This window comes from Ipomoea nil, unplaced genomic scaffold, assembly GCF_001879475.1.
Source record: "Ipomoea nil cultivar Tokyo-kokei standard unplaced genomic scaffold, Asagao_1.1 scaffold0848, whole genome shotgun sequence".
In the NCBI taxonomy this organism is placed as follows: domain Eukaryota; kingdom Viridiplantae; phylum Streptophyta; class Magnoliopsida; order Solanales; family Convolvulaceae; genus Ipomoea; species Ipomoea nil.
The window spans coordinates 2083703-2155409 of NW_017617276.1; the positions used below are offsets into that span (position 1 = coordinate 2083703).

Consider the following 71707-nt stretch of genomic DNA (forward strand, 5'->3'; position numbering starts at 1 on the left):
TGGTTTCAAAGCTAGAGTCTCCTAAGTATATACCTTCCAGCTTCAAAATGGTTTTACTATATCTATGTATATATATATACCTATATTGTATTTTAACGCGTTTGAGTGAGTTACCAGCATCATTCGCTGAACAGATATATTTGGCTTTCAGGCACAGATGATTAGCTCCCGGAGCGCGCTAGAAGAACTCGGATTAGATAGTTAGTCTTTCCTTTCGGCCTGCGTGCCTTGATGATGTAATGACAATATTTGAGGATAGTTAGTTAGAATAGCCTGTACATCTGAGCTCCCCAGCTCAGATGTGGCATAACACCCCCGACTCTATGTTTCGAATGCTTCATTTGATATCTATTTAATAGAATTGCATTCGTATTATAAGATAAAAAAGTTTTAAAATTTTCGGGGTGTTACAGTCAATATGTTAATATACTTCAATGCATTGCTGATCTTGTATGTATTTATTTGATCTTAGATTTTCAGGGTGATCTTCAATGGTTGATCCAGTTAGTTACACTATTTTGTAAAACAGTAAAGGTATATTTGTGTATTCTGCACATATATTTTCTCATGATGTTGAACTTCAATTCTTTAAGTGTCAATATGTTAATATACTTCAATGCATTATTGCTGATCTTGTATGTATTTATTTGATCTCAGATTTTCAGGGTGATCTTCAATGGTTGATCCAGTTAGTCGTTTGATGTTTTGTTTAGTGTTTTTGTCCTTTGTAAATTGTAGTTAACTAGCTTGATCCATTTGGTTGATATTATATTTAGTTTTATGTTATTTATTATATATATTGTAATTAATTAGATTAGGTGATTAGTTAGTTAATGTTATATTATTTAATGCCCCTTTTGATTGCTCATTTTTCAATTCTCACTAGTTAATAGCAGTTTATATTGTTTAATTTTCCATCCTCCATTATTTGCTTTCAAAAAAAAAAAAAAAAAACCCTAAAAAGTATTTTAATTAGTTTGAAAAATAATTTGTAATTTTGGGGAAATCAACCGAACCCGATTATGGCCCGATCCGAATTATTCGAACCCGAATATAACCGATATTTTCGGTTCGGTTTTCGGACTTAAAATTTTTGGGCCTGAAATATTTTGATGAATCATTCAGCTGCAGGTCGAACCCGAACCGTGCCCAGCCCTACATTTAGGGCACTCTGAAGCTACTGATCTGCACCTGAAAAACATGCGGTGTAACAACCGTCAGCGAATAATGCTGGTAACTCACTCCCACGCGTTAAGTACATTATAGGTAGATATAAGAAACCATTTTGAAACTGGAATATGTATATAATCCTAAACAAACACTAGCTTGAAAACCAAGATCAAGACTCAAGGCATAACAACAGGTTCAGCATCATGAATCATCATAAAGGTACTAACATGCGTCCTAACTCGCAAGATAAGATAACCACAAAGCTCAGCAATAGCAAACAATAACAACAATAAGACACAATGACAAGCAAAGGCTGTAACAACAAACAATAGTATCACAATCTAGCCTTATGCCAAGTTCCAACCTTTACTCCTCTCCATCCTTATATCAGTTTCAACCTGTACCTCCAGGCCACCCTTATAACGCCACCCCCATATCCCTCCGGAGCACTTCATGGCTCCCCTCCAACATATCACCAACATGCCACCGATCTGATAGCACCGTAGTGCCATTCACATGATCTGTGCCTCTAGCACCACTACCAAGGGGTCAGCGCATATAGCTCTGACATGGCACCGCATCGCTTATAACTTGACCCATGCCTTTAGCAAGCAAGTCAAGGTGGTTCATGCCTTCAGCACGATAACCGAATGGTCTGTGCCTTTAGCACAATAACCGGTCACTCGTTGTGCCAAACTCCAACAATTCTTTTCTACCAATCACATCCCTTTCTCATTAGGTACAATCAATCAGTCAACACGCACAACAGCACAGTGGCCACCGCTCAATAACAACAATAATCAATACACATCAACACATAGCAATAGATAGTCAAAGGGAAAGCACCACAATCACAACAACAAGTGACATCAACATAAACACGCAAACCACAAGATACAGCCTAAACACTACTTCCCAAGATAACGAGACAACCACAAGATACCCACGGGATTTATACAAATCTCATCCTAGGTCAACGGGATACTAACTTAACACACATGAAATAATCACGACTCATAACTCCTAAAACGGTATCCAAAATATCAAACGACACTCATAAACGTCAAACGGGACACAACGGGACACGGGAAAACAACAAACGGGGTAAAACGTCACGACTCATCGCCCCGTTCCAACGGGTGCACGGACCACCCGCCAGTGGGAGGCTGTGTACTAGCGGGTGCACGGCGGGCGGTCGGCCGCCTGCTGGTACGGCGAGTCTGTACCGGCGGGTGGTCAGGTGGGGGTTCGTACCCCCACCGACCCTCCGCTGGTACGATGGTAATCCGGCCTTTTCCCCTTTCGGGAATTCATCCGTTAAATCCAAAACCGAGTCCAAATACATCTCAATACGCAACAACAACAATATGGACTTGAACCACAAGAATTAAGCCAAGAAACCAACACAGTTAAATCCCAAATACAAGCACTAATCATGCCAAGAATCAAGAATAAATGCACAATAATTCAAGATCATCAAGAACCTCAAGAACTCGATCATACCAAGCTCCAATAACAAACCCTGAACCTTGAATAACACCCGAGCATGCGTAAACTTACCCAAGAACATCAAGAACATTAACAATAATAAGATTTACTGTACAAATCCTAAAGACATGCTCTAAACACAATTAAATACAAGAACATGCCAATAACCACACAGGGCCACCAAGAATATCAAGAATACAAGAATCCATATTACAAATCCTAAAGACAGGCTCTAACAGGGCACAAATACAAAATCACGCATTCAATCGTTCAACGGAGCCAATCAATAAACAATAGCAAGGAAAATAGGTTTTGTAAGACATGGGTTATCTCTTAGTCTTAATTAATCCTCCCTTGGCTATTAAGGTTCTTCCCCAAGATTTCCTCCCGATTGATTTCCCTAGGCTTAATGACAGGGAATTCCTTTGGCTAGGTTTCCTGGGCAATTCGTCTATTAAGAGTTATGAGAGGTGAGAGGGTTCTAAATGCTTCCTAATCCCCTATTTATATATTTAAGAAATCCTACTTGGAATCTGAATGGTAAGACTCACTTTCTTTATTCCTAACAGACTTTAGGCAAGAGTCCATGATCCATTATGAACCATATTAACTAATTAATGGAATCCTAACTAAATTATATCCTTTTTAATTATTTCTAACGGAATTAATTTAATTAATTAATCTGGATTTGAAGACCGTAACATGGGATGTTACAGCCGTGATCGTTGCTTCCGCAGCAGGACTCAACGTCTTCCTCCACCGGTGCACGACGTGGGTGAGGACTTGCTCCAGAGGCGGCCAAGTTCGTCTGTGCCTAGGAGTGAGCAAAAAAATCGGACCGACCAAAAAAACCGATGACCAATAACCGAACCGACCAAAAATTTTGGTTTTCGGTTGGTTATCGGTTATTACCTTTAAAAAATATCAGTCATTTCAGTTTTTTGATCGGTTATCGGTTTTGGGCCAAAAAAATTAAAACCGACCGAAAAATCGAGGAAGAAGCCCATGACTTCTATTTTATATTAGCTCAATACTAAAGTATAAAACATTAAAATAATAGCTAGTGTCAGTGTGTTAGTCGTGTGTACAAACTGTAAAGGAGAGGATAAGCTCAAAATCCCTAAGGGGTTGTTTACCAACTTGGAAAAATGGAGGATTTTTCAAAGAAATGGAGAAATTGAGAAGTGGAAAGAATAAAAAATGGAGATGTTTTTTACTAAATTTCTTCTTCCAATTTTTATCTCATCTCCATTCTTCCACTTCTAATACAATTTTGGAGAAAAGCAAAATAACATTCTCCAAATGGAGAGATGGGAATAACACGCATGAATAGTTTAATTCTAAGTGAAGTATTTAGGTCGATTCCAGCTGAACACATTTATTTTTTTATCTTTTAGGGTTAGGTCATTTCCCATCCCCACCAGCTTTCTTTCTTTCTCTCCATCGCCGTCTCCTCACCTCCTTCTTTCTCTCCATCACCGTCTCCTCACCTCCTTCTTTCATCGCCAACTCCAGCCTTCCCCATCGCCTCACATCTTTCTTTTCTTTTCCCCATCTTCCTCGTTCTCCTAGCAGCCTTCCTTCACGTACAACAAAGAGGAGCTTCCTTCACGCAGCACTCCGTCATCAAGTGGCACAATCACTCCGGTGAACCTCGACAACTCAACACGGGCCCTCCAAAATCTTCCGTAGGATCTTGCCCAAGTCCACAAGTAATTATCTAAACCTATTTTTTATTTATTTTTTATTTTGATGAATGATATATCATTTCTCTTTTGCTAATATAATTGATAATTAATGGAGAAGATTTAAGTAGAATCTCAATTGCAGAAACTCATTTTGAGGTTCTGATTGTAGAACTTCAAAATGAGGTTTTGATTTTATAACCTCGTTCTACAACCAGAACTTCAAATGAGGTTCTGGTATAACCTCATTTGAAGTTCTAGCAGAACCTCATTTTGAGGTTCTGAACCAGAACCTCAAAATGAGGTTTTGGTTTGAGGTTTTAAACCAGAACCTCATTGTGAGGTTCTGGTTTTGGTGAGGTTCCAACAGAACCTCCAAATGAGGTTTTGATTTTGAGAACCTCATTTTGAGGTTCTGCAATTAGAACCTCACCTCAAAATGAGGTTCTACTAGAATCTCATTTGAAGTTCCAGCAGAACCTCAAAATGAGGTTATGAGGTTCTGATTTTAGAACCTCACTTCAAACTGTGTTGTATGCTTAATTTTTGTGAATATTACTTGAAAAATTATTGAAATTTGTAGATGAGTAACTTACGGAATACGAATGACGAAGATGCAAAGTGGTTGGATAGTACCTTGGTCGTTTTTCTTGATATTGTATACGATAGAATCAAACAACACCCAAATGGACAACCTGTTTTTAAGTCCTCTTGCTGGAATGAAATCAGTCAAGAACTTAAAGACAAAACATGATGTGTTTATACTGGTAGTCCATTGAGTGGAAAGTATAACAGATGCAAAGATTTATGCAAGCGCTTCTTAGAGGTGTTAAACCACACCGGGGTAACATTCAACACTGAAACACATAAGGCTATAGCAGATGATGAAGTTTGGGAAAGTTTCTTCAAGGTATGAATTTTAGTTTTATATATAATGTTATATAGTACACTAATATAATAAATATGACACAAATGATGTTTATTTTATTATGTAGAAAAACAAGATCTACAGAACTCTATACAAGCAAGGTTGCAAACATTATGAGAAGTATTGTCTTATTTTTGGCAACAACTATGCTACTGGAGTCCTTGCGAACCCTTCAACGCAAAAACCAGTGAACTCCAATGAGGAAAGACAAAATGAAGATGACTTTATGATGCTTGATACAGACAACCTACCTAGAAGTTGTGGGAATAGTTCTAAGGGCAAACGGAGTGCAGATGAGATGACTGGTAGTGGTCAAATGAGTGTTAACAAAAATTGGAGAAATCAACTTGCTACTGCGTTTGTGTCGTACAACAGTATAATGTCTAAAGATTTGCATGACAAGAGAGAGGAGCGAAAGGAAAACAAACTTAGGCAACGATTTAAGCAGCAACGAGAAGAATCTGCTAGTGAAATGAGTACAGGAATGACCAATACTCATCTTGATAGTATGATGAGAAGTGTGCAAATTCTAAACACATTCTCAACTCTTAGCCCTGAAGCTTATAATCAAGCTTTTGAAAAACTTGTCACGTCTGAAACTCACCGAAATGGTTTTATTGCAATGCCCGAAGATAGGCGATTGGCCTGGTTGCTTTCCCTTTAATCAGTATTGTATTAATTGTTGTTTGTATGATGAACATGTTCTTTATATTATGACTACTTATGTGATCAGAACTCCTAGTAGTAGTTACAAAGTGTTGTAGTAACTATACTTTAGTATGTTGACATGTTGTATTATGACTACTACTTTAATTGTATTTTAAATTGTAATATGTTAAGTGTTGTAGTAACTATACTTTAATATGTTTATATTAATACGTGTTTGAACTTTTTACAATGTGTTGGATAGGTAATGTCAGACAACAATTATGATATTTTTTATAGCTCACCAACTGATGAGAATGACTCAACTAGTTCAGATGACTCATATGAGGAGATGAAGAGACAAGTTGGGCACATGTTTGTCTTTGCTGCTGCATGTTTATTAATGGAAAGTGTAGACAGGATGCCGTGTAGGAACTCTGCACTTACAGGTAACCAATACATGGGAGAATTATTATATGGACACCCTACAAGATGCTATGAACAATTAAGGTGAAGCCACATGTATTCTTTCTTTTATGTAAGAGGTTGAAGGACATGAAAGTGTTACATGATACAAGAAATGTTAGTGCAGAAGAACAATTGGCTATGGGTATTAATGTTTTATGTCAAGCATGCACACAACGTATAGTGGCAGAAAGGTTTCAACATTCAACTGCAACTGTTCATAAATGTGTGAAGAGAACGGTACGAACGCTTGTACGCTTAGGGAATGATATCATTAAGCCACAAAATAGAGGACCTGTTCAACCAGAAATCTTACGGAATCCAAAATGGTACCCTTATTTCAAGGTATTATTATTATTATTATTATTATTATTATTATTATTATTATTATTATTATTATTATTATTATTGTTGTTGTTGTTGTTGTTGTTGTTGCTGCTGTTTTTGTTAGTTGTTAATATTATTACAATCTTTATTGTAGAAATGTATAGGCACCATTGATGGAACACATGTGGCAGCTTGGGCACCAACATAAAAAAAAAAAAAGATGTATCGTGGTCGAAAGGGCTCAATGGTGACCCAAAATGTCATGGCCGTTTGTTCACATGACATGATGTTTACTTACATACACGCAGGATGGGAGGGAAGTGCCAATGATTCCCGCATATTTTTAGATGCAATTACAAAACCTGAACATGGATTCCCTATTCCTTCCCAAGGTATGATATTGTTTTCTTCTTTTTTAAAAAAAAAAAAAAACAAAAATGAATAAATCGTATTTAGTTTGTTGAAAATTATAAATACGTCATTAATTATGTGCATAACATTTATATAGGTTATTACTATGTTGTCGATGCCGGTTATCCAAATACTCCTGGGTTTTTGGCACCTTATCGTGGGGAGAGCTATCACTTAAATGAATTCCGTGGACGAGGACGAATACGGAATAAGCAAGCTCTATTCAACTATCGACACTCGTCCTTGCGAAATGTCATAGAGAGGTGTTTTGGATTACTAAAAGTGAGGTTCCCAATTCTTAAATACATTCATGGTTACCCGTTGCGAAGACAAGTCCAAATTCCTATTGCTTGTTGTGCAATGCACAATTTTATACGGATGCATGACGCTATGGATCAATTATTTACCGAATATGAAAGTGAATACATGGAAATGCCTAGTAGTAGTGGAAGTAGTGGTGGAAATGATCCCATAGAATTAGATATGTCTCAACAACATGTTATGCATGAAGTTCGAGAAGACATAACAAATGCTATATGGGGGGATTGTAATCAATGATGATCTTGTTTTGTAGCTAAACTATGTGTAATGATTGAAATAATTATAATTTATTTAGTAATATACTTTTATTAACTTTCGTTAGTTTTACACATTATTTAGCATTAATTTGTTGAATTTTTTATTTCAAAATTGAATTTGTAAAATGAAATTTAAAAATTTTGGAAAAGTAGAAAACTGGAGAAATGAAGAATGAAAAACTGGAAAAATGGAGAAATGGAAAACTGGAAATGGAAAAACAGAGAAACGAATTAAACGACCCCTAAATCACTCTTCAATTCTCGCCTTCACCGGAATCACCGCTTCACCTGCGACTCCACGAGGCTGCAACGCTGCTACTTGCGAGTCTCCGAGCCTGCGACATTGTCGTTCGCTACCTGCTGTGGTGCTGCCGGACTACATCTTCCTGTTCTAGACGGTCGCGACTTGCTGTCTTGCTCTACCTACGAACTGTGAAAGGCGATGGGACCCATTAAGAAGAAGTTTCGCCTTCAGTCTGGTCGATCTGCGGCAAATTGGTCGAGTCCTATTCCTTCAAATCATAGTATAAGTTTTCTTAATCTCCATAGCCCATAGTTGTGTTCTGGTTCTAGACTTCTAGGGTTCTGAAATAATTTTTTTCAGAATGTATTTGGGGCTAAAATCATTTGATTTTGTCATTGAAATTAGTAGTATAATCAAATAAGTTTATTAATTAGCAGTATGCATACTCTTCGTATTTCATATTTAGTCACGATAAGGTTGATTTTTAAATCTGTAAATTTACATATTTGAAACAGAGTTGATTTTGTCATTGTTATGAGATGTTTTTCGGTTCAAAATAACCGATCATAACCGACCGAAATTTTCAATTTTCGGTCGATTCGGTAATGAGATGTCTGTCGGTTATTTCGGTCGGTTATGCGAAGGTGGTAGATTTTTCGGTTATTTCGGTTATTAACCAATAACCGACCGATGCTCACTGATTACTGTAATTTGGGGCAAACAAATAATACCCGGAGTATTCGGGTTGTCGAACCACAGAGAGGTGGGGTACTAATCACTAGCTACTAGGTTACTCATATGAAACTAGTCCGAACAAAACTTGAAGGTTGATTGATTGCATAAAATAACAAGCAGAATAAAATAAGTAGCAAGGTTTTGTAGACAATAGAGCAAAATAGGATTCTTGGGGTCACAATGTTTAATCACCTAGTGCCAATGAGCAATAATCTAGAATAAACTTCCCATAATAAGTTCCCATTTCCCAAGGACCAACCATTAGGTGCAATCGTGTGTGCCCTAATTTATGCCCCAACTCCCATTGGTGACACAAACATGACTGTGAAGCTAGTAATTTAGGCCTTTAACTACCAACAACAACAGATTAAAACAAGATTGCAACACAAATCATAAAACCAAACATAAATATATTAAGAAATTAACGAACTAGGCACATAGGTTTATAAACAAATTCACCCAAAAATCCTTAAGGAATTTAGCCGAGCATGGCTAAATTATACATAGCAAATATGAATAAAGGATTACAAATCATCAGAAGAGTACATGAATTAACCAAGCGATTCTCCCAAATCTCCCTGGCTTCCTCCTTGCTTCCAAAGACGACTTGAGCCTCTTGATTTCTCTCTTTCTTGTCTACAAAGAACTCTAAAAATCTCTCGGTGTACCTTTAGGGTTGAGGAAGGAGGGATTTTATAGTGGGTACAAAGTTGAGATGAAATAGGAATCTTGTACAAAATTGGACTCAAATTATATTTCCTATATTTTAAATAAAGAATTGCCGTCCCACTTAATTGGAATTGAAGTTGGAAGTTGGAATTTGGAATTTGATATCTTGAAGTATGCGCCTTTCTTTAATTTGGAATTGAAGTTTTGTTAGGAATATATTGAAAATTTTGATGAGCCGAATGTATTTTTGAAAAATCAAGTAGTCCCCAATTTTATTCTATTTGAGTCAGTCCTAGTCTACGGAGTATGGTGCACCTATATCATGCAACCCATGTACAAGTCTGGAAAATCATATTTTGATTTTCGATGTTAAGCGGGATTATAGCTTAACATAATTATGTTGCGGAGAAGTCACCAAGAACCATGCTAGAGGAGTTGGAAGAAACGCGTGTGAGCTAAGCCAGGTGATCCTTAGTTCGAATCTTAAGTGAAGTAATTTTTAAGCTTGCTTTGGAAACTAGCTTGGACCGTATGAGAGACTAACTCCACCGTATGAGAGACTAACTCCACCGTATGAGAGACTAGCTCAATGTATACGAAGACCGTATGGGAGACTAGCTTGGACCGTATAATCGTATGGGAGACTAGCTTGGAGAAGTATGAGAGACTAGCTCAAAGTATACAAAACCGTATGGAGACTAGCTCAAAGTATACAAAACCGTATGGAGACTAGCTAAAAAGATACTAGCTAAGGAGAGACTAGCTAGAATGGAGACTAGCTAAGGAGAGACTAGCTAAAAAGGAGACTAGCTAAGGAGAGACTAGCTAAGGGAAATGCACAAGTCTCACAGAAGCCATGCACCATATGGAGAAACATACCAAGTATGGTGGACTAAGCTTGAAATTCGAAACAGAGCATCTCACCATGAACAACAGTGAAGTTTTTACAGAGGTTCCAGTATATTGTTTAAGTTTTTACAGAGGTTCCAGTATATTGTTTTACAAGGATCATGAAGGAGAAAATATCTGATATATTTTCATCTGAACATCAAGTTTTTACGGTGGAACCGGAGACGCTCGAAGAAGGCTGATTTGCGGAGAAATAATTTTATACTCAAGCAAGAATTAGCAGATAAATTATTTGATCAACTTGACATGTCAGAGCATTTATGAAGGAGAAGAAAATCAAGCACGCCGCGCCGAACTTATTCAAATTTTGGAGGCTACAAAATTCAAGACACGGCAACGGGCAATTTATTCAAATCATCTGACAAAAAGGAGAAATGACATCTACCTACAATTGCAGATCAAGTTGACAATATTATTTGATCAACTACAATTCAAAATGGACGATCGAGATCGAAAGTTGATCAACGGGCAAATAGCTTTCTTTGGCTATAAAATGCCCAAGCAGACTTGAAGACATATATGACTTGAATCACGAACAAGAGCAGTATACAAACTCAAAGAATATCCAATCAATCATCAAGTCATGTATTGAGCTATACACGATAAAATTCAAGTCTGAGTGAGAGAGAAATTTTATCTCTTTGTAGATTTCTCTACTGAGTGTAGAAAGAGGGCGGAGTAACTAGAGAGAGTGAAAAACCCTGGTTGAGTGTAGCTTTGTGCGTAGCACTCGTGGTGAAGGGCAGAGTAACAAGAGGAGCTTGTGAAAACCCTTGGAGGACGTAGCTTTGTGCGTAGTTCTCGTGGTGTAGGAGTACAGCTTGGTGCGAAGTACTCGGGGAGGCGGAGTAACAAGAGGAGCTTGCGAAAAACCTTGGAGGAGTGTAGCTTTGTGCGAAGCACTCGGAGAAGTGTCGTTGGACACTTATTCACTATTGTATCTGGGTGATCGAAGAATAGTGAATTTCCTCCTTGAAGTGAAAGGAGAAGAGTGGACTAGGAGGATTACACCACCTCTGAACCACTATAAATCTCTCTCTCTATTTACTTACTGCTCATATATTTTGTGCATGCTTATTCTAACTGCGAACTAACTCGATTACGATTTATCGCGTATCTTTATCTGTCTGGGTTTGATAGTTCCCACGTTTGCATGCGAGCCAAACTTTGCGTACATTATATTTGAACCATATTAAGTGTTTCTAACGTATTGCATGTTTAGAATCTCTCCTTGAGCACCACACTATTAAGCATAACACTATACCGCTACCTATTCCGCTGCACACTCTAAGTTGTTTATCTTGATGATGCTTGTTACTTAGAGTTGATATAATTAAAGTGTTATTTGCCTTGTGTGTTTTGCGAAAGAATTTGAAAAGTTAGAGAAGTCTATTCACCCCCCCTCTAGACTTCTCGCCACCCATTCGGGACCAACAAGTTTGAATTTGAACATTGCAGTTTGAATTGGAGATTAACATCAACGCCGCCCCTTTTAATTCGTTTGATTTCAGCGCCTTCGCTCGACGCGTCGAGCTGAGTCTCGACGCGTCGAGACCAGCAGGTCTCGATTTTCTGATGCTACTGGAAATTTTCGACGCGTGGAGCCTTTGGCTCGACGCGTCGAGTCCTCTGGGCCCCGAATTTGTCCAAAATTGCTCCAAACTCATCCTTGAACTCCCCTTGCTCATATCATTGACCTAAAATGATTCAAAAACACTAACAAACACCGTAAAACATTCAAAACAAGTGTGAACCATAATTAAATGATTTGAGCAAGGCAAGCATGTATTAAATAAGCAAAATTAAAGAACTTAAATGCTGAGATGATTCAAAATAACTATAATAACAAGCAAAGATGTGATAACATCACTCACCCCTATATACGCTGATTGTTGATCAGATCTCATATTTACTGTCGAATTGTGCTCTTTTCCCAGAAATTGAGCCGCAATTTCTCAGAAATTCCAGATCCGAGGATGTGAATCGAGACCGAGCAGATCGGTCAACTGGAATAGATAATCTGAGTGAAATTGAAGCGGATTATCGTCCGATTGTTAGATTCTCAGCGGCAGAATGGGGAAGGTTGGTTCAATCGGAGGAGAGATTCCCTTATGATTGGACGATTTCCGAGGCAAATGCCGTCTCTAGACCTTATTAGGGTAAAGATGCGTTCGTTACTGCTACTGGAAGGGGAGGTTCAAATAGGATCACTGGATCGCAGGAGCATTCTCTTGCGATTTGATCTGGAAGGCGATTGCAGGAGGATTTAGCTGAGAGGCCAAGCAATGATCGAAGGTTGTCGACTCTGGTTCTCAAGATGGATTCCAGACTAGAGCTCGGACAAAGACGCACCATTGACGTTGGGGTATGGTTTCAATTACCAAATTTGCCAATTCATTTGTTCAATTTGGAGAGTATATGGCGCATCTGTTCGCCGGTAGGGAGGGCGGTAGCCTCGGCTACGAGTCGACGGTCAAGGCCGAGTGCCCGAGTGTGGCGAAAGTCAAGCTTGAAATTAATGTGTTAAAGTTGAAATTGAGAAAGCAATAAAGGAAATGACTTGAATACCCCTCTACTTAACGCCAACCAAACGGCTGCTTAACTTACTGGAACAAATTTGATAGTCAAGGGTTTATTTTGTCCAAATTAAAAGACGAGGACTAGTTTTGGAAAATTACAATAGTCAGAGGACCATTGTTGGAATTAACTCAATAATTAAATAAAGATGAAAGGAAAATCAAAGTGAATAATAAGCAAAAAGATTTTAGTGGATAGGAGAGTAATTCACAAAATTAATTTGAGTAATAATTGTTGATCCATAATTGAGAATTAACATTGCAATAATTATGTTATGTTTCTAACATTAATTGATTGGAGAAAAATTTTAAATTCAGAATCAATATTTACATGAACATCTACACCTACTTCAACACTATAAATAAACCATCATCCACAGGGCCACAACCAATACTACAATTATGTTTTGGTCGTGGCTGGAATTTGGGAGGATGGTTGTGGCTAGAATAGGGAGAAGAATATTTCTGGGAGTTTAGATCTCTTATAGAGTTTTCTACCTTGCGATCTGGGGAAGATGGTTCAAGAAATGCGCAACATGAAGAAAAAGCTGAGGATAAAAATCATACATTGCTTATGAACTTGGGGCTTCGATTCTTGGAGATGTTCTTTCTTGGAAGCAGAGGCAACTGTTAGCCGTAGCTCATGAACGCGAAAAAGAAGAAACAACTTACATAAAAAAACTATTTTGCCCTCATGAATAAAAAATTTAAAAATGTTTAAGTTTTTCCGGCCAATTTCTACCGGTGATTTGGCCGGAAAGACCAAATCTACTAAAAAAAGCATAGTTAAAGGACTAAATTGTTAGTTTTAAAAGTCATGGAGCGAAATTAACACGCCACCTATAGTCATAGGATCAAAAGTTTTTTTTTTTTGAATGCCATAAGACCAAAAGTATAATTTGCTCATTTGTTAAATTAATAATAGTTCGTGCATCGCACGGGACACTTACTAGTAATTATAATTTAAAAATACTTTGCACAGCTCAACTAGTAAACTAATCAAGATTTATTTCATAAGCTTTGTTATAAAGTAATTATGTATACTCATTTGGGAGTATGTATACGAATTGAAGCATATGGCCATATCCCAAATTTACTTCATCTATTTGTTTTTAGGGCACTTATAATACTATATTTTGTTAAATTGTTAAATATACTAATGTGGCTAGATTATATGTCATAATTGTATTTGATACTATCAATCGATCTCGATGCCTTGTGAAAACAACAATCATTATATTTTGGACTAAGATTCACCATAAGTGTATATTGTCAAATAAAACTGTAGTTGAATTAAAATGATATTTTAGTTGTGTTGCAACGAAACTACAATGTGTATAAAATAAAACTAAATAACAAGGCTCATATATTGAGTGCATATTGTCAAATGAAACTATAGTTGAATCAAAATGATATATATTTACTTATTCTCATCAAATTTGATTTATGTAGATAATATATGTCATATAGGCACATAATTTTATAATACAAGACATAAACTCGAAAAATAAGACACGCAATATGTTGTGTGTTACACAACTACTAATCTATTTCAGGTATAGAATCGATAAGCTTAAGGTACAGAATTGCATAACATGTGACGTAGAAACGCATAACACAAGACACATACACATTGATACCCCTGGGTTTTGACCGGTATTCAACCTATCAGATACCGTGTCGCGCGCTTAGACCATTCTGGTCAATAGCGAGGTCGAACCGGTCATACGGTCTCAATTCTGAACTCGAGAGCAGATCGAGCGATCTTGACGGAGGACTTTATGTTCCACCCGGGTAATTGTGAACAGTACCGAGCGCACCGACATCGTGGTGATGAAGTGACAGTGGCAGACAACGCCCCGTGGCGCCTCCTGGCTCGGCCGATTAGGTGGCTTATGCATGCCTGCCACGCGGCGAGCATGCCGCAGGACCGGGCACTGTTCCTCATGGCCCTATAAATACCGCATTAAATGCGGGAGAAAGGGACTTTTGGCTGGGTTTAATTTCATGCCATGAGCTCGCATGATTTGGAAGCAGGCTTCGAGGTCTTTTGTGTGGTCCGCCTGGTTGTAGCTTTTGACCAACATGTCATCCACGTAGGCTTCCATCGTGTTTCCTAGCAGGTCGTGGAATAGCAAGTTGATCATCCTTTGGTAAGTAGCACCGGCGTTGCAAAGCCCGAACGGCATTACTCGATAACAATAAAGCCCGTCCGAGGTAATGAACGACGTTTTGGGTTCGTCTTCTTCCGAAATCATGATCTGAAGGTATCCCTTGAACGCATCCATGAAGCTCATCATTTCTGCTTCGGCGGTCTCGTCTACCATTTGGTGGATGCTTGGCAGCGGGTAGGGATCCAAAGGACACGCCTTGTTAAGATCGGTGTAGTAAACACACATGCGCCAAGCCGGTGGTTTTGGTACAAGTACCACATTAGCTACCCAATCCAGATACGAAATTTCTCGGACGTGCCGGATTGGTTCCAAAGTCTTAACCTCCGATCTCACGAATTACCGTCGTTCGGAGGATAAGTGACGTTGCTTCTGCTTAACCAGTTCCGCATTGGGGTTGACCTTGAGGTGACGGCAAATCGTTCTTCGGTCAATTCCCGTCATGTCCTCGGGGTTCCAGGTGAACACGTCTTCATATTTGCGTATGGTAGTTAGGATTGCGCGCTTCAACTCCAGGGCTAAGGTTTTGCCGATTCTAACCTTTTTCCTTGGCCTCAACCCTTCGAGTTCTACTTCCTCGATTTCTTCGGAAGGTCCCGGTTGTTCCTTCTTGCTTTCTTCCTTTCGCTTCATGATCGTGTTAACGCGAGAAATTCCTACTTCTTGTTTTTGGACAGCTCAGATGTAACACTTTCGTGCGGAATGGAGGTCACCCCGCAGGACGCCTACACCTTCGGAAGTCTGGAATTTCATGCAAAGGTGTGGCATAGAAATGACTGCTCCGATTTGTTCAATAGCCGATCGTCCGATTTTCGCATTATGAACGCACGCCAAGTCGATAACTACAAATTCCATGCTGACGTTGAGCACTCTCGGTCGTGTTCCCACTTCGACCGGTAGCCTAATCATTCCTTCCGGTTGGATTGTTGCTCCAGTGAACCCAGACAGGGGGGTGCGGACAGGAGTAAGCATGGACTTCTTTAGTTTCAGCTTTCGGAATGCCTCCATGTACAACACGTTGACACTACTACCAGTATCAACTATTACTCGCCGACGTCGTAGTCGTTGATGTCTATTGTTACGACCAATGCCTCAGTGTTGTGTCCGGGATCCGCAGGTAGATCTTCGTCGAAGAACGCGATGGCTTCGGATTTAGGTCGCTTGCTTTGTCTTCCACCGTCTATGACTCCTACGTCAAGAGCCCTGGCCCATTGGCGTCGTTCATCTGGGGTATCTCCGCCCTCCGGACCTCCGAAGATGACATGTATGATCTGCTTCGACGTGGTCGGTGGAAGCTGCGAGTCTGACTGGTGGTCCTTGTCACCCTTATCCTCGTCGGATTTTTTGAAGAACTTTTTCCAGCCTTTTCTCCCTTTTTTTTCTTTCTTTCTTCGGCAAATTGAGCTAGCTCCCCTGTCTTCAGTAAATCCTCAATCAGGCCTTTAAGTACGTGGCATTCTTCTGTGTCATGCCCCCGGTTCCGGTGGTAGGCGCAGTATTTTGCCTTGTCTAGGCCGTCAGGGGCTGGGGCTGGGGCTGGGAGCTGTATCTTGTTGCAGGTTTGCGCGTAGTTGAGGACATCAACGATCGGTCTGTTAAGGGGGGTGTAAACGGGGTTACCGTCTCTATTCCTCTGCCATCGATCCGACTATTTTTTGCCTCGGTTCTGGTTCGACCTGGCTGGTCCGATCTCTTGTCGACGCTTGGCCGAGTTTGCTTCTCCAGCGTTGGCATAATCCGCCAGTCGCCGAATAGCTTCCTCATAAGTCCGAGGAGGGTGTAGGGTAAAGTCTTGATATGCGGCCCCTGCACGAAGTGACGAGTGCAGGATGTTGATGGCAGTGCGGTCATCGAGATGCTCGACCTCTCCCATCAAGGTTTTCCATCGATCCAAAAACGCGGATAAGGGCTCCCCATCTCATTGTCCCTTTCTTTCGAGATAGGTGAAATGCATCTTAACTGCCTTTGAAGTACAGAAACGCCGTATGAATTTCCGAGCAAGGTCAAAAAAACTAGCGATCGAGGCCGGTTCTAACGAATTGAACCATTCGGCAGCCTTTCCTGACAATGTGGAATAAAACGCCCGACACATTATTGCGTCGGACACACCCATCATAAGCATATTACCGTAGTATGCATTAACATGCTCCTCAGGGTCGGTCTTCCCGTTATAATCGTTGTTGTCCGGAATGCGCAAGTCAGTAGGATATTGTTCCGCTATAATTTGCACCGTGAACGGTGTCCGTAGTAGGGGCATGTCAGCTTCGCTAGCTCGGGCTCCTCCTTGCTCCTTCTTCCATCTATTGAATTCTTCCCAAACTTGCTCCAGTATCGCAGGAGAGACTGTCCCCGTCTGATCGGGTCTGGCCCAAATCCTCCTTCGTGATCGGGAGGAGCTGACCTCGCTCGAGTCCCCGTGACCACTGTTCTCGGGTGCATCGACAGACATGCGCGCCTCTTCCCTTGAACCCGGACGTTGGCAATTGGTCGGGCCTATTCGGTCAAATGCGCTAGTCCTGGCCGCTACGCCTCCCTGGGGGTCCACTGGGTTCGGACCCAACCTGGATAGGGCAGGCCGACGAGCAGATGCCGAAGCGGCCGGACCGGGCACGTTTTTCTGTTGTCGCCCTCCTTTCCGATTGCGCCCGTCGAAGTTCTGGTCGGGCGACTCTGTTCGTCGCGGTTGTAGTGTTTTCTGGACTGGCTGGGGCAGAAGGTGGCGGTGGGTATATCCCTGGCATCGGTTGATATGGGTACGCTGGGGCGTAGAACCTGGGAGACTGTTGCCACCACTGATATGCTAGATCGACTGGGTACACATTATACGAGAAAGGGATGGGTCCCGCCGTAGAGAAGGCCGGTAATTCTTGTTGAATAACATAAACCGGGTCCGCTTGTGGCGGTGGGGCGCCCATCAAATTAGGTTCCAACCTTGAACTGACCTCAGGTTGGAAATCATTGCTTTCTACTTGGGCTTCGGGATTGCCCAGGTAATCCATGTAAGGGTACATGTTGCTGTAGGTTGGTGAGGACGCAGCTCAAACTGTCGTCCCCACGGACAGCGCCAAAATGATAACGCAAAATACGGGGTCAAATACGTTATATTTTATTAAGTACGACTGGAGGTTACAGAGTTCGAATCGATCACGTGTGGTTCGTAATTTGAAGACCTGACAGGCCCGGACAGTGGGTTCTAGGTTTACAAGCCCTTTAAGCTGTCATTTTCCCTCCAGCCAGCGAGCTCATGGCATGAAATTAAACCTAGCCAAATGTACATTTGCTATCCAGACCGGCAAATTCCTAGGATATATGATGACAAAGAGAGGGATTGAGCCCAACTCGACCAAGGTGCGCGCCATATTAGACATGAGTCCGCCGACTACTGTTCGAGAAGTCCAGCAATTGACCGATAGATTAGCGGCCCTTAGCCGATTTTTGTCTAAACTGGCGGAGAAATGCCTACCGTTCTTCAAGGTGCTCAGGAAGGCTAATGATTTTGTATGGGATGATGAATACTGCAAGGCATTCAAGGATTTGAAGGAATATCTGCAGTTTTCGATAGTATTGTCCAAACCACAGCCTGGCCTTGGAAGTCTATCTATCCGCCTCGGACCGAGCTACCAGCGTGGTACTGTGTAGGACGGACGATCAAGGGATACAAAGGCCGGTATACTACACAAGTCATGCCCTGCACAGACCCGAGGAAAGGTACACCCGATTGGAAAAGATTGTTTTCGCCTTATACATGGCTGCTAGAAAGCTTTCCCCTTACTTTCACGGGCGAACAATCCGAGTGCTCACTTACTAACCGATTGGGGCGGTTCTAAGGACATCGAACTCCTCCTTGCAGGATTAGACAACGCCCGATCGTTAGGAGCTCGGCGTGTGCGAATCTGGACGGATTCGGCCTTGGTAGTAGGTCAAGTATTGGGCAAATTCGAAACAAAGGGAGACCGGTTGCTGTTATATCGAGATAGAGCCATGGCTAGCCTGGCGGCCTTTTCAAGTTATGTGGTAGAACACATACCCAGAACTGAGAATGCAGACACGGACATATTGTCAAAGCTCATACACGAAGCACCTGAACAAATCTCGAAGATAGCTCGGATTATGGCTATCCCGACTGCCACTATCGACACGCTCCCTGTAGACCCAATAAATGTGCAGGATGACTCGTGGATCTCTGACCTCATGCAATATTTACAAAATGGCATACTCCCTGATGACGAAGAAAAGGCTCGGATAGCCAGACTTCGAGCACCCAGGTTCCAGATCAAGGATGACCGCTTGTACCACCGATCATATGGGGGACCGCTGATGAGGTGTTTAAATGCTTTTGAAGCTGAACTGGTGATGACTGAACTTCACACGGGCTTATGTTCGGCTCACCAGGGGGGCAGGGCTCTGGCTAGGAGGATAATGTTAATCGGGTACTATTGGCCGTCAATCCAGTTGGACTGTGAGCGGCTAGCCAAAACATGCGAAACATGTCAGGCATTTGCAAAAACGCCCGGAAGACCAGCAACCTTCTATCAACTTGTAACCACAGCCATCCCGTTTGCACGGTGGGGCGTAGACATCGTGGGCCCGTTCCCCGAGCTGTCTGGTAGAAGGAAATTCATTATAGTGGTGATCGATTATTTCTCGAAATAGATTGAAGTCGAGCCTCTGGCCACTATCACGTCTCAGCAATGTGCTAGATTTTTATGGAGAAACGTCATCTCTCGGTTCAGGGTACGAGTGCAGATAGTCACGGACAATGGAAAACAGTTTGAAAGCGAGTATTTTCAAAATTTCCTCGCCACAATAGGAACGAAGTCGGTGAGATCTTCAGTGGCTTATCCGTAGGGCAACGGGCAAGTGGAGAACGCGAATAAAACGATCCTTGAAGGTCTTAAGAAGAAGCTCAATTCGGCTAGCCGGAATTGGGCGGACTAACTATTGTACATCCTTTGGGTATATCGAACGACCCCTCGGGAAGATACCAAGGAAACCCCGTTTGCCATGGTTTATGGGGCGGAGGCCCGGTTACCGGTGGAAGCTTGGATCCGACTGCTAGAGAGAGGGACTTTAACAGCGACGGGAATGATAATCTTATGATTCGTTGCTTAGATGACCTGGACAAGGCTGCACGAAGAATTGCGGAGTACCAAAAAAAGGTCAAAGCGTACGGATACGTGAGAGTCCGGCCAAGATACTTCCAAGTGGGCGACTACGTCCTTAGGGAAAGGAAAGCAAGCCGACCATTGGAAGGAGGCAAATTGGCTCAAAACTGGGAAGGAGCGTATGTCATCTCAGCCATGATTCGCCCTGGGACGTACAAACTAGAGACCACAACCGGCAGGCCTGTGGACCGCATGTGGAACTCTGAACATCTTGTTTTGTTTTATCATTAGTAGTCTATAATCTTTCTTTTTTCGGTAGATTGCGAAGCGAGTGATAAGAGCGGTCAAGCAGATGTTATAAGTTGATCGACTTGCCCCAAGAGGGTTGTAAACCTTTTTTCACGAAATCAAGATGAGCAACAATCGTGGCCTTAATTCTACCGTTTTATGGTCTCCAGACCGATCAGTGGGAGAAGCGTGCCCGTTCTATGGCCTCCGGACCAATCAATGGGAGAAGCGTGCCCACCACGGGAGTAGCGTGCCCGTTCTATGGTCTCTGGACCGATCAGTGGGAGAAGCATGCCCGTTCTATGGTCTCCGGACCGATCAGTGGGAGAAGCGTGCCCACCACGGGAGTAGCGTGCCCGTTCTATGGTCTCCGGACCGATCAGTGGGAGAAGCGTGCCCACCACGGGAGTAGCGTGCCCGTTGATCAGTGGGAGAAGCATGCCCACCACGGGTGTAGCGTGCCTGTTCTATAGTCTCCGGACCGATCAGTGGGAAAAGCATGCCCACTACGGGAGTAGCGTGCCCGTTCACGGTCCTCGTACTGATCTTGGCCCTCGTGCCTTTACGCGGGTTCAACGTCCCGTTCACGGTCCTCGTACCAATCATAGGCCCTCGTGCCTTTAAGCGGGTTCAGTTTCCCGTTCACGGTCCTCGTACCGATCATAGGCCCTTGTGCCTTTACGCGGGTTCAGCGTCCCGTTCATGGTCCTCGTACCGACCTTAGGCCCTCGTGCCTATATGCGGATTAAGTGTTTACGGTCTTCGGACCGTTTGATTTTAGAGAATAAGGTGGCGTCGCCTGAGAGAATAAGGCGCCCCTCTGTTTTGCCCGATTATGGGGTAATCGGGCCGATGTGCCCGGTTAGGGGCCATGGGATTAAAAGAATTCAGTTACGGTCTTTGGACCGACCTCGAACCGTTTCGTTAACAGGAGAGGCGTGCTCGTTCGATGGTCCTCGGATCGGTCGACAGGATGGAACATACCCGTCCCATGGCCATGGACCTACGTAAATTCCAAGCGTGATTAAATGACCTTGGGACCTTTAACCTGCGCAAATAAAGATCTTGAAAATGGGGAAAGAACGACTAAATTAAAGTAAGCGTTTAAAGTGCTCGGCACATTGGGGCCGAGCTCCCAGGAAACCAAAATAAAAGTTGAATGCCTGACACAACGGGGTCGAGCTCCCGACAGTTCGAAAATGACTTAGATGGAAGGGTCAGTTCACAGGATGCTTGAATTTTTCCCGGTCTCAGCAACAGCAGGGCCCTCCGAGAAAGGAGCGGGACCAGGGTCGGCTGCTTGGGGCAAAACGCCCATCACTACCTCTACATCCTCTTCCTCCAAGGCGGCCATCAAAGCATCAAGAACTTCTGACTGCATGGCTGTTCACCCGCTATTGAAAGACCAAGTACCATAGGTGTACACAAGATCTTCCCCGGTCAGGTTCTTCAGAAAAGCATGAAAGAAGGCCTCGGCAGTCGGTAGGTTGCGGCAAATGTGGTTAACTAAGCCGGGGAGATCGGACATAACGTTCCTCAAGAAGTCGGGAGAGGCCTTGTACGCGGCAAGAGCGTTGTCGGCCCGAAGTTTTGCCGCCTAGGCCTCCTGAACGGCATTGGCGAGCTTATCTTCCAACTCCTTGAGCTGCTCATCCTTCTAAACTATGGCTTTATTAGCCACGTCCAGCTCAACTTCGGCGTCCTGGGCCCGGGAAAATAGATCAGCCACAGTGTGGGACATCTAAAAGGAGGAGGCCAGCAACAAGAGAATTAGCATAACTCGAAGCATGAGGCAATCATAATCTAAAGAATTAAGTATTACGAACCTGTAATAAGTCCCGACCTATCTTCTCGCCCACCTAGATGGTAGTCCAGTCCTCGGTCTTCTCTAGAGGAGGGGCAGCGGAACAAATCTTGTCTAAAAGGGCTGCCGAATGGTCTTCACTGTCGTAGCGAAGTAGTATGCCCACCACCGGTGTGCTCGCGTCCGGCCCAGTCCTGCGATGCCTTTTCAGAGGGTCACCTCCTCCTCCTCGGGGTCGGTAACCTTATCTTTTCCCCTCTTCGAGTAAGCGCGCGGGGCAATGATAACCGAGCTCGCCCCGGTTGCTGGAACTTTGGCCACGGGGAGGGCAATCGGGATGGAAACTTCCTCGTCCCCGACTCGGGTCGTAGAGCTGGATTTGGAGGACCCTCCCTTAACGGCGCCGGCTTTCTTTCCGCCCAGAGCGATCTTGGTTTGGATGACCGGAGCTGTGGAAGTGACCGGGAAGCCTTTATCAAGACCCATATCTGCAAAAACCAAGAGAAAAGTTCAAGACAGAGAACGGTGAAATTAGTCTGAACCAATATCAGCTTCTGATGGTCAACCTTGTTGACTGCTACTTGATGCGGTGGGGGCAACGGCTACGGTCACAATGGCGGGCTCCGGCTGATACTTCACATCCAGATCGTAGCGAGGCGGAGCTAGATGGGCCCAATCGTAATCTCCTGGTGTTCGAAATACGAGATAATCGTATATTTCAGAGGAGATCTTCAAAGCGGCGTCTGCTAATGCCGGAGTCTCTTTTGGCCGGCGGTGTGCTGTAAAACGAGTCGGCTATGTCCCAGCAACCGGCAAGGGCCACGGTATTTGATCGATAAGTATCGGTTTTTCCACCCTTTATTCTTCTCGGGCAACTGGACAAAGGTATAGTGGTGATCCCAGGCTTGAATAGTAAGTACTCCGCCGCCATACTTGGCAGCTAGCTTCCGGACGGAGTATATGAACTGGAATAGCTCGACAGTACAAGGCATCCCGTGGCGTCTACAAATCTTGGGAAAACAGGCGAGAATCCTATGCCCATTCGGGGCGATTTGCCCGGGTAAGACGCCATAGTACCTCATGAAAGAGATGAGAAATGGGCTGAACGGGAATGTCAGGGGGGCTTTGAGGGAATCAAGGTGAACCCCGAGCCATCTCCCGTGGTGCGATCAACGATTCCCCCTGTTGATCGACGTGTGTTGACCTCAACCTGGCCCCCTACCAAGGCAGCCACTTCCGCCACGTTCGCCCGCGTCAAAAGACATTCCTCCTGACCGAGAGATTCACTGCTTAAAAGCCTTTTTCTTGGCTGTAGCAGGGGGGGAACGAACTTAAGTCTATTTCGAGGAGGTCAGCGCAGGAACCGGAGGTGGATGCTTGGCCCATTATTGAAAAGGCCGCCTCGGTGAGACGGGGCGAATTACCCCGACCAGAGTTATCGGCTGCGACGGCCGATAAAGGAGGAAAGGGTTGTTGGTTGTCTGGGGATGACCTGCTGCTACTTCGACCCGGCGGTGACCGGAGAGCAGCGTGGTCTCCCGAATACGCCTCAACAGCTTGAAGTAAGGAATCGCAAGAAGTAGCCGGCGAGCTGCCGACCTCGACCGTCTCGTCATAACCTTGAACGGGCGCGTTCTGACTATCAGAGTCAGACATATCTTTGCCCTAGAGTCAAGGGGAAAGGCGGTTCATAGACGATCGTTTATAAGCGAGCGAAATAAAATTCGTAACCAGGATCAAACCCTAAAGAAGATCTCAAAGGTCGGAACTTACCGATTGAGTGGTAAGCTGGCGAGGCTTGTAGAGATAACCGATGAGATCCGGTGCACGTTAACAATTGCTCGAGAAGCTCCGGTTTCCTGTTCAAAGGTAGCGTAAAGGGCAAAAAGCTCCGTGGACCCCCCTTTTATAGGGAAGAAAAAGGAGGGAGACGTTTCAGTTTCTGAGGCGCGCTCGCGGCTATCAAGGCGATCTCAGGCGTCCGGGGGTGCGCATAAAGGAGCGAAATTGAGGCTCCACTCGCGTAATGTGGGACGCGGCTTACCTTAGTCCCTCACCCGGAGTCCATATATGGTTGTACTATTCCAGTCCGAACGCCCGTTCTACTTGGTAAGAGCGGGGTACGGACTAGGGGGGCTTGTTGATAAGGATTAACCCCTGGGTTTTGACCGGTATTCAACCTATCAGATACCGTGTCGCGCGCTAAGACCATTCCGGTCAATAGCGAGGTCGAACCGGTCATACGGTCTCAATTTTGAACTCGAGAGCAAATCGAGCGATCTTGACGGAAGACTTTATGTTCCACCCGGGCAATTGTGAACGGTACCGAGCGCACCGACATCATGGTGATGAAGTGACAGTGGCAGACAACGCCCCGTGGCGCCTCCTGGCTCGGCCGATTAGGTGGCTTATGCATGCCTGCTACGCGGCGAGCATGCCGCAGGACCGGGCACTGTTCCTCATGACCCTATAAATACCGCATTAAATGCGGGAGAAAGGGACTTTTGGCTGGAGGGAAAACGACAGCTTAAAGGGCTTGTAAACCTAGGACCCACTATCCGAGCGTGTCAAGTCTTCGAATTACGAACCACACGTGATCGATTCGAACTCTGTAACCTCTAGTCGTACTTAATAAAATATAACATATTTTACCCCGTATTTTGCGCTATCACACATGTTTTGTATTTACTTTATTTCAGGTACATAATCAATATTCTTAAGGTACAGAATTGCACAACATAAGACACAAAAACACATAGCACAATATACAAAAGCGCATGTTATATTTACTTTATTTTCAGGTACAGAATCCATACGCTTAAGGTACAAAATTGCATAACATGAGACATAGAAGCGCATAACACAAGACACATGCATATCCTTTATAGTATAAAAAAACTTGTAACTGAATTGAACAATAAACGGTTGTCGTCGAAATTAAAATTCAAAACTACGTCATCTAGGATCAGGATTCACAGTATAACGATTGGCAATTTGCATGAGAGTTGTTATACCATATACTAAGGCGGTATAAATTTGTACTTTTAGTATTGGAATTGTGAATTTCTAAAATATAAATTGTGTTTTTAAGTCAAACTCATACAATTTGTAATTACAATGTAAAGGTGATCAAATCCTAATTTATTAATATTATGTAACTGCAGTATTTAAAAGGAACTTGTAAATACAAACTAATGTAATTAATTACATATATGTTCACATTGTGTATATAAATTGTGAATCTTTTAAAAAGACAAATTGTGAACATTTAAACACGGGTCCACAAAATAATTTGTGTTGACATGAAGATTAGATTAGGGCAAGCAATGTTGGGCAAATTATGCCGTTGAACCGTGTCCGCCTTACAAGATGACACACAGTTCCAAAACTGTTCATAATTATGAATATATAGTTCTATAGTTATGGACATATAGTTCTATAATTATGAACATAAAGTTGTGAACATAATGATGAACATATAGTTCTATAATTATTAATATAGAGATTCAATAATTGTGAATATAAAATTAAAAAATTATGAATATATAGCTTTATAATTATGGACATAGAGTTTTGTAATTGTAAATATAGAGTTCAATAATTATGAATATGAAGTTCAAAAATTATGAATATATAATTTTATAATTATGAATATATAGTTCATAATTATAAAACCGTGTTTACCTTGTAAGATTTACACGGTTCCACGGCAGTCGTTATATTATAGACCGCGGTGCATGTGCACCGCGGTCAAAAACGACGCCGTTTCTTTAAGTAAAGAAACGGCCCGCCGTTAGAGTTAACGGAGTCCGTTTGTTTGGTATATTAAACATCAACTGACACTACAGTATATTCAAACCGACACTGCAGTTATATCAAAATGATACTGTAGTTATACTGAAATGAAACTGCAGTGTATATAAACTGAAACTGAATAACATTTCACATATTTGAGTGTATATTGTACAATGAAGCTGTAATTATATCAAAATGATCATGTAGTTGTATTTTAATGAAACTATAGTGTATATAAAATAAAATTAAATAACATTTTCACATATTTGAGTCTATAAATATCGAATGAAACTATAGTTATATCGAAATGAAACTGTAGTTCTGTTCAACTGAAACTGCAGTGTATACAAAATGACACTGAATAACAGAGTTACTTTTTGCAAAAGGGTGCGAAACGGCGGAAATAAACACTGTTAATTTTCATTTAAAAAAAAAGACGCGCGGTGCATAATCGATTATGCACCGCGGTGCATAATATAATTTGCCGTTCCACGGCATAACGATTGGCAATGTTGCATGTAAGAGGCCCAATTTCGGAGGTTTTACAGGCCCAGCAATTCAATTACTCAGCGCGTCCCTCACTTTCCTGATTAGGATTAGGTGAGACGGGAAACTCCAGTCGCCGCGCAAACGTCAGCTCGCCGGACGGGGAGAGGTGAAATTACTGATTGAGCCGATATTTTGCAGGAGCGGCTACAGAAGCATGGCTAAGACAAGGAATCAAAAGTCCAAACCTAATAACAAACAAAACCATGTATGATCCATTTTCATTCTTTTCTTACCCCGAATATATTGTTTTGTTAAATTGTCTGAATAGGACCCGACAAAAATTTATGCAGATACATGAGTTGTATCAAATCCTAGACTATTGATTTGCTAACGTTCGGTGTTTTAGCATATTTATTGACTGATGCTCGAATGGTTTGTTTATGTGCTTCGATTGATGCATTGGTTAGAACAGATTAAGAAGCATGGAAAACAGGCTGATATCTCTGAATTTCGGGCTCAGCTCGACGCTTTGGGCTTGAAAATTATTCAAGTCACAGCAGATGGTAATTGTTTCTTCAGGTCTGTGATTCTTATGCTATCTCATCTCATGTAGTTATGTGATCCCTTTTCCTTAGTTTTTAGAACGTGAATGTTAATACGTGTGAAAATTTGCTGGTAGCATAGCTTTTTTTTGCTTTGTTCTTTTGCGAAAACTTATGGAGTTGTGATTGTACTAATTTTGTGAGGTGTTCTTGTCTCACATTGCAGAGCTATAGGTGATCAATTGGAAGGTGATGAGGACAAGCACGAGAAATATAGGAGTATGGTTGTGCAATACATCAGGGTACATTTGTCAATACTTTTTTTTTTTCAGATACAAAAGGACTATAATCTTGAAATTTTTAGTCTTTGCTGTTCGGACATAGTTGATAGCCTCCACAGGATGGTATTCATAATCAAAATATGTTTGGTGGGGCTATATTTTTAACAGAAGAACCGTGAAATGTTTGAGCCATTTATTGAAGATGAGGTACCATTTGATGAATATTGTGAATCCATGGAAAAGGATGGTACATGGGCAGGACACATGGAACTGCAAGCTACTTCTCTTGTTACTCACAGTAACATTTGCATCCACCGAGTAAGTGACCTTCATTTTTATCTTTTGTTTGCAGACAGTTAAAGGGTGCCCCATAACAAATTTGATAACAACTTTTAGACTTCTTCTCAAAAGACTAAAGATTGATTGGTAACCCATATGTTCCTTTCTTTTAATTTTATTTACAGCATATGTTTCCTCGCTGGTACATACGAAATTTTGACAATCGGGAAGCTCAGATGATCCATCTGTAAGTACTTATTCCAGATATTAATACTTCACTTGCTTTGTTTAATCATTCAATATAGATAAAATGGGCTCAATGAATAGTTGTGTGGTGTTATAATTTAGAATTAGGTGATAAACTAGTTTGTAATAGTAGGCCCTGTTTGGTAAAAAATTGGCCTATAGCCCAATTTTGGCTTATTTGACAACTATTAATTGTTTGATTTAGTTAAAATATCAATATAAATGTTTGGTTAATTAGCTTTTTGCAACTCTAAATGGCTAAAATTCAAAAAAGCTATTCCAAGCAACTTTTTCAATTAGCTTTTTGAGAAAGGAAATTATACCAAACAGCTATCAGCTAACAGCTAATTTACCAAACACTTTTCTACAATCAGCTAATGTTATCAACTATTTATACCCTCTAATTAACACAATCAGCTAACAGCAAACAGCTATCAGCTAACACCCATTTTACCAAACACTATGATTGGACAGTGGACAGTGTTAGTTTTTCATAGAGTTAATTACCAAAATGGTCCCTTGACTATAGTGAAATTACCAATTTGGTAACTCGAGACCAAATTTGTAATTTTACTATAGTCAAGGGACCATTTTGGTAATTAACTTTTGAATTAATTTCACTTTTGGTCCCACAATTTTTGAGGTCTTATCACTTTTGGTGCACAACATTAAAATTTTACAATTTTGGTGCCTAATTTTTTTATTTTTATCAGTTTTGGTCCTTTCAGTCAAATTGACGGTGAAATGTTGCCGGATTTTATATTTTAGGGACAAAATCGTCATCTCAAGGAAATATCTTCAATATCTAAACAAAAGAAAAATCATATTAAGAGAAAAAGAAGAGTTTGCCCATCGTCGACATTATAAATCCCATAGATCTATGGCTAGTTTATGGCTGTCTTCCCCATTGTTCTCATCGATCAAACACATATAGATATGATTTTAGAGTGGTTTTGTTTAGATATTGAAGACGTTTCCTTGAGATCACGGTTTTACCCCTAAAAATATAAAATCCGGCAATATTTTGCTGTCAATTTGGTCGAAAGGACCAAAACTGATAAAAATAACAAAGTTAAGCATCAAAATTGAAAAATTCTAAAGTTGTGCACCGAAATGGTCCCTTGACTATAGCAAAATTACCAATTTGGTCTTGAGTTAACGGATGCCTAACGGCAAAACTAACAGAGGACCAAATTGGTTAAGATTTTTAAAGTTGAGGGACTTAATTGGTAAAAAAAATAGTCAAGGACCAAATTTGTAATTTTGCTGTAGTCAATGGACCATTTCGGTAATTAACTCTTTTTCATAGAAGCAAATGTACAGATACTGACTTTACATCAAGTGACAAGACATAATAGATAACTTTCAGTGTTTTGATAATGCTAATACCTTGTGAAGATGAACCAATTGATGTGCACTAATTGACATTGTGTCAGATTTAGTGGTTGAAATGGTTTAATTAAAAAATATATATAAATCTCTTCCTTTTTGCCATTCTTCATTGAATCATTTGTATTCTATGCTTGGCTGAACAATGAGTAACACCCATTCTTGGTCTATATGTTTATTTCTTTAATTATATACATGTACAAAAATTATAGTTTATAGTTAAGGCAACACTTTGTGTATTATTGAGAAATAAGTCTAGTGGTGACATCTCCAAAACTCTTCTGTCCTTGAGCATTGTTTTTATGTTGTATGACCTTTATTCTCCCTCCCGATATATTTGCAGTTCTTATCATGACGGGGAGCATTATAATAGTGTTAGATTGAAAGAAGACTCATGTAGTGGACCAGCTAGGCCTGTAATCATCAAGGTTTTATATCATTTTATTTTTTTTTTCTATTCTTAGTTTGTGAAATAATAGGATTATTGTGATGCACTTTTGGATAGCTATTTGCAAGAAGTCTAATAACTTTAACTTATATAAAGGCTGATGCTGATCTTTCAGCAAAATCCAGTCAAACTGTAAATGTTTCCACCAAGCATAAAGCAGAAGCTGGTAGGGATGTGGTGCATCCTGGATCTGTTAAAATGGTTATGTCTGGAAGTGGGTGTGAAGACACAGTAAAAGTTGAACAGGTGATACTTTATATATTGTATATAGACCATTTGTCGAAAATAGTCTTTTGGTTTTAGAATTCTATGAAATGACTTGTCCCCCTCTTTCCCCTTTTGTATATGTATCTTGTTCAAGGTTCTACTACAAGTAGGTGGTGATGTGGATGCTGCAATTGAATTTCTTATAGCAGAACAAGGATCTGACATTCACTTGTCTATAAACAATGAATCCACTTGTTTAGCAAACTGTTCTCATGGTAATGGCTGGTCAGTATGTTTTCATTGTTGTAAATGATGCTGTCTTATCTTGTTTCTTTTTCATCTACTTTAATGCATTTCCATTTAATCCATGATCATACAACTCTGTTTCATTCTACTCTCTCTCTCTCTCTCTCTCTGAACCCCACTCTCCCTTTTTGTGTGCTTGTGTCCGTGTAATCTAGTTAGCATATAATTTTTATGCTGGTTATATTATTTTTTCGGCACAACTCAAATTTCTTATACTGGTTTTAGTGTACTCAGGTGACTCCAAGGGGAACTGCAATGACGGCATTGTACAACCCGAGGACAATACTCGTGAACATGATTCAGCTAACAATGATATAGAAGGTCATGATAATTGCAGCTCACAGCTTGATGAAAAGGTAAATTATTACGCTTGTGCATTCTACTAGGTAACCTGACAATGTTTGACCTACGTTTTCTGCTGAATTTCCCTGACATTTGCACAACCCGTGTATTTTGGTGCTATAGAAAGTTCCACGAAATAAGGCCTGCCCCTGCGGTTCAAAAAAGAAATATAAGTCTTGTTGTGGTTCTGTTGCTGGGAAGTCTTCTGCAAGATTGGCAGTGTAAGCTAGCGAATACTTCTCTTCCGTATATAATTCCTGAAAAGGTTTCTTTCTGTATTCTCTATTTAATACAATTTACAAAACATGAAAAGGCAAACTCATGCCTAAATTAAGACAGAAGAAACATGTAATTGGGGAAATGTTGAAAGCCCCTTGAAAGGCTTTATTTTCTTATTCTCATGCAAATTATATTCCCCTGTCAGCAGTCAAGCAGTTGAATATGGAAAAGGGCGGAAAGACAAAAAGCAAGGAAAGAAAGGTAGAGCTGCCAATGTTGCAGGTTCCAATCAATCTGATGCTGAATTACCTGATATGGGCGCACTTTGTATATAATGCAGGATTCTCTAGAATTTTGCAGTCTGCGAAACGAGAACCTGAAGATAAAATCCAAACGAGCGATTGGTGAGTGATGACACACACCATATATTGTATTTCAACTTGCTTACCTTTTGAACCGGACAGTTTATTTGCCGGTTTTCTAATGCAAGAAGTGAAAAATCCTTAGAAGAGGAGCTATGCTGCGAAGTGCAGACAAAGGCATATTTCCTGGGAAGAAAGGAAAAAATGAAATGCAATGCAATGCAATTGAGGCCAGAAATGGAAGCCCATTGCATTGCCTTGTGAATTATGATGCATGTTACTCCATGGCATTTAATTTTCTTCTATTATAATGTACAATACATGTATTATGCCTTCTTTAAAGCTCCATAAAACTCATTAGTGTGATTGATATATTTGGACATTAAAAACAATAGTCCATTTTATAGTGCCTTGTCTTACATACACCAAATATTACATACATTAAGCCAGATTTGACATAGCTCAATTGGTTGATAAAACCAATTTAAAGATAGCTGAGAGCTAGCTCTGTTTCACTAACAGCCAAGATGTAGGGTTCCATCCTTACAAACTTAGGGTAGGTATAGAATTGGGTCTGTTATAATGCATTTTTCTACTAAAACTCCATGCCTGTTCTTTTTCCACCAAGACAATGGAGCTCTTGAAATCCTAAATGACGTTTTTAGCCTTGGATGTTGTCCTCGATTGTGGAGTTCCATTATGTTGTGACTTGTGAGCGGACTTGACCCATGGTGGGACTAATGTCCCATCGGCCATTATCCTATCTAGTAAGGCTCTGTCTGTCTGTGTGTTTCTTGTTTTGGGTTGGGGCGATTGATCATTGATATATTGGCATTTATAGGAGAATCTAGCCCAATCTTTTAGCACTAGGACTGGGAAAATATCCATGAATGGGGGGGGGGGGGGGGGGGGGGGTTATCAAACAGCAGGCCATACCCATACATAACAAGCAACAAAAAACCACTGTACAATTTACCAAATGCTGGAATTGAAAGATTGAAGCCATGATTAGATGGCATATGTGTAACTACTTCCTTCTTCAGAATAATAATTAGGTCACTGTCTCCCTCCATTTTTGGGGGGGCCTTCATTTCCTGTGCCACCCCTTTGTCAACACAAACCCTAATTATCATTCCCATTTCCTCAAGCAAACCTCTTCTTTCTCTCTTCTTCAACAAATGCAACTCCCCCTTCCCCTAATTGGAATGCCGTAGCCTCCTTTCCTTTCTATAAATTTCATGAAAAAACATCCTTCAAGTGTAAGTTAATAATGTCAACATTTTCGGACATTTTGCATGTGTTGGTTGAGGAATTTAATTGTTTCCCGTAACCAGATAGATAGATAGATGCCTCAATTTTCTAACCTTTTGTTATTTCAATAGTTTCACATAATTTCTTTTTCATAGGTCTTTGATGCCCACCCAAGCATACAGGTTAAATGTATATAGTTTTAAAGGGAAAAACTCATATAACGTTGTTAAGACTGTTAATCAAGCGACAACCCAATTAGTTGATCAAAAAGTTCATAATGCAACAAGTATGTACTATGTAGTAACATTCATCATTATTTTAGGCCATGGAACAAGGAACAGAAACTCACACTATTACATAAAACGTGACAAAGTCATCCAGATAGAATCAATCATAACTCTTGCTTAAGACTGTCTCTCACTTGAGATGTGTAATACTTTTTGGTTAAAATACAATACTTTTCTATGAATTTTACTATAAAGAAAATTTTAACTACGACATCTCACGTGAGACGGGCTCACATAAAATCTATTCAAAGATCATAGAACGATGTGGCGGCATCATCCAGAACGTGCATGACTTGACTTTTCTGTGAATACGATCAAGACTAGGTCTTGAATGGACCGTCGTCTAATACTTTTTAACCAAAATATAATACTCATATATGAATCTATACACAGTAAACATCTCGCGTGAAATCGTTTTACGCCAGACTTATTACATATATGGCTATTTGAACAAATCATTAATTTCAAGAAGGTGCAAGGTATGATCTTATATATCATGATTATAAAGTAGTGGTGGCCTTTTGCTTTAAGAGCTTAAATTATCTTTCAAGTTTAATACCTCCCAAAGAGGAGCAAATTGGCCCTGAATGATCGGTGCCATCGTGGCCACTCGCAAAACCTTATCGCTCTATCTTTAATAATCTTTCCAAACTTAGGAAGTCTTTGAAAACAACAATTTTAGACAGGAGACAATAAGCCGAGGTAAGGAATAAAAATAAATAATAAATAAATAAATGTTCTGTCTTTTAGATATTCTCCTCTTTTCATCTTATACTCTCCCACTTTATGGTGCTGGTATCTTTTGATATGAAACCAAACTTTTTGGTCACCAAAGTTTTGAAAAGATTAGACACAACCTTTCTTAATCTCTCTCGATCGAATGATATCATTGTCATCGGTTCATTATATTACCTTAGAAACCTAACATGTTATAATCATGAGATTAATCCTTATAATTAACTGCACTCTTTGAATCCTAAATGAAAAACTCCCAAAACTTCGTTTTCTCTTGATCTAATAATATCAGCATCATTGTATTCATTTTATTATTGGTATTTAATTACGACTCTGAAGTAAATAAAAAAAAAAAATTGTGTGCATATTGTACAAGTATTTTTACCTCGAGGTGAGACTAATACAGTCAAATTTCAATCAGACCTATTCAGAACAGGTTTTTCAACAGTGTTGTTGCATACACATATATAAGAGAAGTATAATAAATTCTTACTCTGTTAGGATGCAAATTAAATATGCAATTGGGTTGGCGTAATTTGATGAAAAATAGACGAATGCAGATCAAGAACCGAATCGTGGGCCCACAAAGAGAAAAAAAATTCATACTAGGAGAAAGAACATGATGAATGGATGAATGAATGTTATGAAGGAGGGGGGAAAATGATGTATCGAGGAGGGGTACAAAGTGGTCACCATCGAAAACCCTGATGAACTTCAAATGTAAAAACGATGAACACTCCAAAACGGTTTCCAGCCGTTGAAGAAATTCTAATTATAGAAATCTGTCCTCTTAAATACCATAAAGTAATCTCCCACACGTTACCCATGCATTTTTCGGTTCTTGACCCTTCAACTTTAATTTTTTCCCCTCTACCCCTTTTAATTTTTTCACCAATATTCTCTCTCTTTCTCCCCCAGCAGCACGTGACATGCACACAGAAAATCACTCATGGAAATTGCAATTACTGTCTGGTGGAGAGAGAGATGAATCTGGTCTGGTGTTGTGCAGTGTTTCGTGGATCCTATGCAAAGGAAAGAATCTAACGAGTCTGGTCTTGTCCTGTCCTACGCCAATCTAATTTCGATTTTGGGCTTTTCTCTCTCTCCCTCTTTTTGATAATTAGGTTTTTCTAGTTAAAGTGTATTGGGACTCCGTGAATTAGCCTTTAACTCACAAAAAAGTAATTTAACCCTTGGGGGGCGTTTGGTTCGGGTTATCTAAGATAACCAAGGTTATATTTGGTTGGTTATATAAGATTCCTATGTTTGGTTGGAGTTATGCAACATTCCCATGGAATAAAATTTACCCTCCACATCATCTTTTTCCCTCTTTTGAAGGGAATGTGATTCCCTTAGAATTCTTAGGTATTAAAAGATTCCCTTGACATTTTACTAACTTTGCCCTTCATTTTCCATCACATTGCTTTGTTTTTTTACCGAAAAAATAAAAAAAATAAAAAAATCAAAATTAACCTTTCGGTTAAAGCAAGCAAGCTAAGTTCACTTTGCTTAACATGAAAAATCAACTTTGTGGAAGCCACATTTGAATTTGTAGAAATTAAAGAATCTGTATGTATGAAGTCACGAGTCAACTTTTCGGATGAAAGAATGAAAATTATATATATATATATATATATATATATATATATATATATATATATATATATATCAAATTTTGCATGGTTACATGCATTGGAATATTGAAATGCATTAAAATATATTGAGGGTATTAAAGTAAAATAATCATCATAACATAAATAACAATACTTCAACCAAACATGTTTATATTATATATCTCAGTTTTTACCAAACACAGGAATCTAACATTCCCAGCAATCTAACATTCCCAGCAATCCAACATTCCCTAAGGTAATCTGACATTCCGTGAACCAAACGGCCCCTTGAAGTTGAAAACAGTCTTAAGTGGGACTTTTAATCTACTAAATTTATACACACGACTTTTCTATTGAATGGAACATGATTTTATATCAACAAGTAAAAGAAGAAAGAAATTATTTAGCACTTACTTTCGATACTAATTCAAATTGCGTTGCTGCATCAGAAGAAGGATAGCTATACTGATTCGGTATACTCTACTATCTGATTCGGTATACTCTAACAGGACGTTTGGTTGGAGGGGGGAATTATGTGGGAAAGGAATTGTAATTTCATGGGAGTTGAATTACTGGGAATAAAGTAAGAATTTAAATTCCAGTATTTGGTTGACAGGAATAGAATTACTGGGAATTTCAATTTCAGTGTTTGGTATACATGGGAATTGAAAGAGAATAAGTAGTATAAAGTCAAAAATACGCTCAGTACAGTATTGACGAACTCTACTATCTGATTCGGTGATCTCACAAGGATGATCTCATCTTTTATGGAATCGGCACAGGAGAACGCTCCGATACTGGGTCATTCATAGCATTACTATACCTTCCCCCTATTCATTGACGGGACTTCTAATTTACTCTTTTACAATATAGTAATGTATATACATACTTAATTTACTCTTTTACAATATAGTAAATGTATATACATACTATACATACTTAATTTACTATTTTACAATATAGTAAATGTATATACATACTTTCTTAACTTATTAAAACACAAAAAGTCAGTGTACCCTCTGGGATTGAACTTGTGACATTTATTTAAAAGAGTCACAGTCATGCCGTTTGACCACAAGTTCTTTGGTCTTTTATTATTATGTGAGTGTAAATATCATTCTTAGGGCCGGGTGTGTTTGGTTCGCACATGAAAATTGGAACCAGAATGAGAATCAAATACTTGGTAATGGTAATAGGTTTTGATGAAAGTATTTAGCATGTTTGGCATTATATTAGAGTGGAATTGAAATGATTACAAATATTGATTTTGGTTATGTATAACCCTATAATAGGAATAAAAGTTTTAAAAATACAAAAATAAAAAATCAAGGCAATTGATCAAAATATATTGACATTCAAAGCACCAATATGAACAAAAAAACAAAATTAAACAAAAATTTAAAAGAACTAATCCAAACTTAAAAATCAAATTACCAATATAAGATGAAATGATGCCCCTTTTTAATTAGGAAATAAGGTTCTTTTTTTGAAAGAGGAAATAAGGTTCTTAATGGAATGGACAATCAAATCTCATAGCTGTGTTTTAATTAAAAAGTTGTCAACCAAACAATAACTATAATTTTTATTGAGTTAATACCAAAAATTGTCCTCGACTATAGTGATTTTTCTCAATTTCGTCCTAAACGACTTTGGTGACCTAATATAGTCCCAGACTTTTGTGTTTCGCTCAATTTAGTTCTCCGTTTGTTATTTCGTCAAATTGGTGTTAAATAAAGGGACAATTCAATAATATCAATATTGACCTCTCTTTACATTCAACCTGCGAAGTGAGAAATCTCTCTTTCTTACACGAATTACACCCAGAGTTACTCTCAGACCTACGAATCAAATTTTATATTCGCAGCTTTAGAAGTGATTCTGGGAGTAATTCGTAAAAAAAGAGAGATTTCGCCTCTTCACATGTCTATGAATAAAGAGATGTCAATATTAAAATTACTGAATTGTCTATTTATTTAACAACAAATGGACGGAATAACAAATGGGGAACTAAATTGAGCAAAAACACAAAAGTCTGAGACGAAATTGAGTAAAAACACAAAACTCGGGAACTACATTAAGTCACTAAAGTTGTTTAGGACAAAATTGAGAAAAACACTATAGTTGAAGACGATTTTGGGTATTAACTCAATTTTTATTTTCATTCCTAGTGTGTAAACCCATGAACCAAATACACCCTTTGAAGGTAATTTTATATTATTGTCAATTTGATTATTTTATTGTTAAATTGATCTCTTGAGAATCGAACCCACTAACATGAAGTTCTAGCCATGGATCAATATGGCAATGGCGGAGGGACTAATTTGGCAATGACATTTGATGGGGTAAGGACCCCGGCCCAAGAAATAGCGGCCCAAAGGAAATGGTTCGAAGAAGTGGGCCAGCGTCCCAGGAGCCCGAAGAGCAATTGGGCCGAGTCCTGGAGTCGGCCCAGGCCCAGGCAAGGGGCCCGGTTCAGAACTGCCAAAGAGGAGCCCAGTGGGAGCTTAGGCTGAGACGAGGAGTCGACCAAGGCCCAAGCCCAGGGAAAGACTCGGTTCAAGGAGCCGTTGAGAGCATTGAAGAGGCTCGTTTAAAAGGGAGCCGTTAGGACATTGAAAGCAGGACCCGGTCAGGCTGTTACAAGCTTAGAAGAGCCGTTGGTCGGCCGAGTAATGGCGTCCAACGGCTCCATATCTTGATTAGTCTTGAAGTCAGCCATTAAGGGCCTTCAAGTCGGTAGAGGAGGAGCCGCTATTTAAAGGCTCCTCCACTCTTGTAAAAGGACAGGCGATTGAATACCCGGAGGGGGGAGAATACGAGAGAGATTCCGAGTACTAGCACTATTTCCGAGATAGGCATACATTTTTATTGAAAGGTGTATCCTCCAGCCAAAGGTTGTGTTGGACCTCCTTGGGCCTGAAAACCCAGAAACCATCACTAGCGCCGTCTGTGGGGATCGAACTAAGAGTCACGTATCCTCCTGAGTAAGGCGAGTCCAAGAAACGACAACGAGAGTGTCACTCAAATTAGAAAAGCTTCCGACATGGCGGGAAGTGAGGAACAATCAAGCCGTCGCGACAATGGACGGGAGGCAGACCTGAGAAGCCAGCTGAATCGAAGAAACACCCGGAGCCGGGAAAATGAGACAACACCGCCGCCGACACCACCGATAAACCAACAGTTGCCCCAAGTGCTGCTCACCCCAGAGCAGCTACGTGCAATCGGGCGTGCCTGCGCCGAAGCAAGCCTGGGAGTGAGAGAACAGTCCGTCACTCGCCAGCCACAACGCGATTCACAGCCGCCCCATAGGCCCGACGACCGGCAGCAGAACCGACGGGCCGAAAGCCAGACGGTACAGTCCATTCATTCTCAGCTGGGTCCCAGCGTCGGGCGGCGGTCGGCAAGAGAACGATTGGGTCGGAAGGAACCCAGTCGTGCCCCGTTAGCTGCTCGCGATCGGCAAGTTGCACTAGAGAGGAACCGTACCAAAAGAGCGAGGACTGAGACTCGCCGCGTGGAGCAACCCCTCCGCAACCACGACCAACCTGCCGAGTCGGAGGTCGGTGAGAGCACGGAATCCACGGGAAATCGCACCCGGGAGAGGGTCGAAGTGGCGAACTTAGTCCAAGAAGTGCGAAATATGAAAGAACAGATGGAGGGGAAAGCCAAATCCCCAGGACGTACGTTATTGACCGCCTTACCCTTCTCGGACGAGGTTATGGCTTTTAAGATACCGGGTGATTTCAAGTTCCCGGAGCAGGCCACGTTCGATGGAACCGGCGATCCCCGAGAGCGTTTGCTGAGCTATCAGACTAAGATGCAGGTTTTGGGGGTACGAGATCCGGTCATGTGCCGCGCTTTCTTACCCACGTTGAAAGGATCAGCACAAAGGTAGCTAGTGGCGCAGCCCTCGGGGTCGATTCACAGCTTTGAAGAGCTGGCGGACCGCTTCATGAGCCACTGCGCCGCTAATATCAAACCACAAAAGGACCTGACACACTTGGGCGACATTCATCAAGATGAAGGCGAGTCCTTGAAAACCTATCTGGCCCGCTGGCAGAAAGAAATCCAGTCCATAGAGGAGGTCGAGGACCAGAAGGCGCTCACCTTCTTCATCGAGTCCTTGCGGTCCGGCCAGCTATACCGAGACTTGAGGGACAATCGCCCAGCCACCTACGCAGAAGCCATTCATATGGCCAACAAGAGGGCCAACACAGAGCAGGCTATGAAGTATAAACGGCAGCGCGAAGTCGGCGGATCCGCCAGCGGGAAGAGGACGCGAGCTGAAACCAAGGAAAGGCGCCCGGACGTAACTCGACGACCCGAGGTCAGACGACCGTATGACAGACCCGTCGTCCACGCCTATCGGCCGGTTCCCGAACGGCCGGTCCACGAGATACAAGCGGTTGCCCTGCCTCCGCCTCCGCCGACCGACGATCGCGCGATGAACTCACAGCACGGAGGAATGCTTCTACTTGAAGAAGATCATGGAGGGTATCATTCAGCAAGGAACCCCGCCTCCTAATCAGTGGAGGCGGAGATCGGTCAATCGAGGGCATGAGGATCCCGCCGCCGTTGCCGAAAACAGTCGAGGCAAGCAGCCGGCTCCCGAAGAGGAGGAGGCTCAGTGGCGCCAGAAGCCGTTTATCAAGATGATAGTCGGCGGGCCGGAAGGTGGTGACTCAGCGAACACCAGAAAAGCCTAGGCCCGCCAGTTGTACGTCGGGACGGTGTACGGACGCGAGGAGAACCCTAAAAAGGTGTGCCGAGAGCCCATCGTGTTCACCGACAGAGATTTACCAGCCGGAGAAATACCGCATCGAGATGCGTTGGTTATAGCCATGGACATCAATGGCATTGTCGTTCGACGAATCCTGGTAGACACCGGAAGCAGCGTCAATGTGCTATACTTAGAAACCTTCATCAAAATGGGAATGACTCGAGAACAGCTGAGTCCTGTCAAAACTCCCCTCGCCGGTTTCACAGGGGACTCGGTGGAGGCGGAAGGATTAATCACACTTCCAGTAGAGATTGGCAGTTACCCAGATGTACAGAAATTCAGCATGAAGTTCATTGTGGTGAACCTGGCCTGTTCGCATAACGCTATACTCGGCCGACCGGGTCTCGAGGATCTAGGAGCTCTGATTTCAATCGAGCATCTTTGTTTAAAATTCTGCACGCCAAACGGAATAGGTACGGTGCGCTGTGACCGTAAAGTCGCCCGCGACTGCTATCTACAGGCATGCAGAGGGATGGGCAACGCGAGATACAGGTCCATGAGATCACCGAGAGGCCCCCAAAAAAGACGATAATACCACGTCCGGAGCCTGCCGTCGAGTTGGAAGAAGTCGAGATCGACTCCACACAGCCGGACCGACGGGTCCGAATTGGAGTCGGCCTCCCCGAGGAAGTAAAGGAAGAGATTATAAAGGTGCTCCGGGAACACCGGATGGTCTTCGCCTGGTGCCCGGAGGACATGCCTAGCGTCGACCGATCGATCATATCGCACAGACTCGCCGTGGATCCTGTGCATCGACCGGTTGTGCAGAAGAAGCCATATCTGGCCAACGACCGAAGAGAATTTGTGAAGAAGGAAGTGAGCACGCTACTAGCAGCCGGACACGTCCGCGAGGTTAAGTACCCGGAGTGGTTAGCGAATGTGGTCCTTGTACCCAAGCCCCCGGCGTGGCGGATGTGCGTGGACTACACCGACCTTAATAAGGCCTGCCCAAAAGACCCGTTTCCCTTACCTCGGATCGATCAACTGGTCGACGAGACGGCGGGGTCGGCACTGTTGAGCTTTATGGACGCCTTTAGGGGGTACCATCAAATATTCATGCACTCGGCGGACGAAGAAAAGACCGCGTTTCTGACACCGGACGGAGTTTATTGTTACCGAGTCATGCCCTTCGGGCTCAAGAACGCCGGAGCCACATATACCCGAATGGTGGCCCGATTATTTCAGCACCTGCTGGGAAAATCGATGGCCGCGTACGTCGATGACATGCTCGTCAAGAGCCGAGAGGAGAGCAAACACGCAGAAGATTTGGCAGACTGCTTCAAAGTGATGATAAGGGACAACCTCCGGCTGAACCCTAAGAAATGCGCGTTCGCCGCGAAAGGTGGAAAGTTCCTGGGCTACATGGTCACCAAGCGAGGTATCGAGCCTAACCCTGAGAAAGTACAGGGGCCATCGTCGACATGCAGCCTCCCAGCACTATAAAAGACCTGCAACGGCTGACTGGCCAATCGGCCGATTGGCCGCCCTTAGCCGCTTCCTGAGCAAGGCGGCGGATAAGACCGTGCCTTTCTTCGAAGCCATGAAGAAGAAGGAAGGATTCGCTTGGACCCCGGAGTGCCAGCAGTCGTTTGAAGAATTGAAACAATACCTCTCGACACCCCCGGTATTGTCTACCCCCCAAGCGGGCGAGCCCTTATTTCTGTACTTAGCCGCCTCCTGCAAGGCGGTGAGTTCGGTGTTGGTCCGAGAGGAAGAGCGAGTCCAGCACCCGGTTTATTACGTGAGCCGGTCTCTGAAGGCTGCCGAGTCAAGGTATACCGCCTTGGAAAAAATTGTATACGCGTTGGTGATCACCGTGCGCAAGTTGGCACCCTACTTCCAAGCCCACACCGTCCGAGTACTGACGGACCAACCACTCGGAAGCGTTTTGCGAAACCCATCGTCGTCCGGCCGCCTGGTAAAATGGACCGTAGAATTAACCCAGTATGGGATTGAGTAGCAGCCCCGGCCTTCCATAAAAGGGCAAGCCTTGGCCGACTTCTTGATCGAATGCACGGCGAGCGAGGAAGAGAAGGAACACGCCACGGAGAACTGCTTAGGCGAGTGGTGGGAAATGCATGCGGACGGAGCATCAAGTCGACAGCACTGTGGAGGTGGTGTTGTGCTCATCACTCCCGAAGGATTTCGACTGTATTATGCCCTGAGCTACCTGTTCCAAGCCTCCAACAACGAGGCCGAGTACGAAGCTGTGCTAAACGGCCTCCGACTCGCCAGGGCCCTAGGGGTCGAGAGGTTAAGAGTCAAGACTGACTCTAGGTTAGTAGTCGGGCAGATCTTAGGCACATGCGAGGCCATGAATGTCCGGATGACTCTATATAGAGAGCGCGCAGTCGAGATGTTAAAAGAGTTCGGAGCCTACGAAATAGAGTATATATCCCGAACGGATAACATAGAAGCTGACATATTGTCCAAGATTGCCTTGGAGGGAGTACCGGACCACTTGGCAAAAATCTGTCAGAGGGAGGAGCTAAGTCGACCAAGCGTTGAAGAAACACCGTTAAGGATCCAGCAAGTGACTGGCGAGGAATGGGACCGAGAGAAAAACCCCGAGATGTTCTGGATAGAGGACATCCGGCGATTCATAGAAAAAGGCGAGTTACCGGTAGACCCGGGAGTCGCCGCAAGGGTTCGACGAAAGGCCCCCTCTTTCCAAATCATTGATGGGCAACTATATAAACGATCATTCGGAGGACCTTTGTTAAAATGTTTGCTAAGGCCCGAGGCCGAGAAAATAATGGACGAAGCCCATAGAGGCATTTGTGCCGCGCACCAAGGCGCCCACACACTCGCTCGGAAATTAGTCGTCCAAGGATATTATTGGCCAACCATGATGCGGGACTGTATTAAATGGATGTCCAAGTGCGGCGTTTGCCAGGCGTTCGCCAAGAAAGACACTCGGCCAGCTACCTTTTACACGCCGGTCACCACCGCCATCCCATTTGCCAAGTGGGGGATTGATTTGTTGGGGCCATTACCAGTCGCCCCCGGAGGCTTGAAGTTCTGTGTCGTAGCTATCGACTACTTCACCAAGTGGGTCGAGGCGGAACCACTGGCTACCATAACCGAGTACCAATGCCGACGCTTTTTGTGGAGAAGGGTGATTTGCCGCTTCGGCCTGCCCGAGCACATTGTCAGCGACAACGGGCGACAGTTCGATTGTCAGGCCTTCGCGGACTTCTGCCGCCGATACGATATCCGCCACACTAAGGTGTCGGTGGCATACCCACAGGCCAACGGACAAGTTGAGAACGTGAACCGAACGCTGGTGGATGGGATTCGGAAGAAATTGGAAGATATTCGTGGAAATTGGGCGGATGAGCTTGACCGAGTCCTATGGGCTTATCGCACTACCCAGCGAGAGCAACGGGAGAGAGTCCATTCTCACTCGCGTACGGCTTCGAGACAAAGGTTCCAATTGAGGTGGTCGAGCCCACTCACAGGGTCCGTACATATTCAGACACGGAGAACGAAGAGAGTCTTCGAATTGAGAAAAATTTCTTGGAGGAAAAAAGGGAAGCCGCGAGTGCGCGAATGGCTGAATACCAACAGGCGGTAAAAAGATATCGCGATCGGAGGATTTGTTCGCGAGCCTTCCAGGTCGGCGACCTCGTACTACAGGATCGACAGGCCAGCCAGCCCACAGAGGGGGGCAAGCTTGCGATTAAGTGGGAAGGACCATACCGCATTGCCGCGGTTGTCCAAGCTAGAACCTACAAATTGGAAACCATGGAGGGCAAGTCCGTGGATCGAATTTGGAACGTCATCCACCTAAAGAAGTTCTATCAATAGAAAGGCACAAAACATGTATGGGCCCAGGGGTCCTGAGAGACTCGAATAAAAGTACAAGTTACAGTTAATCACCCCCCGGACTCGGCGAGAAAGAGTTAGGAAACAAGGGCCCAGACCCTTAGTCGTTTCCGTGAAAAAGCCAAGAGGAGTCGCCTCGACTGAGGGACTCGGCGAGTATTTAAAGAAACAACGGGGCACTGACCCTAAACGTTTCTGAGAAAGAAAAAGCCTAAGGAGTCACCTCGACTGAGGGACTCGGCGAGAAAGAGTTAGGAAACAAGGGCCCAGACCCTTAGTCGTTTCCGTGAAAAAGTCAAGAGGAGTCGCCTCGACGGAGGGACTCGGCGAGTATTTAAAGAAACAACGAGGCACTGACCCTAAACGTTTCTGAGAAAGAAAAAGCCTAAGGAGTCGCCTCGACAAAGGGACTCGGCGAGAAAGAGTTAGGAAACAAGGGCCCAGACCATTAGTCGTTTCCGTGAAAAAGCCAAGAGGAGTCGCCTCGACTGAGGGACTCGGCGAGTATTTAAAGAAACAACGGGGCACTGACCCTAAACGTTTCTGAGAAAGAAAAAGCCTAAGGATTCACCTCGACTGAGGGACTCGGCGAGAAAGAGTTAGGAAACAAGGGCCCAGACCCTTAGTCGTTTCCGTGAAAAAGCCAAGAGGAGTCGCCTCGACTGAGGGACTCGGCGAGTATTTAAAGAAACAACGGGGCACTGACCCTAAACGTTTCTGAGAAAGAAAAAGCCTAAGGAGTAGCCTCAACTGAGGGACTCGGCGAGAAAGAGTTAGGAAACAAGGGCCCAGACCCTTAGTCGTTTCCGTGAAAAAGCCAAGAGGAGTCGCCTCGACTGAGGAACTCGGCGAGTATTTAAAGAAACAACGGGGCACTGACCCTAAACGTTTCTGAGAAAGAAAAAGCCTAAGGAGTCGCCTCGACTAAGGGACTCGGCAAGAAAGAATTAGGAAACAAGGGCCCAGACCCTTAGTCGTTTCCGTGAAAAAGCCAAGAGGAGTCGCCTCGACTGAGGGACTCGGCGAGTATTTAAAGAAACAATGGGGCACTGACCCTAAACGTTTCTGAGAAAGGAATAGCCTAAGGAGTCGCCTCGACTGAGGGACTCGGCGAGAAAGAGTTAGGAAACAAGGGCCCAGACCCTTAGTCATTTCCGTGAAAAAGCCAAGAGGAGTCGCAGGGACTCGGCGAGTATTTAAAGAAACAACGGGGCACTGACCCTAAACGTTTCTGAGAAAGAAAAAGCCTAAGGAGTCGCCTCGACTGAGGGACTTGGCGAGAAAGAGTTAGGAAACAAGGGCCCAGACCCTTAGTCGTTTCCGTGAAAAAAGCCAAGAGGAGTCGCCTCGACTAAGGGTCTCGGCGAGTATTTAAAGAAACAACGGGGCACTGACCCTAAACGTTTCTGAGAAAGGAAAAGCCTAAGGAGTCGCCTCGACTGAGGGACTTGGCGAGAAAGAGTTAGGAAACAAGGGCCTAGACCCTTAGTCGTTTCCGTGGAAAAGCCAAGAGGAGTCGCCTCGACTGAGGGACTCGGCGAGTATTTAAAGAAACAACGGGGCACTGACCCTAAATGTTTCTGAGAAAGAAAAAGCCTAAGGAGTCACCTCGACTGAGGGACTCGGCGAGAAAGAGTTAGGAAACAAGGGCCCAGACCCTTAGTCGTTTCCGTGAAAAAGCCAAGAGGAGTCGCCTCGACTGAGGGACTCGGCGAGTATTTAAAGAAACAACGGGGCACTGACCCTAAACGTTTCTGAGAAAGAAAAAGCCTAAGGAGTCGCCTCGACTGAGGGACTCGGTGAGAAATAGTTAGGAAACAAGGGCCCAGACCCTTAGTTGTTTCCGTGAAAAAGCCAAGAGGTGTCGCCTCGATTGAGGGACTCGGCGAGTATTTAAAGAAACAGCGGGGCACTGACCCTAAACGTTTCTGAGAAAGAAAAAGCCTAAGGAGTCGCCTCGACTGAGGGACTCGGCAAGAAAGAGTTAGGAAACAAGGGCCCAGACCCTTAGTCATTTCCGTGAAAAAATCCATGAGGATTCGCCTCGACTGAGGGACTCGGTGAGCAGTTAAAGAAACAAGGTTAAAGGAAAAGCGTCGAGCCCAAGATAATACGAAAAGGAAGAGAAAATGGGAATCTTATTAAAGTTAAAAAAGGCCCGAGAAGGAGGCCAGCCTTTACAAAAGGGACTATCCTAAAAGAATAGCCCTAAACTACTGAGGAGGGGGTGTCGACATCAATCCCTTCAACTTGAGCCCCTGCCGTTGGTCCAGCCAGGGGAACAGAAGTAGGGTCCTCAGCCTGAAGAGAGGACTCGGCGAGCTCAGGAGGTGTTGCTGAAGGAAGAGTCGTCGGATCAGCGGTTGCCGGGTCAACAGTCGCCGACGGTCCTTCAGTCGCCGGAAGAGCATCTATCACGGGCTTGAGGCCCCAGCCCTCGGGAGTGAAAGAGGAGTCGCGGACCAGCAAGGCAGAGTGGATTTCTGTCTGCGCCTCGCGGAAGCCAAGGCGATAGTCACGCTCGCCCAAGTCCAGGAGGAACTCGTCACCATCCGGCGTCGACAGCCACTCCTTGGCGATTTCCTTTTGGCGAGCCTCTACCGCCGCCTTCACATCCGCCTCGAAGATGGCCGACTTCTTGTAAGCCTCAACGGAGGTCACAGCGATCGTCGCCACCTTGTCCCGCTCCTCCTCCCACTGGCGGGTGACCCTCAGCATCTCGGAGTTGTGCACTTCCACCACCTTGAGGTGCTTCGCCTGCTCTTCCAGAAAGGCTCCTCCGTCTGGCGTAACTTGAGGGCCATAGACCGCACCTCGGCCCTGTAGTTCTGCAGCCGCTTGCTCATCTCCATCTGGAAGGTGAGATTCTGCGAAACGGCCACGAGTCAGATAATAAAAGGAAAGAACGAATGAGAGGAATTAAGTCGGGAACACTTACGCGGTACGATTGGCGCAGCGAGGCCTCGATAATGTACTCATCCCCCAGAGCATGAGTCGCCGCCACGTCCTTAGGCAGGAGGACGTTAGCACACCACTTGCGGACGGAGGAGTCGCCCATCCAGATCTGGGCATCCTCTTCTACCTCATGGCACAGCCGGATCCTTTTCAGAGCCGGCTCATCAGTTTGACCGGCCGGACGCTTAGAGCTTGGACTCTCTATCTGAGGAGGAGGCGGCTGTCGAGTGGGCGACACAACGGGCGACGGAGTCAAATCCACCACATTGCGAGGTGGTGGGGGAGTCGACCTTGGGGCCGGAGACGGTTGGGAGGAAGAGGCAGCAGCAGTGCCGGAAGTGCGCTGGGACAACCGACGCCTCATCTTTTCGGCTCTGTCCGTCATCTCTGGGGTCGGTTCAGCGGCCTCGTCGGAACTGGAGGAGTCGGAGTCGTACGGACCTGCGAAAGGAGGGAAAATCATAAGTATTCAGAGTCGGAATGTGACGGAATAAAAAGAATAGGAACGAGAGGCAACGAAAACTACCTACGGTGGCCGCACCCTCTGGCAGCAAGCCACGCTTAGCCATGGACCGGACTCGGGACCAGTACTTGACGGAGTACGGCCCAAAGCCCTTCAAGAACTCGCCGCCCAGGACCGCATCATCGGAAGGGACGGCACGCCGAGAGCAAGGCTTGAATAGAGCGGCCGGCCACAAGGTCGGAAAGGTGAAGGAAGAGAAAGCAGGGCGAACGAAGAAGTAGAGGAGCTTCCAGTCCTTAATGGAATCGGACAACCCCTCGAAAAGCTGTCGCCCCGGGCAAGCGGCAACTTGAACAAAGCCCGGCGAGTGCGAGCCGACCTTGTTCACGGTGAAAAGATACCGGAACAGGTCTAGATCCGGCTCGCACAACCACCAGTGGCAGAGGTTGACGAAGCAGGTGAGGAGTCGGTGAGAATTGGGCACTAACTGGCCCGGAACTAAGTTGTAATGGCGATAAAAAAGGGAAAGGAAAGGACACGGAGGAACTCAGAAGCCAAAGCAACCGAGTGCAGGTGAATGCCGACACAACCCTCGGGGGGGTCGTAAATTTGCCGGCCTTCCGGGGCGAGGACTACGGCTGAAGGCCCAAGAAGGTATTGGGCCATTTCCAGGTCCACCGCATTAACAATGGACGGTGGCCCAGAAGGACGGACGATGGAATCAAACTTGCCTCGCGGCCGTCTGATGCCACCCGGCAGAGCCGCCACCGTCGTTAAAGGAGCGAGGCTCAGCGGAGTAACCGCCCCCGAAGAAGAGGGGGTCGGAGGAAAAGAGGACGTCGATGGAACGTCCGCCGGAAGTTCCATACGACGAAGAAAGGACGTCGATGGAACGTCCGCCGGAAGTTCCATACGACGGGGAGGAGAAGAAGAAGACGAAGAAGGAGAAGAAGAAGAGGGGGAGGTCGCCACCGGGTTATCGACCGAGTAACGACGGGAAGAAGAAGAACGTGAAGAGGAAGACATTACCTAAGTTAGATGGGAGATCGGAGGAAACGCAGAATGGCCGGAGAAGCTCGAGTTGAGAATGAAGAGAAAGACTGGAGAAGAAAGTGGAAAAGAGACGAAATGGCTATTTAAAGGGGGAGGAATTTCAAAGGACGGCCACGTGTCACCTTCTCGTTGGAGGAAGTGGAGGTGACGGGATGTGAAGAGACACCGCATTTAATGCCTCAAAAGGCGGGGCGATGGTTCAGGCCTAGGGTTAGCTTGCAGACGACGCGTCTCCCCTAGGCTAGGGTTGGGCGTCAGTGACCCGGCCTGCTAAGCTGGAAGCCCATCATAGGCCATGGCCTCTGGGCCCACGAGGTATGAGCTAGAAACTTCTAGAACGGCCCGGTAGAACCCGGCCCATCAGATGGTATCAGCCAAGTTCACGAAGAGACTCCGGTCGCCAGGTCGGCGAGCAGACTCGGCGACTCTCTCGCCAAGAGGGTCTCTCCGTAGCATCAGTCCCGTAGACCAGAGGTCGGGCGACAAAATAATAAGAAAATGTAGGGTCGGACAAAAAAGCACACAGTTTATTGAATTAGCACAAAGATTACAAGGCCCAGAACTCGGCCGATGCAAATTACAAGAGAAAAACGGGTCAAGGCTTGGCTTCTTTCTCTGTCGACGGGCGAGCAGTCGGGGGGCCTTCCAGGAGGTACTGAGAGCGAAAAGGCAGAGGACTCGGCTCAGGCTCAGGCATTTCGTCCAGATACACGGCGGGCTTCCCGTCATCGATCATTTGCAAGGGCCTCTCCAGAGCGCTCGGCGACATGGCAACACCAAAGAGGGGAGGAGCCTCCCACTTCTCTTCCACCACTGGTTCTGGATCCTCCACCACAGGCTCCATCTCCACCACAGGCTCCATCTCCACGTCGATAGGCTCCCTACACATCAGGTCCAGCATGTCTGGAGGCACCACAATGGGGTCTGAAGCCGAGTCGCCTACCAAACGACCTCCGTTAGCCAACCTCTTCTGCCTTAACTGCTCCAGTCGAGCATACTCCTTGTTACGAATGGACCAGCGGCGATCACCATCCCTGTAACTCATAGCATCGTGCCTTCGCGAAGTGGAGAGTGTTGAGATTTGCATCAACTGTGAGGGGCCTTTATATAGCCCAGTGAAGGCGAATATCTAGGCGATAATCACGGAGGAGATTATAACTGACATAACTGAGCCGGATTAGACGGATGACGCGAATCTCTGTCAGAGATTAGTTCCATCAAATCCGCCCGGGAAGAGCAAGATTCGCACGCCAACGCAGAGAATATTGGATTCGCCCGAGATACGGGGAATCTTGCAGGTGTCAGACTGAAAAGAATCTGATGATGTGACCGACTCCTTGACCAGTCATCCGGATGGGTATGCAACAAAATACGACAAAACATAAGGCAAGGCGAAAATAGCGTTTTTATTATTATTATAGAAAAGGATGGTACAAGTAGCAAAGAGCTTATTACAATAGGGAATATGAAAATGCTCCTAGAAAAGATTCCTCCGAACTATGGCCGACTCCGGCACATATGATCACTCGCCGGGCGGGGAAGAGTCGCCCCCAAAGAATCCCCCCGATGGTCCAGGTGGGGATGGACAGAACGAGTCCCAGAAAGCTGGCATGAGTGGTGGCACGATTGGCTCCTCATCATCTGGATACGCCTCCAAGAAGCGGGCGTAGTCCTCATCATTCATCAGGCCCGTAACTGGCCCGTCCAGGTCGTCCAGCGGAATTGAGAGGGTCATTCTGAAAGTAAGTTGCTCTGGAACCGCCACCTCAACAAAGGACCCGTCTTGAGAAGTCACTCGGGCAGTTGTGGGAGCAGGCGGTTGGCGTGAAGACGGAGCGACCTCACGACGAGGGGGAGTCGGCGGCTGAGGAAGTAGCGCCGGCAGGAGACCTCGGAGAGGCCGGGCGAGGAGTCTTCTTTTTGTGTTCCCTTTCAGGCCGAGTCCGCTTGGAAGGCAGCGGACGCCAAGGAGACCCAAAGTCAATTCGTTTTCCTTTCAGAGGAGAACGACCCATGATGGACTTGTGAGGGTAAGAGAGAAGAAAGGAGGCCATTTATAGGTGCCAAGTTTAGACAGAAGAATCCAAACGGCCCCGCGAGATCCGGAGAGAATGGCTGAGGATCCGGACGTTACAAAAGGCTATTCAAGGCGTGGATGCGGTGATTGAAGGGGATGGACAGTTGCTACTTTTCCAAACCCAGGCTAGCGTACCGGGTATGAAAAAGTGAGGGACTAGTTGATGGGGTAAGGACCCCGGCCCAAGAAATAGGGGCCCAAAGGAAATGGTTCGAAGAAGTGGGCCAGCATCCCAGGAGCCCGAAGAGCAATTGGGCCGAATCCTGAAGTCGGCCCAGGCCCAGGCAAGGGGCCCGGTTCAGAACTGCCAAAGAGGAGCCCAGTGGGAGCTTAGACTGAGACGAGGAGTCGACCAAGGCCCAAGCCCAAGGAAAGACTCGGTTCAAGGAGCCGTTGAGAGCATTGAAGAGGCTCGTTTAAAAGGGAGCCGTTAGGACATTGAAAGCAGGACCCGGTCAGGCTGTTACAAGCCTAGAAGAGCCGTTGGTCGGCCGAGTAATGGCGTCCAATGGCTCCATATCTTGATTAGTCTTGAAGTCAGCCATTAAGGGCCTTCAAGTCGGTAGAGGAGGAGCCGCTATTTAAAGGCTCCTCCACTCTTGTAAAAGGACAGACGATTGAATACCCGGAGGGGGGAGAATACGAGAGAGATTCCGAGTACTAGCACTATTTTTGAGATAGGCATACATTTTTATTGAAAGGTGTATCCTCCAGCCAAAGGTTGTGTTGGACCTCCTTGGGCCTGAAAACCCAAAAACCATCAACATTGATGACCACAAGTGGAATGGCTTTTTTAGTTAATAAATAAAAAGTGAAATAAATTGAATTTGTGATTTATAAGTATATAAATATAATGTCATTACGATTGATAGGTTAAAAATGTAATAAACTCTTTGTTATGTTTGACAGAGTTTATTTAGGAGCTTATAGCTTATTTTAAGCTTTTAGTGTAAGCTTATTTTAAGCTACTAATAAGTTATAAGCTTTGTTTGGTAATTTTCTCAAAATAAGCTCTTGGCTTAAAATAAGAGCTTATTTTGAAACGCTACATAATGTAGCGTTTCAAAATAAGCTCCTAGTTTCCTAACATTTTTTTTTTCATCTTTATCCTTATTATTTTAAAGAAATGACATAATTTACTCTTCCCAATTAAAACCTTTTTCTCTTCTCCTTTATCTGCAAATATTATTATTATTATTATTATTATTATTATTATTATTATTATTATTATGAGATATTCAACAATATTGCTACTTCATTATGAGATGCTAGATCATGATTATGCTAATAGTTTTATTTCAAAATGTTAATTTTTTTTAAAGACAAAATGTTAAATTTTAATATGTAAACAAACTAATTTAAATTTTATGAAGATGTTCTTTTTAGTCTTTTTACATTTATATATCAGCTTATCCAAAAGCTAATTTTACCAAACACTTCCAATCATAACAGCTAGCTTAACAGCTCTTCCGTTTTCAGCTCCGAGCTTATAGCTTTTCAGCTTTCAGCTCCTAGCTTATAACTTTTCAGCTAAGTTTGCCCAAATAGAGCCTTAATTTTTGACTGACTTAACAATTTTAATCCTCATCTACCTCGCCCTTATCGTAGGAAAGAAATCTTTCCCATTTTCATTCTTGTAGAAATCTTTTACGTTCTTGATTAATCTCTGGTTAAGTGAATACAATCCTCAATATTTAAGTAAAAAATTTAAATATTAAGTTCATAATATTAAAATATATAATTATTTATCGAATCTTCAATGATTATAATCAAAATACTAAATACAAAATGTAAATAATCTTCATACAAATAAGAACAAAATTACAAAATATGAACGAATTCAGTATCTATCAAGGACTTTGTAGTCTAATGACACCAAATTGTTCCCTCTTAGGAAAGGTTGTGGGTTCTCGCCTTAGTGGAGGCGATATTGGCTCTTTGTGCTTCATTTGATTGAAAAAGTAGTTATGAACAAATACTACATTGTAATAGAGTCAATAGTATTAAAAAGAAAATAAAATAAAAAAATACTGGCCAACTATGCTCTGCACTTGACCGAATCAGCCAATTTTTTAAATTGATTTTTCCGCTTAAAACGACATTGTTTTGAGATTTTTTTTTTCAAAAAATTAATTGGCGCCTAGGCGCTCGCTCGACACTCGATTAGCGCCTAATGCCTACTGCAAGTGTGCAACATTGCTAAATACAATACAAGTATACATATCAAGGGATGGAAATGGGAGAAATATCCCCGTCCTCGTCTTCGTTAGGGCTAAAATAAAGCTAAGAATCCCAAAGGGATCAGGCAAATTGTCATTCTTATCTTTGATTATATTTTCCCTGTCAGATTTAGCCCGACAATTTTAAATTTTTACCAATTTAGACCTTAGAACTAAATTTGAAAAAGATTGAAGATATAATTGATAAAATTAAATGTGAAAAAGTATTGTAGGTAGAAATTAAAATTGTAATTAATTTTTAATCGTTATATTAATTAAATATAATATTAGCAAGTAATATTAACTTAAATCATGAATTAGACTAAATTCATTATTATTATTATTATTATTATTATTATTATTATTATTATTATTGTTATTATTATTATTATTTTGCGAGCGTGAAAGTCACATACTCACAATTGCGTTTCGCGAAAAGATGTTTTCTACAAGCTTCTTATTAGTTTGGCTTTTTAGGGCTGAATTGACGGTTGGACCACCAAAGCTTTTTATATTAAAACTAATTAATTAATTAATTAAAAAGACGTACCTAACAATGGAATTGATTCACAAATGTTCGGTAATAGATTAAGTGGTCGAAACATGATTCTTGTTTACTAAAAGTAACATCTCTTACCCCAAATATTTTTGTCAGTATCTTTACGATTGATTCTGTCACAGTTTTTTTGAGTGGTTTGGAAGGTTTATTCATTGAACACTCTTCGAGTAGTGATGGTAGATTTTCTTGTCAAAAAAAAAAAAAAAAAAAAAAAAAGAAATTAATAAAGATATAGAATGATGGAAAGTGTGGATTGGAACCATTTTGCGCAAATGAGGACTAGGGTCTAACCAGAGCCAATCGTATCATTTTATAGGCCTAGGGAAAAATAAAAACAAATGTCCTTAATATATGAAGTTAAAAGATTGTATGGGTTAATTGAAAATAATTAAATGATAATTTTGAATTTTCGTAAATATATGATTTTTTTTATTAAAAAAACATTTTTGAATTGTCTTAGAGTAGTGTCCATCCAAACTTTGGGCCCCTATATGAAGTGTAATTATAAATTAAGAATATATATCTATTAACTGTGATAAATATATCAAATAGTTGTAATTCTTAAGTAGACGGGTAAAACTAATAAATAATTTTGAAATCATGAATTCAAATCTTTGCATATGCAACATTTTCTTTTTACTTTATCAAAAAATAATAAACCAAGCTAGGGATCCCCTCTCAACGTTGGGCTCAGGGTAGGCCATTGGTCTAACTGGTGAGCTGATTGCGTACTCGCGATTCACCTCTACAGTTGCTCTAGTCGTTAGGTCATGTAGATTTATGATTAGTCTGACGAAATGAGAATCACCTAAGTATATATATTAAAAATTAATTAATAATAAACTAATAAAAGAGGAAAGAAGGAGGGTAGAGTAGGGGCCGGGACTGAAATTAAAATAATAATAAATAAATAAGAAAGAAAGAAATGATAGACAGCCCCAACCAGCTATTGGTTTTATGTGGTCAAAAAGCACAGCAACAAAGCAAAAACTAATGTTGTTGATTAAAGAAAGCAAGAGGGAGGGGAGGGGGGTATATATATATATATATATATATATATATATATATATATATATATATATATATATATATATATATATATATATATATATATATATATGATTCCTTTGATTCTTGACTTCATCAAAACCTAATCTCAATCTTAACAAAAAGGATCGAATGAACCAAAAACATCTATCTGTCATTATTTTACTAAGCACTCGCCTCATCAAATACTTAATAATAATTGCGGCTTATAAACTAATCAACATAAATAGAAAGCTAAGTTAGTCTCCCCTTATTTAAATCCATAATGACGACCCAGATGACGAAATCAATCACCATTTTTTAATCGTTCAACTTGTCCATCATAATGGGTTTGATAATCAATGCTTCATTTCTTGATTAGATTAAGCACATGCTGATTAGGATACATTCAGATATTTTTGGGCATTTCGACCCTGTACTAGATTATTAATTCTTTTTTACTAAAATGGATCCTTCGGAGTTGGCAAGGTGGCTTTTCAGTTCTGCCTGCGACACTTTTAACGTTGGATGAATAAATGTTTAATTTAATATTATTATATGTTTTTCGATCCATAGTAAAAGAGAAATGAATGGGGTTGACAAGGACATTAAATTTTTACCTTTGTTAACCAGAAAGAAATTAAAAATAAAAATAAAAATTCAGCATAGGTTAAGTCCCTCTCGAAATAATAGCCATGTCTGACTGCTTTTAGCGATGAGAACTGATTCAAAGGTCAGACGACGATAGAGACAATTCATCACCATCTGGTGATACTTCCCAGAAACAATCACTTTGATCACCTTTCATCACCCTAATTTAGGTTAACCTTTACATTTTAAGCAACACAGATTATTCATTCCCCACTCTCCATAATGCGTGCTCCATGTTAGACTAAGCCTTAAACATTTAAATCTATCTTGAGGTTATACGAAATATTGAAAGGTTAAATTTAACATTTTACCGTTTATGTGAATTCAAGACGTGAGTGCTTGATGTTAGACAAAGCCTTAAATGTTCAAACTCATTATTTTATTGTTCGTGTGCATTCAAGATGTGAGTGCTTGAGGTTAGAGGAAACCTTGAAAGGTCAAACTAACCCAGGATTTTACTGTTCGTGTGCAACATGAATGGTTGAGGTTAGACAGAGCCTTAAAAGGTCAAATCTGCACTCAGACGCTAGTGTTTGAGATTAGACAAAGCCTTAAACGGTCAACCTCAACAGTTTACTAATACATTATTCAAGACGTAAATTTTACGTAGATAGAGGTTAGGAGGGTCAAATTCAGCATCATAGTGTACGTCGGTGTAGATTTAAAATAAAAGAAAACCTTTAATTTGGTAGCTTTTAACATTGGGGCAAAAAGAGGAAGACATGATGTTAAAGTGATGAAAACCAAAGTGATGGTACTTGTGGTAACATGATCCAGTGGCGCACGTTAAGCGGGTAGTGTTTCATAGGCCGGCAAAACAATGTATATAGGGGATGTCTACTTTGGTGCCATAACTGATACATACCATTTATGTGTATATATGGGAAATTTATAATTTTTATGGGAACTTGATATGGGACTATGGGAGTAGAATAGATATAGTAATTTAATTCCAAAGATCGAGTTGGAAAATTGCCAAAAATTTTTCCAACCCGCCCATTCTCCTGGTTCCAATGAAGAACCATGATTTTAATTTATATATACTAGTAGTGGTGGCAGTACATTCTCAGATAACATCAATTCCTTGAGGTTTTCAAGGTTACAATATAATAAAGACAATAATAATGTATCCTTAAAAATGTAATTGGATAGGATCAATAATTCAAGGAGGTCTCATGAAAGAGTAGTGGAAGCCATTATTTTTGTGATGAGGCCAATTCTGAGGTCTTAAGGTCTGCTGAGGGAATCCTGATGATGCTGCAGCAGTTGTTGCAAATAGCTGAGGGGGAGGGGGGTTTGATGGGTGCCATTGCGGAATGTGGTTGCTGCTCGTTGTGGTCGAGAGCGATAGGTCCCCGATGCCCCCCCATCCAATTCGTCCCCCGCTGTTACTGCTGCTGGGAAACTGGATTTTCGAGGTAATTAAGACAGGCCAGGCCGGCATGAATATATGGGAATATATGGAGTTTGGGTTTGGAATGCTTACTTGATAGCTGGGTGAGCTCAAGTGTGGCGAAAACATTTGCAGCATGTGGGATTCGCCACCCGGTTTCACAAAATGACCATATGTAGAGTGGATTTGGTCATTGCTAGCAGGCGAATGCAGGTGCGTTCGGCTCAGGAGCTGCATTGCTTCTGCCTCGTTGTACCCCTCCCTCCTTCGCTCACCTGGAATCGCCTGTTGCTTCAAACCAAAAACCGCGCTTTTTAATTAGCTGGACTAAAACATGCACGGGAGTATGAGACTACGAGAAGGTTACGTTTAGCTAGTCTAACACATGACCTTATAAATCCATATATTCTCTCTGAGGGACTCTTAGCATACCTTATTAGACACTACTGCTGGCTGCCTCCAGTCCATCTCAAACTGCATTGCAGATGAGTTGTGACCCACATTTTCTTCACCTTGCTTCGAGCTCGAGCTCCCCAGGCTCAAATCGAGATTGTGATCAGCTGCATTCTCACAAGTCTCTGCAAAAACAAAAAACCAACAATCCACGAACCTTATTAGTCGCCCGGCCCTCTAAACACCAGAAGCAATCAATTAACCTCGTTATCGATCTTACCAGTCGCGGAACTAAGTTCATTCTCATATATACTGGGATCAAAATTTGTAACTGCATCCTTGCCATTGCATTTTATGGCAGCTTTATCATAAGCCCTAATTCAATCCAAACAGAAAAGTTGAACAAATAAAATAAAATAAAATTTAGATAGCCCCCAAAGTATTCTGATCTGATCTAACGTATCTAAAACCATTTCAAGTTGAGACAGCCCAATCTAATCAGAGTATCTAGAGAAGAAAGTCAGAATTACCTGGCAGCTTCAATTTCAGTATCAAAGAGACCCAGATAAACATACCTGTTTTAGTAAAAAAAGAAAGGGGGAAAAAAAATCAAGAATTAATAATAATAATAATCAGCAGAAAAAAGTTTTATATTCCTTATAAAGCTATCTAGGCAGGAGAATAAAAATGAAGATAAGAAGAATAAAAGTTTTTTTTTTTTTAATTTTTGTTTTTGTTTTGCTCACTTTTTCCCCAGGAATTGGCCCATTCTAGCCTCCCATCTACCGCATTTATGCAAAGTGACGCCTCTATATTTGGAACTCCCCCGGGGAAAGCCGGTGCTTTGTCGCCGGAGAACATGGACGAATTCTTCCTTGGTTAAATTGCTCATCTGCACCTCCGGCCATTAAATCTTGTTTTTTTTCATCATAACAGTTTATACAATAATAATGATAATAATAATATTCCATTAATTTCCAGGGTGAAAGTTATAAGAGTGTTGAAATTAAAGAAGACAATAGTGTAGGGGATAAGGTTAAGGTTGTGAAAAACAAAAGTACAGCATTCCAATATAATGGCCTACCTGTTTTAAGTCGTCTTCGTAATCTTCAAGGCTGAAATTTATGTCGGCTTCCACTCCCCGGAACTTGATTGCTGCCCTATCGTATGCACTGACAACACATTTCTAAACTCGTTTCAAAATCTTTGGTTTTTTTTTTTTTTTTTTTTTTTTTGTTATCGCGAAATTGGGAAGAGATTATATATATATATATATATATATATATATATATATATATATATATATATATATATATATATATATATATATATTAATTACCGAGCGGCTGCATGTGCTGTGTCGAATCCGCCTGCACATATATATGATTGTTTGTGTTAAAGAAAATGATGTTTTTTAAGGATTGAGTTTAAGGAAAATATATTTGTACCTAGGTAGACTTGTTTGCCGCAGTCCCTGGATTTTTTTTGCAGGAAGATAGATATGGTTAGTGGAATGGGATGGGAAAAGGGAGAAGAAAGAGGAAAGAGTTATGCTGACCATATGTGGGACTCCCACCGTCCGGTTCGCCGGTAAAATGTGACGCCGCGGTATTGGGAGCTTCTGGACCTGGGGCCACGGCGGCTCTTCTTCATGGGCTGCTGGGAGACCTCCGTGGCTGTGGGCTTCTCCGCGGCGGCGCTGCCGGCATGCGGTTCCGACTGGCAGAATTTAACGCCCACCCAGTGAGCCCTCGGCAAGTAAATGGATCCGTCGCCGTCGCCTCCGCCGGCGAACATTTCCGAGTCATCGACGGGGAAGAACTGCCGCGTCACCGGCGACGAGCAGTTGTCGTCGTTGGGACCCGCCGCCACCGAAAACCCGAAAATTTTACCCGCCGCCGCTTTGTTTTTCTTGCTCTTACCTCCTCCGTCGTCGTCTTCCTCCTCCGAAGCATCCTCCACAACCACCGCCGACGAGCTTGAATTCGACACGGATCCGACCCGTTTCCCCTTCTCATCATCCCCGTCCACCGGCGACGAGCACCCATCTTCCGATTCGTCGTCCCCTCTCTGATCCGGCGAATCGTTTAGATCCCACATTTCTCCACTCCTTTCCATAAACCCTCCCAAACCACTCAGCTCAAACAACCAAAACTATAATAAAAGCCAAAATTTTGGGGATTTCCAAGCTTTAGCTATGGCTATAGCTTTTTCTCAGAGTTTCATACATATGTGTATGCGTCTGTATGTGTGCGCCTACATGCGTGTATATATATATATACACACATATTCTCTCTGACTCTGCGCTTCCCTAATTAAATAGATAAGTATAGATGAAAAGGAAAATAAAATAATGGGGAAAACGAAGGTTTGTGCTGCGGATTCAAAGAACATGAAACCTACGACTTATAGAGAAGCTCAAGTTTGTTGTAAAAAGTTAGTTGAGAGAGCGAGAGCGAGTGAGAAGTTATGATTGATGGATAGATATGTTCCACTATTAAGTATCCCGGCAGTAATAGTAATAGTAGTAATAGTACTAAGTAAAAGTATTACACTACATTATATTTATCTTACCTCCTTTATTTATATATATATCCTTTATATATATACCTCCTTTATTTATATATCCTTTATTTATCACTAGTTCACTCTTACTCGGGCATATCTTATTTAGGAGCTATATATTATTTTAAGCTACTAATAAGCTATAAGCTCTATTTGATAATATTCCCAAAATAAGCTCCTAGCTTAAAATAAGAGTTTATTTTGGGTAGCGTTTCAAAACAAGCTCCTAGCTTCTTAACTTTTTTTTTTTCCATCTTTATCCTTATTATTTTAAAGAAATGGCATAATTTACCCTTTCCAATTAAAATATTTTTCTCTTTCTCCTTAATTTATCCGCAACTTTCATCGCAAATATTATTATTATTATTATTATTATTATTATTATTATTATTATTATTATTATTATTATTATTATTTGCACCATTGCGATGCACGACTATATATAATTTATATTATATTCTGTATAATATAATAAGATGAAAAATATACATTTTCAAAACTTAATAAAATTGAAATGATGAATTTAGTAATTTTATTAGACATTGTTAAAGACTTCTTTGTTGAACCCATGCAATGCACGGCTATATATATAGTACATAGAATATTCTGTATAATATAATAAGATGAAGAAATATACAATTTAAAAGCTTACTAAATTTGAAATGATAAATTGTGGAATGTTATTACACATTGTTCGTTGTACACAACATTTTTAGTCGTACTAAGATATGGTACATTTTCGCCACAAATCAAAATTTTTAAACCCCTTGGGTTACTAACTCTTGAAACAGCTACGTACAATTGGCCATGGTTAAAGACATGTCTTTTCAACAGCATTCCCACTTTAGAAAGTGTTTGTCCTTGCCTTTTGTTGATTGTCATGGCATAGGATAGCATCAACGGGAATTGCTTCCATTGAAATTTGAAAGGCAATCTTGGATCTGACGGTGTAAGTGACATTCTGGGAATTAATACTCTTATTCCTGCATTTGTACCGCACATGATTTTGGCTTCCAACACGTGATCAGCTAACCTAGTAACAATCAACCTTGTACCGTTGCATAATTTGAGTGTGAGATCAATATTTCTCAAGAGCATAACAGGTGACCCAACTTTCAATGTCAAAGCATGATTTGGTACTCCAGAACATCTCAGCTCATTCAAGAATTTGGGAGTGTGCGAATCTGCTAACATATCAACATTTGAATCTGACTTACAAACAGAATCACAACTCAAGTAAGTCTTACCCTCAGCCGGATTATGATAATTCATGTATTGGTTAATGTTATCTACCACATCTAATGTTGGAGCCAAAATAGCACTGTCATTAAGATATGACAGATCGCCAATACCCAGTCTAAAATGAGGGAATGTGCTATCAACAATTGTAGCAATAGGGTCATCCTCGCACTTCAGCAATAAGTGTTCTGGAATTGTAATATCTGACTCACCATCACTTGAATTACCAACAGTTTCGTCACCTATATTAGCTAACCAGTTTGCAAACTCCTCAATCTCTTTACCCTCGATTTGTGATTGTACACTTCTTAGGCGTAGATTCTTAGTTAGCCTAAATACTTTGCAGGATTTTCAAAGATATGAGGAACTAATGCTCGCCCGAACAATATCATGTCTTGTACCCTTCGGAATTACTGGTAGAATTTGCCTGAAAACGACACCAAAAACAACTGTTTTACCACCAAATGTCATTTCATAACTACTTGGATTTTTGAAACACAACAAATCCCTCATAGTTCGGTCTAGGGCTTCAAAACAAAATTTGTGCATCATTGGAGCTTCATCCCATATTATCAACTTTCTTTGAAAAATAAGCTCTGCTAATGGACTGCCGTCACTTATGTTGCAAGTGGAATCTTCATTAACAGATATCGGTATAGCAAACCGAGAATGTGCAGTTCTTCCACCTGGTAATAAAAGCGAAGCTATGCCGCTAGATGCAACATTTAACACTATTTCCCTCTTAGACCTAAAAGCGGAGGACAATGCTCGCCACAAAAACGTCTTACCAGTCCCTCCATAACCATAAACGAAGAATAACCCACCAGCTTTGCGATCAATATCTGTTAACACCTCATTGTATATGACCTTTTGCTCTTCTGTTAACTGGCTTACCAATTCCTGGTTATCTTTTCTCCTGATCCACACAGTTATATGACAATTCTTCTTGTATAAGCCTGTTTGATATAACATTAAAGGCCTCAAGATTGGCCGTTGGCATTTCAGGAAAGTCCTTCAAACTCTTACCATGAATTGATAACAGCTTTTCAATCTCCACTAAAGCAAAGTTCATCTTTTGAGAGTCAGTCAACACAAAATCTGCATATGTTTATATCAAAATATACTAATTAAGTTAACTACGTTAAACATCAATTGATATTTTGTTAGCAATATAATAAAAATAATATGTAAAATGTATGTGTACCTCTATTTTTCAATTGTTTGCGGATCTGGAATTGTGCATCGTCAGACAATTGTGGCCACGCATCATTCCAAACTGTTTCCGGTTTACCCATGCAACTGCTCATTAACAATGTAACAAATAATCTCCTCAACTGATCTCTTGACGCCCAATGACTGGCTTCATCTATTGCATCAACATATTCGTTATCATCATCAACTAAACCTCTAGCATAACACGCATCTCGAAATGAGGCATAATGGACACCGTTTACAGTCCTGATATCTGCGTAACTTGTAGGGCCACGTATTTTATTCAACAAACATCTCAAATAAAAGATTTCTCTAGTCGCAGGCGGGACATAGAAGATCCTTCCGATTGAGAACCCTTTTTTCCGTGGCTGCCATTTTATAAGGTCTTTCTTCCACACGAATCTTGTTGGCATCTCGACATAAGTAAGCTCTCTTGCATCTGGGAATGTCTTATTAGCCTCAAACCATTCCAAGAACATGCTCTGTGCTATAGTGGGTCTATTAACAGTGTTCTCAACAGGATCATCATCTGCAAACACCACAACTTTGCTGATTAGGGAAGTGAAAGCTTAACCTTTCCACTAAAGGAGCCCTAAGCTGTATATCAAAACCAAACAAACGCCAAACCGCTTCACATGGTGATATGTACTTACAGTCATAGTACATATTAATCCCATCTATGACTTTTCCATTCTCTTCATAATTTCTAGTTTTGTAGAATTCGGTTGTTACCCGATCATGACCCTTGTTAACATACTTGATTAAGCGGGACTGGTTGCGCCACTCAACATTTATATGAGCCTCGTACTTAAGTAATAAATGTCTATTGTGCGGTACCACATATCTGTTGTCCAACGCGATGCCGTTCTTTGTAACTATACGGCCGTTGTCTCCCCGTCTATATACCGGATAACCATCGTCATCAAATGTAGAACACTCAACAAATCTCTTTGGAAAATGTTTTGAACATCGTCCATTTACCATACATGGAGAATTGCTCCTTGCTTTTTCCACATGGACCATGCATCATAAATTCCTCTACAGATTTGTAATATTCTACATCTGTATTTTCATCTGGTATCTCAGCGGAAATGATTTTGTCTAGAGTAACCACTTGACTAACTTCTTTAGTTTTCTCCAAAAAAAGCAGTATATGAGCATGCGGAAGACATCTCTTTTGGAACTCAATGGTATATATAACTGCAACATAATAGCAATTACCAAATAAAGGGAAGGGAACTTATGCTAATTTTAAAGAAATTGGTGTAAGACTAAACAAAAAGATTACCTCCAGCCACAGAGCCAAAAAGTTTATTCTTTCGACAATCAGCTATAAAGGAATCCAACTTCATCTTGAATAATCGGCAAGTTATGTCAGGTCGGTCTTCTGCTTTCAACCTTCAATCTTGTAAAAAACGTTGCACCTCTGGCCACTTTGGGTTGCATGTAAACGTTATAAATAAATATGGGTATCCAATCCATCTACATATTGCCATGGCATCCTGATAGTTTTGTATCATGTATCGAGCTCTGCTTGTAAAACTTGAAGGTAGTATTATTCTCCGACCTTGTGCTGCTGGGTCTACTTCGCCCCTGGTTAAAGCATCGATCAACCCACTATATGTTTCACACCTTAGGCTTTTTTGGTGTGTCCTGATATAAATGAGTCTTCCTGACTCAACCATTGTGTATCCATCGACAACGAACTGTTGGAACAACCGCTTTGCAAATAGAATGGTACTCTGAACAGAATTTCTAGACTGTATGCGATAGCAAAAAAACTCCCTTGGGCTAATCCTGTGTCTACCACCAGAGGAACGGTTGCCGAGTACGTTCAAGAATGCAATGTCTTCCCGATAACCATCTTCACCATATGGAAACAACAACGGGTATTGCAGTGGCAGGTAAGAAGGATTTAATTCACTGATTCTCTGCAGTTTCCCACCCTTAGTTTGAACCACAATATGACGCTCACCAATACTAGTATCAAGATCTCCAACTATTAAAGCTGCTACTTCAGACACTTGCGATAGATTGTATGTCCTGGCATCTTTAGTGCGCTTTCCCAACAACTTAATCTTCACTTCAGCGCATGGATTACTATTAAGCTCAGACATAGCCATCCGAAATGACTTAACCAAAACATTATTATTATCTAGCTCCCTCTGAATGACATTCACTATTTCTACATGAATGTCATCTTGCTCACCAACACCCTTAAAAGAAGAAAAAATATGCATTGATAAGGATCTCAATAAAAATACGTAGGTTTATTGTACTAAGCGCAGTTTGTTTACCTGACAGCATTTATACGGTTGTTCTTTTCATTTGTTGTGTCGTATATGTAAAATTGGGAAAAATGTGGTAGTTTGCCTTCTTCTGGAAGGAGACTGCCCATTAGATGATAGTTTTGTCCACTTAATTGTAAAACAGGAGGTCCGCCGCCCTTGTTCACGCTCGTGTCTATTTTACCGCCCATTGATGTGAAGCAGAACATGTTGTTGTATGTTCTGATGTTTTGGAGAAATTTTCTTGATAATTCGTCATTGCCGAAAAATAGATCATATATACCTTTTGGTGGCAACGTAATCGCCAGCAACTTAATCTTCCCATTGTTGCAGCACAACGAAAACATCGGAGAACCTTTAGTGGAATAATTTTTTTTCCTTACTTCGAACCAAAACAACGCCCCACAATGGTCGCAAATATTGGTTGCATCACCCAAATCACAATACTCATCTGCATTAAAAGGATTTTTTAATAGGCGTCCATATAATGCTGGCATTAGGTATGAAAGTTTTATACATATGCAAACCCAGAGGATGTTGCAATATCGGAGTGTCGCCGTCCATCCTCAATCGTTAGACCCAAATCTGAATTGACTAAAGTTAATGTTAATATTAATTGGGCAATGTCTTTTACAAATACTTTGCTAGCATTCGTTTGTACATAACACAGTTCATATTATTACCTGTTTTGCCATTATTGGCTATTTCAATAAGTAAAGGGATAGATTTCTCTTCAAACGCCGATAGCAAGTCTCTATTTACGACATGATCTTCTTCAGTTGTCGCCTTATGTAAAGGTTGACGCATGACTACTTTATCTTGTGCGCTACAACCTATATTGAACACAATAATAAAAGAAACAATTATCTTTTACTTGATAATATTCAAAATTATATAAGATATGAGTATAGAAAGTTACCAGTTAAGCAAGATGTTGTTATGGTTGATATTGGTTCTTGGAACTCTCCAAAAATAAAATGCTTGCAATTGCTTGAGCCTATGTGTATCTTGCAAGTACCTTTATTAAACATACATAATAATTTACAGTACAGATATCTTAGTCAAGTGTAATACAAAAAAAGAATTTGACAAACATTTTTAAATAATTACAACTATATGGATATTTAAAGACACATAAAATGTATATCGCTAAATTGTAGGAGTTTTACCATTAGTGATGTTACTCATTGGTGTAATTTTTTGAGTAAAACACCCTCTAATAAAATATCGTCTACGAATACTTGCAGTACTTTGCTCTGTACCTTGAGCATCATTATTTGTTGATGATGAATTTTCTAAATTCTCTGTGATATACAATATAACATTATAATTGAAAACAAAATAACATAAGTAACAATCTTATTAATTTAGTACACAACATAATTAATTAGACTATTGTACAACCTAATTTTGTAAGTGCTAAAAATAAGGGAAGCATTATAAGGCAAATTATTGGGGGTACCATGGTACACACAATTGTGTGGACCATGAATATCATGAACATTTTTAATATTTTAAAAGTACATTATTTTTGTAATTAAGGTACATGTAATAAAAGATCCTTATAGCTAAAGTTTATATATTATATAAAACATCTAGCACAATAGTTCAATCTACATTTAATTTTTTTATCTATATTTATTATATAAATTAACATAATATATATATTTAATAGGGTTAGCATTACAATACTACACTTAGACATTCTAGATCATTCCATTTTGTAATAAATATAAGTAAATATATATATATATATATATATATATTTATTTATTTATTTATTTATTTATATTCATATTTATAATTATATATATATTGTTTATTTATTAAAGAAAATAAAGAGATAAGGATGAAGGTGACTCTTATCCTTTCTCTGTCTCAACAGATGTTCGTAGCCCTCTCTCTATCTCAGCCATTTTCTTTCATTTCTGACCTCATTCGTAGCCCTCTCTCTATCTCACAATCTAGAACACATGAGGAAGATGGGTCTAGACCCTTCTCCTCTCTACGTCTCGGCTTCATCTCTCGATCTCCGTGTATCACGACTTCATCTCCATCGCCTTCGTTTATGGACCTTGTCGCTGCTATCTCTCTAACTTTGAGGTGGAAATCTTACTAAAGTGAAGCTCAATTCATCATTCTAGGTTAGTATAATTTTAATTTCGTGAGCTAATTTAAGTTTTTTATGTCTCACTGTATTCATCATCTCCAAACCTCATAGCTGTTCAAATTAGGTCAACTTTTCTCGAATTAAGCTTATTAGTTTTTTAAAACTATGCATGCACTTCGATTTTTAGTAGTTATTGCTTTTATTTTCTTGGATCTAAGGTGTGCATAGTTATTTCTTAGATTTGTACACATTGCATTCCCGATTGTGAAATGGTAATATATGATTATTTTTAGTACAAAATATATGTCCTTAGATTGTTAATTTAGAAACCCCTAACTAAATCTTTGTTTAATTGGTAATGTACCTGTTGTAAATGCTCCAATGGTTATATTATTCAGAGAATTTGTAACCTATAATTTCTTTGTTGTAAATGCTCCAATGGTTATATTATTCAGAGAATTTGTAACCTGTAATTTCTTTTTTGCATGTTTTTTTCTAGGGTGTCAATTGCTGAATTGAATGGGAGAGCAGGCAATGATACCTAAGCAAGCATGTAGAAGACAAAGCAAACTGATATGAAAACTAAGAGATAAGTTTAGGAATTTACCTTTATTTTCTGGATTTTGTTCCCTTTTGATGCCTATAATGGTGGACTTTGTAATTTTCTTCATTGCAATGTGTATCTTTCAAAAAAATATCATTGAATTCTTCATTTTGGCTGACCTATGATAGTGTTTAAACTTGTTTTAGCCTATTTGAATTTAGTAGAATAGTTACAAGTACTTGTGACAATTTGGGCATATTTATACTTTTGGGGCTTTTGAGATTTTCAGTGGAACTGAAGGGTTTTTTGTAGCTATAATGATAGCTGCTGACAACTTTTATTTAATTTTAAATAATATATTGTTTTTCAAACTAATTTTGCACTTTTCCTTCTAAACACTAATAATTCTTTTATGTAATGTTGTATGTTAATGTTAAATATATCTATTGACTTTATTCTGTCTTTGCTAGACTTTCTTTATATATTTTGGTTTATAATTTTAAATTGGCATGCAAGGTAAGATTAGATTACAGCTTAAGTTTTTTACTGAGTGCTGGTTCCTGATTGTGGAACAATACAAATTTGAAATCATTTATATGGGATTCAATGTGTTTGAGATAATTGTATTATGTAAAATAAAGTTGGCTTTAGTTCTTAAATTTGCTGAGCAATGCTTAGTTTAATTTGTTTGGTTGCGTTCACTTTCAACTCTCAAATTGTCATCATACTTGATTATATAATGCATTAATATGCTTGTGTTATTTATTTTTGTCAGTGGAAATAACCGTGTTTTTAAACCGAAATACTAATGATTGGTTTGGTCAATTCACATGTCATCGTAGTATTTTAACAGTATGTTGTAAATAGTCTTAACTTCTGTTGACATATTTAATTAGTTCTGCTTTACCAATTATGTATGAAAACTCCTAATTTAGCAGATTTATCTATTCTTGAGTTGTCCTTTTACCCAAATAGATTGAGGTTTTATATATTTGTTGTCTACTTTAGCAGGTCCAAGTATCTGGGCACTGCAACTCCAGAAACTACAGATTGGCCTGCATGAGGGTTAGAGCTTATCTGTGGAGCTGAATTTGTTAATTAGGTGAGTTTTGAAGGGGGACCACCAAGCTTGGTGATCCAATGGTGATTTTGATGAAGCTTAAGCTGCATGGCATCTATTATTATCATTGCTGCTGGGTAGTATTTTGCCCAGTGGCCATTTGGGGGTAAAGATTTTCAGATTATTTCGGCGTAATTTCGCTTCTTTGTTTAGCCTTTTGGCCTTTTTGATGGTCATGAGTTGCTTAGAGCAACTTTTGGGCTATAAGCTTGTACATACTTGTTTGGGTGGTCACTTTTGGGGCACCTTTGTACAAAATTTTTTAAATTCAATATACGTCCTCAGTTTAAAACCAAAAAAAAAAAAAAAAAAAAAAAAAATCTCACACTTTATTAGTACATTAATTTTTGTATATTAAAAATTAGGTGAGTTTTGAAGGGGGACCACCAAGCTTGGTGATCCCATGGTGATTTAGATGAAGCTTAAGGCCTAAATAATCTGTTATTATCATGGCTGCTGGGCTATATATAGTCCAGTTGCCATTCCTGTTAAAGATTTTCAGATTATTTAGGCCTAATTTGACTTTTTTGATGGTATTGAGTCTTTTGGGCTCTAAGTTTGTACATACTTGTTTGGGTGGTCACTTTTGGGGCACCTTTGTACAGAATTTTTTGAATTGAATATGCGTACTCAGTTTAAAACCAAAAAAAAAAAAAAAAATATCTCACATTAGGTTATGCTATTTTATAAAAATGTTCTTAACTAAAATGTAAATTTGAAAAGCAGCATGTGTTCCATTGACTTGAACTATCATACTATAGTGTATGATTGTTAAACAAAGAAGCCAAATTAGGTTACTATAGTGTTGCATTCAAAATATATATCTATCTCACTTTGAGGTGGAAATCTTTCTAAAGTGAATATCATTTTATTACAACAGATTAATATAATTTGAATTTCTTCATTTAATTTAGGGTTTTTTATGTACATGTTTGTATTCATCATCTCCCAATCCCATAGCTGTTTCAAATTAGTTCAACTTTTCTCGAATTAAGCTTATTAGTTATTTAGTAGTTACTTGATTTGGGATTTTATTATATAGGTTGGGTTATTTTTCTGCTAGTGGTAGATATATGTTGCAATTGAAGTGAACAATTGTGAAGGCAAACAACTTAAGGTACTATACTTTGAATTCAGTAGTTGTAAGTTATAAGATCTACTTTACTGTAGTTTTATACAGTTTGTACTTCATCTAATTAATTACCAACTTTTTAGGGTTTAAACAAATCTCAATAATCCCATGTGTAATGTTCTTAAAGCTACAAAAAAGGTACAATACTCTTATTGAATAATCTCTTTATCTACATTGTCAAGAGCAATCAATTAGCAGTAGTTACACCTCTATTCTAAATAGTAATCCTATGTTGAATCTGTACATATAATGTCTTTTCAGCATGTTTCTTGAATATTTAATTATTCCATTGCATCACCATCATTCTTGAGACTGTACCTAAAGAAAAAATCAAGAAAAATGAAAGATAGGTAATATATATAAAACTGCCCCATAAAAACCAATTGTCCAAACTTTGACCAAATTTGGGACTTAGGTAAAAAATCACAGTCCAAACAAATTACAGTGGTAAAACAATAGCCACTGAATATTCCATATTCTCTATTCCAGCAAGTTGTTGTTTGTACCTTATTTACCTGCAAAAAAAGCTCACTTCCACAAATTACACATAGCAATATGACATATTAGCAGTTATTCACAGTAGTTAATATCAATTAGTGATTAACAGTTATACAATAATAGCAAAACAGTTATCCAACCTTAGAAAATAATACAACAACAATAGTGTCAAAAGTAGGATCACATAGTAGTAGCAAAATACATAATACTAAATTGTCTAGATCATGATAACAATATTTCTTAAGAACAAATGATGCTACATTTTTTTCTTCTTGATGTTGGATTCCTTCAACTTCTTGCCACTTTTGGATGAAGAAACCCCATCCAAAAGTGACCTTTTAGTAGTTACTGAATTGACAACATCATCCACATCCTTTTGAGAGGGCTGCACAGATGCAGGACTATTAACCTCTTCTCCAATAGATGCTTCCTGTATATAACAAAAGGATGATTCAGTTATAAAATTAGGTAATGAAAATTACATAATTTATTAAGACTTTTAGTAAGAATTTCTTACTTCAGAATTTTCATGAGTGTTTGTTTCCTCCTCAAGCATCCTTGACATTAAATCCTGCTCTTGATGCTCCACAAATCTGTCACTATAGGTTTTCAGCAAATCTTCCCTTACCAGCCTCAACACATTGAATGGAGAATTAATACCCCTCTTTAGAGCCTGTTTAAAACCTATTTTAAACAGTATTTTCATTCCCACAATAGCATCCAACTCAAGGGGTACTTCAACATCAACCTGGTTATTTAGTTTGCATTAGTCTATTGTTAATAGCATTAGAGTCTCTACAATAAAGTATTTTTAGGCTACAAAAATTTACCTCCTTGTATTTCTGATACAAAAGAGAAGCAGGGATCCGCACCAGTTCTGCCACTTCTCTATCCCAAAGCAAGAGCGGAACATCTCCACTCTTGTCTAGAGCAATGATCACCACTTTATACTTGACTGTACCCTTAGTATACGGCTTTTGACACTTAGTACAAATGAGTGATCCTCCCTCTTCTTTAAGTTTCTTATTACAACCGGGTGACATGCATGATACATAGTACCACCCATCCTCACAATCTAAACCCTAAATCTCTGCAGCAACATTGTATTCCCCATCCTATAGTATACACATAGATTAATTAATGTGTAAAAGAAATAGAGCAAGTGAGATATAATTTAAGTATGAACAGATAGTAAATTTTTTTGCTTACCTCTTGAATCTTCTTAAGATCATAGCAGGTAGTGACAATGACAGAAGCATTTTTAAAGTCACTAATGCCTGTAGACTGTGAGTGCAGAGTGCCAGTACTAAGACTTCTCATGGGAGTATTTTCAGATTTCAACCTTCAAAAAAATTTTAAAGTTTTCAATATATGAGTGCATTTTTTATCTGACTAATTGTTTCTAGGAATTACAGTATATGAGTAATTACAGTAGATGATTAAATTTTTTATCTGACTAATTATAGTAGATGAGTAAATTTAATAAGACTTAAATTAGGTCTACTTACTTTGACTTGAACTCTAGGAATTCCTCAAAATCCTCATTGAACCAAAGCTTGGTAGCATCGTACGAGCTGGTGATTCACACCTCACCTAAAAAAAAAAATAAGCCATAGATATATTAGGTAACTGAACTGAGTAATAGACATTAGACTAAACAGGATAGAGAAACTCACCACCTTAGCCCGACAGCACTGAATGACTACAATAAGTGGTTCCTTCGAATCACTATTGTAGTACGGCATAAGAGAAGATACATGTTCATTCCACAGTGTGCAGGTCAGGGTGTTATCACTGTGATCCAATCAGTAAAAAATAAAAATTACTGTATTAAAGACTAAATACAGTAATTGGGATAATTGAAGCAAAATAAATTTATTTAAAACTTACGCATTGACTGCAATTTGAAAGTCAATAAGTCGTGTTGCCTTTCCACCTATAATCTTATCCACATGATTATAGATCTCAATGACACGACCACTAACATCTGCAAAGTTAGAAATAATTAGACTCAGATGTTAGCAGCTCAGTTTAGTGAGATATTAAAAATCTTAGCAAATTTAGAGATAGTACCAATAAGTTCCTAGTCATTAACATCGGCAAGGTCTTTTAAATAAAGGAAACTCTTTAAGCGAAACATTTTCAAAGGAAAGCCTATAGAATTTATCTCCTTGACTTGTGTTTTATGGTTGAATTTTATCATATACTGGTGTTCTGTAATATTGTACAGGTAGTAATTTGTGGCAGCCATAAATTTTTTAATTTCAAACAGTTTCCCCTCTTTTAGTATATCTCTATATTTGACCACATTTTTTTTTTTGAATGGTGGCATGAATGTAGTCTCCCTGCCAATAACAAAAACAGAAATGAGTAGGATTTGAAATAGGATTATATTCGTAGATAGCAGTAATATGATGCATTATAAAAAACAAAAGTAGTACCTCTTCATCATGTAACAAAACTTCCATACTCTTGCTGGTCTGGCCCTCTCCCATTTTCTTAAGAACTTCGTATACCCGGACTGCTCTAACCCTGATTGCCCTGAGCTGGTGTTCAGGTTTGATGTTTTTCACAGTAATGAACATTGAAGGCATTTTGTTGAACCAAAAATGA

General features: G+C 41.0%; 4 protein-coding genes across 15 annotated transcripts; 2 read left to right on the forward strand and 2 right to left on the reverse strand.

Annotated features, from left to right (window-relative positions):
* The first annotated feature begins 6952 nt into the window (after positions 1–6952).
* Positions 6953–7677, forward strand: LOC109178475. The gene is made up of 2 exons (XM_019328108.1): positions 6953–7100; positions 7217–7677. The coding sequence occupies exons 1-2, from the start codon at positions 6953–6955 to the stop codon at positions 7675–7677; spliced, it is 609 nt and encodes a 202-aa protein (XP_019183653.1).
* An 18855-nt stretch (positions 7678–26532) lies between these two features.
* On the forward strand, positions 26533–31509 carry LOC109178431 (OTU domain-containing protein 3). Of its 10 annotated transcripts, none has more exons than XM_019328053.1 (13): positions 26533–26747; positions 26950–27061; positions 27251–27326; positions 27474–27623; positions 27770–27831; positions 29563–29647; positions 29764–29913; positions 30029–30149; positions 30406–30536; positions 30646–30743; positions 30947–31002; positions 31082–31145; positions 31235–31509. In XM_019328053.1, the coding sequence occupies exons 3-13, from the start codon at positions 27306–27308 to the stop codon at positions 31365–31367; spliced, it is 1071 nt and encodes a 356-aa protein (XP_019183598.1). In that variant the 5' UTR covers positions 26533–26747; positions 26950–27061; positions 27251–27305; the 3' UTR covers positions 31368–31509. The 10 variants fall into 10 exon arrangements, 8 of the variants coding, with proteins under 8 accessions (XP_019183598.1, XP_019183591.1, XP_019183592.1 ...); XM_019328046.1 differs by having other exon boundaries at positions 26955–27061; XM_019328047.1 differs by having other exon boundaries at positions 26955–27061; positions 30950–31002.
* Positions 31510–55545: 24036 nt separating this feature from the next.
* On the reverse strand, positions 55546–58863 carry LOC109178516 (AP2-like ethylene-responsive transcription factor TOE3). Of its 3 annotated transcripts, none has more exons than XM_019328151.1 (10): positions 57945–58863; positions 57835–57860; positions 57726–57756; positions 57471–57558; positions 57133–57278; positions 56917–56961; positions 56667–56761; positions 56426–56571; positions 56087–56278; positions 55546–56005 (listed from the first exon to the last, which is right to left on the reverse strand). In XM_019328151.1, the coding sequence occupies exons 1-10, from the start codon at positions 58502–58504 to the stop codon at positions 55763–55765; spliced, it is 1572 nt and encodes a 523-aa protein (XP_019183696.1). In that variant the 5' UTR covers positions 58505–58863; the 3' UTR covers positions 55546–55762. The 3 variants fall into 3 exon arrangements, with proteins under 3 accessions (XP_019183696.1, XP_019183695.1, XP_019183694.1); XM_019328150.1 differs by having other exon boundaries at positions 56087–56281; XM_019328149.1 differs by having other exon boundaries at positions 56087–56284.
* Positions 58864–59403: 540 nt separating this feature from the next.
* LOC109178476 lies at positions 59404–70137 on the reverse strand. The gene is made up of 15 exons (XM_019328109.1): positions 69925–70137; positions 69612–69842; positions 69395–69524; positions 64932–64994; positions 64374–64523; positions 64208–64275; positions 62889–63618; positions 62691–62732; positions 62389–62602; positions 62056–62300; positions 61395–61931; positions 61217–61288; positions 60618–61146; positions 59985–60521; positions 59404–59410 (listed from the first exon to the last, which is right to left on the reverse strand). The coding sequence occupies exons 1-15, from the start codon at positions 70135–70137 to the stop codon at positions 59404–59406; spliced, it is 3768 nt and encodes a 1255-aa protein (XP_019183654.1).
* Positions 70138–71707: the final 1570 nt, after the last annotated feature.

Coding starts and splice junctions, on each gene's coding strand:
- LOC109178475 (XM_019328108.1), top strand. CDS start 6,953: ATGGTGACCCAAAATGTCATGGCCGTTTGTTCACATGACATGATGTTT. Junction 7,101..7,216: donor ATTCCCTATTCCTTCCCAAG/GTATGATATTGT, acceptor ACATTTATATAG/GTTATTACTATGTTGTCGAT.
- LOC109178431 (XM_019328046.1), top strand. CDS start 26,697: ATGGCTAAGACAAGGAATCAAAAGTCCAAACCTAATAACAAACAAAAC. Junction 27,832..29,562: donor GAAGCTCAGATGATCCATCT/GTAAGTACTTAT, acceptor ATATATTTGCAG/TTCTTATCATGACGGGGAGC. Junction 30,744..30,946: donor TCTTCTGCAAGATTGGCAGT/GTAAGCTAGCGA, acceptor TTCCCCTGTCAG/CAGTCAAGCAGTTGAATATG.
- LOC109178516 (XM_019328149.1), bottom strand. CDS start 58,504: ATGGAAAGGAGTGGAGAAATGTGGGATCTAAACGATTCGCCGGATCAG. Junction 56,762..56,916: donor ACTGAAATTGAAGCTGCCAG/GTAATTCTGACT, acceptor GGATTGAATTAG/GGCTTATGATAAAGCTGCCA. Junction 56,006..56,086: donor TGAGCTCACCCAGCTATCAA/GTAAGCATTCCA, acceptor TCGAAAATCCAG/TTTCCCAGCAGCAGTAACAG.
- LOC109178476 (XM_019328109.1), bottom strand. CDS start 70,137: ATGTCACCCGGTTGTAATAAGAAACTTAAAGAAGAGGGAGGATCACTC. Junction 64,995..69,394: donor GGTTTCTTCATCCAAAAGTG/GCAAGAAGTTGA, acceptor TGTATATCACAG/AGAATTTAGAAAATTCATCA. Junction 61,289..61,394: donor CAAACAATTGAAAAATAGAG/GTACACATACAT, acceptor AAACATATGCAG/ATTTTGTGTTGACTGACTCT.